Source organism: Carex rostrata, chromosome 19 (genome assembly GCF_964058835.1).
Source record: "Carex rostrata chromosome 19, lpCarRost1.2, whole genome shotgun sequence".
NCBI classification, from domain to species: domain Eukaryota; kingdom Viridiplantae; phylum Streptophyta; class Magnoliopsida; order Poales; family Cyperaceae; genus Carex; species Carex rostrata.
Window position 1 is genome coordinate 5,220,205 of NC_135936.1, and position 72,089 is coordinate 5,292,293.

The window sequence follows — 72,089 nt, forward strand, 5'->3', positions numbered from 1 at the left end:
TTCTTAGAGATTTGGGCATTTTTAAAAGTTTTCGAAAATCGTGGACATTTTTATATTTTTCAAATTAATTATGAATAATTGAATATTAATAAAAAAAATCTGCTTGTTTTGCTATCATACAAAGAATAAGGAAGAATTTCATGTATAGTTTTCACAAAAATTCCAAAGTACATATTTTCCCCCTCTAAAATTCATAATATCGCATTTAATCTTCTAAATTATAAAAATTCACAAATTTACCGAAGTTGTTGCCTTTTGTAATAAAACTTAAATTAAATTTATAAAGTAAACATTTTATCATATATTAAAAAAAAATGTATGTTTAAGAGAAATGTTCATTCTTCTAATTGGCGTTGTGAGGATAAATGCCTCATTTTCTTTCTTTTGATATATTAGAAGAAACTGAGCAATTAGATGATAAATTCTTTCTCTTACATAAACTGTATATTCTTATTTTTTAATATATGATAAAATGATAACTTTATAAATTTAAAATGAATTTTTAATATTAATTGTAATAAATTGGATAAATTTACTAGGTTTTAAATTTAAAAGAGGAAATATAATATTATTAATTTGAGAGAAAAAATATTTAATTTCGATATTTTTGAAGGATATAAAATTTCTTCAGAGAAATATTATTGTGTGAACAATATAAGCAAAATCGTCTGTTATCTTGGCTGGTTTAATTTATTAGATTAGATAATCCTTAAATTGTAAAAAGATGAAAGGTGAACGCTTTTTTGCCGGCGATTTTTATTAATATCCCTAAAACAAATCAAAATTTTAAAAATGTCCCTGCTCCTAATTTTTTTTAAAAAATGCCCTGACCGCCTGGGTTTCGGGAGGCCCAAAAAAGCCTCTGAGGCGCCGGCCCAAATGGCGGCCCACAACACCAGTGAGGCGCCCCCCCATCTGGCGCCCCACTGCCCAACTATAACCCCACCATCTGAGCCGCCCCTCCTCTCTCTCCCCCATTGTTTCTGCCGAAAAAAAGAGGAAAAAAAGAGAAAAAAAGAGAAGAAAGAAGAAGAAAGAAGCCGTTCCGAGCCGACCCCTCTCTGCCTCGCGCCTCGATTCGCTTCTCTCTCGATCGAACAAGTGAGTTTTCTTTTTTTCGATTTGATTAGGGTTTAGGGTTTCGGTTAAATGTGATTAAATGATGTAATGTGATTCGGTTTTGTTTGATTCGATGTTTAGGGTGAAATGTTAGTAATTAGTTGAATTGATTGAATTGGTCGAATTGGTTCGATTGGATGCTTGAATTAGATGATTGAATTGCTTGATTGCTTGAATTAGATGGTTGAATTGCTTGATTGCTTGAATTAGATGGTTGAATTGCTTGATTGCTTGAATTGGATGCTTGAATTGCTTGAATTGGTGCAATTGCTCGAATTTAGGATTATGATTTATGGTAAAATTGCTTGAATGACATATGGTTGAATTTAGGGTTTGTAGTTGTGAATTGTGATTTTTTTTTTTAAATTTAGGGTTTATAGTTAAATTTAGGGTTTATGGTTGTCAATTGTGAATTACTTACAAATTTAGGGTTTACACTTCAATTTAGGGTTTATGATTTAAAAATATGCATATTTATTTTTTGAAAATTATTTTTGTGATAGTTTATAAAAAACATGTATATATGAATATAAAAGATTTGAAGTAAAACTAATTATTTTGAAGTATATCAATATTTGTTTAAAAATGATATATATATTTTTTATTGTAAGTAAATTGCATCTATATCTCATTTTTTTTATTGTAAGTAAATTGCATGCATTTGTTTACTAAAAAAAAATGCATGTACATGCAAAATTAATTTTGTAAACAAATTGCATATACACCCAAAAAATAAACCCAGAATTGTATATGCATTTTTTTTTGTAAAGTTTATTTATTTTCAACAAAATTAATTTTTGTAAAAAAAAAATGCGTATGCATGCAATTTACTTACATGCAAAGTGTAAATTAATTGTATATACATGCAAATGCATATGCATGCAACAAAATTAATTGTATATTTTTGAACATCATATAAATGCAATTTATTTACATACAATTATTTTTGGATTATATACATGCAATTCTTATTAAAAAAGTAAACCCAGAATTGTATATGCTTCTTATTAAAAAAAAATTATATAAATTGTATGTTTTGATTAATATTTTTTGGCAAATGTAGTATGCCTAGAGTTAGACGGTGGGGAGTACGAGCTGAGCCTGCAGACGGTGCGCGATGCTGGGGAGAACATCAATTGGCGGGAGATACAGTCTGCACCGCGAAATCCAGATTATCAACGAGTCCCTGTCTACGGCGATGAGATGCCGCAAGCTCCTGCAGGTAATTACAAGTTAATATTAAAAGTACGACACACACAATATTCTTATTTCCGTTGAATTGTTCGTTCTAACTCAGTTAACTTCCAACTATGCAGCTGATGACTCAGGTTGGGCGTTCCACGACTGGGTGCTGAATACCCAAGGATGGGATGCTTATAAAAATAAATACGGAGTTGCAGTAGAGCTTGGCACGGTCAGTCGCAGAGGCGTATGGCTCCCACAGACCACGATATGGAGTGGAGATGGAGCATGACTTTGAGGCTGGTGGGAGTTCATCTCAGACTGCAGATGGCTTTGTCTCTGCATTATTTGGCGCACCGCCTCCTTCCACGTATTCTGCAAGCTGGGAGCAAGATCCATGGGAGCTGCGTACACAGCCCGCCAATGCAGAGTCAGCTGCTGGATTTGATCCACGGGCAGCCAGGACAGGTACGCAGCACATGTATACGGGGGACGAGGATGAGGATATGGGGGACGATGAGGAGGATTTGGGAGAGGATGCACTCCGAGATGTGAGTCCGCAGAGGCGCGTGCAGCCGCACAGGCATGGCAAGGGCGTAGCGGCTCCTAGGTTGTCTCTATCCGGAAGGAGACGAAGATGATGATTGTAGAGTTTTTGTTTATTGTGATATATTTCTGACTGTAGTATTTTGACTATGGGACTGCTGTATTATGTTGACATTACGTTTTTTTATTTTATGTTCATGTTGGTATTATGTTGTTTGCACTTTGCATTTCATTATTATAACACAGTTCAACAATACAATTAAAGTTCAACAATACAATTAAAGTTCAACAATACAATTAAAGTTCAACAATACAATTAAAGTTCAACAATACAATTAAAGTTCAACAATATAATTAAAAGCTTAACAGTATACTTCAAGTAATTACATTCAAACTAAGAAATTATATTCAAGTAATTACAATTTCTTCACTATTTGCGACCCACACTCCCAGCAGACCGCCTGTGACAGGGGCGGTTTGCTAGGGTCCTGACCGCCTGGGCCACGGGCGGTCCACTAGGGATGCCTATTTATTCGTTTTTTCTCTCTCTCTTCTCACTCCAACATCAGTCTACCTTCCACCTCAAAGGCAGAAAGAAGGGAGAAAGCGCTCAAGGCGATTTCGGACGATTTCGGGCGATTTTCTGGGCGACTACAGCTACAGGTAATTTAAATATTTTTTAAATTATTCTTTAAATATTTTTGGTAATTATTTTTTAAATATTTCTTTTAATTATTTTTAAAATATTTATTTCAATTATTTTTTATATATTTTCTAATTATTTTCTAATTAGCCGTTGATTACTGTACAGTTAGTATTTAATTACGCACATAATTAGCCTTCCTAATCAATTGCTGTCACTTCAAACCCTAGTTATAATGGCACCCAAAGTTGGAAAAAATAGAGGAAGAACTGAAACTGAACGCGAAGCAAAAAGAGCACTCATTAATAATTTTTGGACGGCTGAAGCCTACGCGATGAGGAATTTGGAAAGATTGTTTTCACCCAAAAATAAAGAAGCATTTCTGAGCACTCTTGATCCATCAATTAGAAAAATGCTGATGGAAGGCTGGGTGGACAGGGTCCCTCCACCTGGATGGGGACAGTGCTGCTTATGTGAGCTGAACGGAGATATGGTGGATATGTTCTTCTGTTATAAATGTGGCAAAGCTGTTCATCCCAATTGCATGGACCCGCATGCAGATCTGCTGAACGACGCTCGTCTCACTACGTGGGAGTGTCCTGCGTGCGTCCGTCGGGCTGAGGAAAAAAAGGGAGCAAGCTCCTCGTCTCGTAAGGCTTAGACCCCAATTGTATGTTGTTGTAGTATTTTATGTTTTAACTGTAACGGTTTGTATAATTGATATTTAAACTGGTTGTTGCTGTATGAATTTTATGTTACCTTATTCTATGGACTCGACGGTACTGTATTATTTAGTAATGTATTTGAATTTTAAATTCCTGGATTTATTATGAATTTTAATCCGTTTTTCTTCACAAAATTCTTCAAATCAAAATTATCAGATCTATATATATAAAAAAAAAAAAAAAAAAAAAAAACCATGGGGCGCCAGATGGGGGGGCGCCTCACTGGTGTTGTGGGCCGCCATTTGGACCGGCGCCTCACAGGCTTTTTTGGGCCGCCCGAAGCCCAGGCGGTCAGGGCATTTTTAAAAAAAAATTGGGAGCAGGGGCATTTTTAAAATTTTGATTTGTTTTAGGGATATTAATAAAAATCGCCGCTTTTTTGCCCAGCACTCCACTTGCTAGAGCACTCCCGTCAATAAAAATCTGGATTTTTTTTGTAAAATAGAATTAAATTTAATATTTTTAATAAAACAAGCAGTGATAAGGATTCTACAAAAAAAAGCTCTACTAATCCGCTGGATCGATAGAGCCATTTTATGACCCATTTAATCAATCTAATCACAAAAACTAATAGTAAATAGCACCACCGATCTTACGGATTGGTGGAGTAAACATGTTTATGTCTACACCTTTTTTATAAAATACAAATCAATAATGCTTGTTATGTTAAAACATTTAAAATTAGTTATATTTAAAATAAAAATAAAAAATTTGCTTTCACTTCCACTTTGTCAATAATTTATTGACGAAGTGGATCCTGCACATGGTGCACGTAGTGGCGGAGTCTTATTGTAGGACTGGGGATATATAAATGTGTACTTTTAGATTTTAAAAATTGAATATAGATTTATGTATAATCGGATTGTTATTTATCTTTAAATAAATTTTTGTCTACTTTTAAACAATGTATAATTTAAATTTGTTGAGCAAAACTAGAGTGTGATGTGCTCACCAAGATAAATAAATTTTTGTCTACTTTTAAACAATGTATAATTTAAATTTGTTGAGCAAAACTAGAGTGTGATGTGCTCACCAAAAGAGATTGGTGAGCATACCTCTAAAAGACTATCGGATTAACTTTAAATTACGAATTCAAACTATTGAAATCTAAGTACTTCGTGAGTGATCTATGTACATGTAAAATTTTTCAAGTTTTGAATTTTTTTAGCACGTGATCAAGCGGTCAAAAAAATGGACATTTTACAAGTTAATTTTTTAATTGTTTTATGTATTAATTTTTCAACATTTTTTTGACCTCATGACCATGTACTAAATGAATTCGAAAATTTAAAAATTTTACATGCACATACATATCGCTCACAAAGTACTTGAATTTTAACGGTTTGGATTCGTAGTTCGAAATCAATCTGATAGTTGTTTGGTGGTGTGTTCACCAATCCCTCTTGGTGAGCACATCACACCCTAGTTTTGCTCAAATTTGTTAATTTATGGCAGTCCGTAACTTACTAGTAATATCAATATTTTTTTTTCATTTGCCTATGATAAAAATCAAGGTTCTAAATAGTGTTTATCGCGCCACAGTAGGAAGACTACAAAAAAAGCTATATCGAAAGCTATACAACATAGCGTTTTTTTTTTTTATAAAAATTATATTATATATTTGTACTAAATATCAACATTATCTAAGTTTCATAGAACAATAAATAACATCAAATTGATTAAGAAATTATAATATTCATATTGAACCAATACAAAGTCCAAATTGCGTCTCAAAATATCTAAAGCATCATGACATAATTTATATTTTTTCTATTTAAATTACAAAATAACCTAAACATCATGGCATAATTAACTATCTTAATCTATTCAAAATATTCCAACAGAATGGACAACAGGAGTTCTTTCTCGTTGATGACATAATTAACTATCTTAATCTATTCATAATTAACTAGACATCATGACATCATGGCATTATTTAACATTTTAACTCGTTGATGGACAACAGGAGTTCCTTCTCATTTGCATAGCGCAACCCAGTTGCATATTCACGATTAAAGCCAAAGTCAAGTTTATAAAGCCCATATAAATTGAAAAGGAAAAAAAAATGTTGCATAGCGAGCACTATTTGCGCTACACGCTATGCGCTATAGCGGACCGCTATTACCGCTATAACGTTTGTAACTCAAATAGCGTGTTTTAATGCCATAACTTAGAGTTTAGTCTCCAAAAATGCTATAGCGCGCTATTTAGAACACTGATAAAAATACTGACTATGTTCCTGAATGTACATCTATTAACATACAAAATCTGAAAGTGGAGTGCTTATCATCTGAGATATCTCATATTTTGTGTGATCCACGTGTTTGGTGCCTATTCGGGAATAGTGCATGGGTCAGTATTATTTGAGCTTTGAGATTTGTGCATGACGTATTTAAATGGTTGGGATTTTCCAAAAAATAACGCAAAATATGAGATGTCTCAGAGGATGCGAGTTAATACACAGGAGCAGACCCATAAAATTAAGATTGAGAAGCTAATAAGTTAATATATGTTTTTTATGAAACAAGTTGGAAGTATTAATATTTTTATATTTTTTAACGTGTAAAGGATAAAATTATAAATTTCTAATATATAAGGGCTTAACCATCTCTAAATCCGGAACTGTGAAATTAAAAAGAAAAGAAAAACTCTTGTCATTCTGACTTCTGAGGGGACAAGATTGTTAATATTACTTGTTCTCAAAGTGCTCTAATGTTTGATATTTTCAGACTTCGGTATTAATCTGATCGATTACTTGCTTAAATTTCCCAAGTCTTACGCCCCAAATCTCTTAACTCCTTGTTATTAAACCAATCATCAATTCAGAAACATTGATTTGAAACTACTATATACGCGCCATGAAAACTTAAGAGCAGATTCTTTATTGTAATTGATCTAAGGTCTTCGTATAGTGATTTATATAAAAATTAATATATATATATATATATAGAGCTAGGCTACGGTGAGTTGCGAAGTAAAACAACTATTTTACTTCACGCTCATATTTTGTGATTTTAAAGTTCAAAACGTCGATCCGAACCGTTCAGCTTGTTCTTCATATTGAAATGTGCTTGGAGACCAAATTTTACATTTTTTGGATTTTTTTTACTATTTATTAAGCAATTTTGAAAGTCGCTGATCTGATGGTCCAGAAAATTTTACTGTTTTTTACTGTTCACAGCAAAACAGCAATTTTCAAAAATGCTTAATAAATAGTACAAAAATTCCAAAAAATGTAAAATTTGGTCTCCAAGCACATTTCAATATGGATTAAACATCTAACGGTTCGGATCGGTCGTTTGGACTTTCAAAATAAAAATACGGCGTGAAGTAGAAACGCGTTTTACTTCGCAACTCAACGTAGCCCACCTCTATATATATATTATTTTAGTCATATATCAAGCCTTTTCACCTATCCAAATCCAATCCTATGTACATGTAGTTCTGGAAGAAAGAAATCTATGTATGAACATATAAAAACACAATTTAATAATCTCAAAAACAATAAAAATGTTTAATAATCTGAGAAAATAACTACTTCTCTTGGTATTTCTTGATCAACTCTGCATCTGCAAATTGGACATGTCATGCTGGTTATCAGCCACGTCACGAGGCACGTCTTGTGAAACGAATGAACACATACTGGCAGCAGTGCCATCACATCTCCTTGCTGCACCTCTTCTTTGCAAACCGGGCAGGTACTGTCATCATCGGTCGGTTTTTGCTCATACAAGTAGGTTGGTAAAGAATCCACTATAGACTCGTAGTGAAATCCATCTGAGAAATCACGGGCTTCATGTAGCTCGGTCGGGAAGGCGTGAAGTCGAGCCTTGGGATTTTTCAGCCACTGAAGCGCCATTCCGATTACATACAGTGCTCCGATTACCGAAAAAAAGAGTAAATACATGCAGAGCGGGACGAGGATAGGGGCAAAAAGGGAAAACCAAAAGAGAATTGGGATATGGGAAGGGGAAGATAGAATCATTCCAGCAGAGAATGTGATAAAAGACAACAAACCAGTGAAAAAATGGAAGCAATCCTCCCAGTTGTTTAGATACATGGTTTTAGGCATAGCTTGAAATGAAGATAAAGGTTTATCTTTTTACATTAGAATGGATTCCATTTGAGATTTATGGGGATAATTTTGGCGAGGTAACATAAGTACCGAGTCAATAAACGTTTATCGAAACATGCGGATTTGTTGTCCAGTTGCAATTAAAAAAAGAAAGAAAGAAGACTAGGAGATTTTCGTAATAATTTTTTTTTGAAAAATTGGTAGTAGTTACCAAGGTTTGTGAGGGGAAATCGAACTCTTGATATTTGAATATAACAACTCTAGGACATCTTTCTAGCCAATTGTGCTACCTCCCCTTTCTCGTTTTTCGTAATAATTAAAGGAGCATTTTGTAGTGTGTATCCTGATTTGGAAACAGAATTCCAAAGTTTCTGACATATTAAGTTACAAATTTGACGCCACCATTATCTTAGCGGCTCCGCCACTGAAAATATCAAGTAACGTAGTATATCTCAACTTGCGCAAATTTTTGCCCAAGCAAGTCCTATATTGTGTTGGTATCTAGTCAGTGTCAGTATCCCCTCTCAGCCAATGACAAATGAATTATTCGGGTTCAGTTCAGTGAGGTCAAATTCGTGATTCGAAAATAATTTGGATATAATTTAGGAATGATTCGGAATTATCCGGATTAGAGATCTCAGTCCTGCAAGAGAGCAAAAAAAAAATGTTATGAAAAAAATTAGTGAATAATTCGTAAAATTTGAGAAAAATTCTTAAAATCCGCGAATTATTCGGGTTTAATTCGGTCAAAGTTCGGTCAACCGAATAATTCGGCATTCGGTTTGGCATTACAAAAAAAAAAATTATTCGGGTTTAATTCATGAATCTTGTGACTATATATGCTCTCAGCTACTTCACAAAATAAGATTTAATTGAAATATTTTTCAAATATTCGGATCTAATTGAAATTTACCTAGTCATTTTAAAATTACTGATAATTTATAAAGTATAACGAATAATTTGAATTTAACCTTGCAAGGTGAGATGTCTCTCAGAATTTTGAACTCTCTCTCCGGTAGTATGAAAATTATTGGATAGGGAAAAGGGTAGGTCCGATGTCCACCGAACTTAAATTTAAGTTTGATGGGCAACGTTTTTATCTGATCCGCTTTAAAATATGTACGCATTTAATCTACACAAATATTGAAACGAACTCGCACAAATATTGAATCAGTTAATCAGGAAGCATATGTCTTGAAGCTGAAACCTAAAGTGAGTCCGATAGATGTTGGACCTACTCCAACATATGAAACCATTCTATCCAGATCTAAATGTTCATTTTAGATCGAACATTCAGATTTAAGTATGACGTAGATATGTAAGGATGTGCCATTGGAAAAATATTTATTTATATAGTTAGGCTATGATGCATTGTAATGTATAAGCTCTCTTGTATATTAGTATGTAAATTGTTGAATTTGAAATTCAAACAATTGATTTAAATGGATTAATATTTTCTTCATATTAAAATATGCTTGGAGACCAAATTCTTGACACTGGATTACATCCTACATTTTCAAAGTTTTCAAAGTTCATACAGTCGATCTAAACCGTTCAACATGACGGATATATTAAAATGTGCTTGCAGATCAAATTTTACATTTTCTTGAATTTTTTTACTATTTATTAAGTATTTTACAAAATTGTTGTTTTTAGACTACTGAATTTTTGTAACGATCTTAATAAATAGTAAAAAAAAAAATGTAAAATTTGATCTGCAAGCACATTTTAATATATCTATCATGTTAGACAGTTTTGATCGACTGTTTTAATTTTGAAAATGTAGGATGTAATTTGATATCACCAAAAAAAGATGTAAGTGGATCCTTACAAAACTAGATGGTTTTAGTGAAATCTATGTAATTGAAGAGAAGACTTGACACATCCTAGGATGGAGACGCTTAATTTATTGATATAAATTAAATGAGCATAGTTTAAATATTTTTATTTTTTGTGTCTTTATCATGTTTATTTTTATTTTAAATATTAATAATTTAAAATTTAAATATCAAAATAAAACAACTAGATTTGATTTACATTATTTTCTTTATGCACATGTAAAAAAAGTACAATATTTTTATTTTATTTTAATTGGCATCAAGAGATTACAAAAATATATTGATATGGATAAATTCTAAATGTTGATTTTTCAACCTATAGATTCATATAAAAATAAAATTAAAACGTGACAATTATTTTATGCACACAGAGAAAATAATATAGATAACATCTAATAATTCTATTTTGATATATAAGTTTTAAAATTTTTGTTATTAGAGAATTAAAAGGTGGAAGCAAAGCCATTTAAATCCTCCTCAAATTAAATTAGGTACACTAACCGCTCCGACTTTGTTTGAGGACTATAGTACTATACTGAATTTATTTTTTCTTTCGTTGGTTTTGTTCTAACTTCCAACAGATATAAAAGTTGCTAAATATATTTCAGATATTTCTTGATTAATTATCCTGAGATTCGCAAAAAATTTAATTGACCCAAAACTTTCATGAATTTCATTAAGAATTTAAATAAGGCGAAAACTGATAAAGATAAAAAAAAATTCAAAAAAAAGGGGGTGTTCCAGATAATTCATTTCAAAGTATTTGAAAGACTACAATCTCATTGATGATAAAAAAAACCTTTTATGGTTGGTAAGACAAAAAAGAGTTCTAACTAATGATAGGTTGAGTAAGAGGGGGTGGACAGGTGACACTACGTGTGTATATTGTTTTCATTTGGAATCAATTAATTATCTTTTTGTGAATTGTCAATTTGTTCAAGCAATATGGCAATGGATAGCTCAGTACAATTATTTTTGCTTTAATGGTGTTTCTATAGGTGACCTTTGGGAGTTAGATTATTGCATTCCATTAAAAGACCCTAACATTGTTGAAATTATTCGAGGGTCTGTGTTATGGAATTTATGGCTTGACAGAAATAGAATAGTTTTTAATGGAGGACATGTACAGGATGTTCATATTTTAGGGGCAAAATTTTTTGTTGTTGCTAGATTTTGGGCTTTGAATCAAAAATCAGATCTTACTCCTCAATTGAACTTAATTTTTCCTTGTGATTTGAAGGACCTGATAGGGTCTACACTGGTAGTTTTCATGATGGTTACACATGCTTCAATCCCTATGCTTGAAGCAGGGATCAGTTCCCGTGGTGGGGATGAGAGTTCTTCTGAAGATTCTGACACTAGTTGCAGCTTATAGAGTTATGAGATTTCTTAATTTACAGGGTCTATTATGCATATATTGGTATATTGGTGATATGATAGCTTTTTAGGGGCTGTTTTGCATATTTCTTTAGATATTTTGGTGATATGCATGTTGTAATAGAATTCTATAAGTTCTGTCATTTTGGTATACTTTGTTTTTTTTTTGTTTATCAGTATGCTTCTATTGTGCTTGGTACCACTGGTACTAGTAAATTTTGTAATGGTTTCTTGCAATGGAAATCGGTGGCATAGTCTATTTCTTTCAAAAAATAAATAAAAAATAAATTAATTAATTAATAGCACATAGTAAAATTTTATGATTCCACAGAGATTATAAAAATTCAAATATAAATCATAACACGCGACAAACAAATCCTGGTCTCATGAAACTCCTTCCAGTATCGACTTATCATAGAAAAAATATTATTTAAAGTATCATCATAGAAGAATTTATCCACAATCATATAAGCTTAATAGCTAACTATGAAAAAAAATGTTAGAATTATAAAAAGGGTACAAGAAAAATGATATTTGTACGACTCAAAGAGGACCCATAATGACAAAATAGGAACAGCGAGGCCTTGTACACTTATAAATTATAACAATAAATTATGCAACGGAAAAAGGATAACTGCGAGTGACCTGTGAGCGTAATTTTTTTTTTTGACAATTATACGTAATCATTTTAATATGATCTAAAATCTGAATCGAAAATCTTCTGAAATTCAAGAACGGAAAAGCGGCTATGAATGCAATGGACTGTTTGGTTGGATTGGGAATATGTTTTATTTTTTAAATAAGGTTATTCGAAATAATTTATTCGATATTTGATTGGATTAGAATAGCTAGAATAGTGAATTGAATTTTTTATCTTATTAAAATAGACTATTTCTAAGAATTTTGAGATTTGACTATTTTAATAAGACAAATAATAACTAATTTTGATTTGAATATTCTAACTATTCTCTGCTGGAATGATTCTAAAGAAAAGAAAATAAAAACTTTTGTCATTCTGAGGGTACTAAAACCCTCAGAAGTTTTTGTAAGAAAAACTTTTATTCGGTATTTCGATGGATATTCTAACTAAATTTTCTTTTCTTTCCATTCTCTCCCTTCCTCTACACGATTCGACGAGAATCCACTTGGATTTGGGGCCCGCAATAAAACCAGGTGCTAGCTATAATATAACAATAAAGCTGTAAAACATTCATGATAAATATTACTATATGTATTTGACAGCGTCAATGCATTTAACTATCAATTAATTCCGTAAAAAATGAGACGGTTCATTCATGGCCCACTCTCTTATTTTCATTTATATCATTTAATTCTAATCAGGTCAGTTCATTGGGTCCGATTTAGTTGGTTTTGAACCAAACCGAATTAGTTTGGATCAAACGGTTCGGTTTTTGCGGTTTAATGGTTCGATCGGTGCTACTCCCAGGCTGGACGTAGAATAAGTGTGTAAGGTATTCGGACTCTGACCTATAATATCTTTTGTGTATGAAAAAATGTCCCTCCTCTTAGGTCCAGAATTGAGTCTTATATAGATCGGGACTTGGCTGTCGCGTAGCGCACCGACCTGAGGACCTGATAGCCTTGTCTGACGAGTCAGATAGTACAGAGCCTGTCACAGGGATCACTCTTTGCGAGTGACTCCTAGCTGGACCGGGCCATCTTGAGTTGGGCCAGATTGACCCGAAATAGGCGGCCTGCATGGTCTCTGACCCTTTAGTGTGTCGCTATACACCTGTATGACTACTGCGCTCGAAGGCCTTTTTTTGGGCCCAAAGCATAGGGCCCTATCACCAACCATATGAGTTTACAACAGATGAAAAATGCATGTCTAGTAATGAGATGATGGAATGTGACCGAAATTTTTATTATTACATAATAAAAAAAATAAATTGAAACACCTAAAATTTGAGAGAATTCAATTTTTATTCGGATCGCAAATTAAATCTGCGGACCCATTTAATAGCACCACAGATTCAATCCGCAGGAACATTTTGTTTTCTAGTTAATAAATATAGTTTTTTTTTGAACAAAAACGGTCAACTTTATAATATCTCTTATTTAATTTATGCTTAGTTTATGAATGTTTCACCAAGTTTAAGAAGTCTCTGGACTATGCTCGAGGAGCATCCAAAATGTAGGTTATTTGAAGACCACCACGAGTATTAATCAATTTATCACCATCAGCTTCCTGTTGTACAATATATGTACACCTGATCTCTTCTTTTTTGTTTTGTTTACTTGTTAATAAATATTCTTAAAAAAAAATGGGGCCGTGGACTGGCTGTGCGGTCCCTAGTATTTGAGTCCACAGATTCAATCTGTGACCCGGGTAAAAAAAATCAAAACCTCTCAAAACGAGGGTGTTTTGGTTTATTTTTTTTTTTTATTATGGTATAAATAATTTTTTTGGGGAATGTGATAGCAAAGTGCCAATTTTTTTTATTAATGTCCGAAAAAACAAATAACAAATATGCTCTCGGTGTTTAAAAAATTTGAAATATGCCCTCCACTGTGGAGCGGTTCTCTTCACAAAGCCAAAATTTTTTTAGTGTGCATAGAAATATGCCTTCTCACTATTTCTATGATTTTTTTTTCTTTTATATCTCTTTTTTTGGATACTCTTATTTTTAATTTTGTAAATATAATATATGACAAATAAAATATATATGCGTGAAATGAGAGATGAATCTTAGATATTGTATATAACACATGTAACAAGAAAATAAACTCTTGTTCTCTGTCATAAAATATTGACAATTTTCATTTATTTTTAAACATTTTTTGTCATCTTTCATAAATCATAAAAAATAGTAATTTTTTTTCAAAAATAGTAAAAATTGGTATTTTATAAGTTCATTATATAACCAATTTACTGAGCTACTTAGATCAAAGTTTGAAGTTTATACAATAGGTTTTTGACTTACCGTTATTTTTCAGAAACTTCAATTGCAGTTTTGAGGCCCTAAACGGTATTTTTTTGGAATCTTGAGTTCGCAGGACATTATGTAAGGTAAATCCTTGTTTAACCTCAAAATCTATATCTTCTCCTCCCAAGCTTTCTGAAAAGTGGTCGAACACTCAAAATGAAGTTTCCTACATAATGTTATGGCTGGTCAAAGTTTGTCCCCTCTCAGCTTGAGCTTTTTTAGACAGATATATTCGGATTTCAAATTGAATGTACGTGATACATTTAGCTTTGAAATAACTCAAATAATATTTATTTATTTACTTATTCTTAACGAATTTTGGATTCGGATTGTATCTGATTTACTATGAGACCAATATAGACAAAAAAAAAAAATCAAATAATAAGAGTATTCAAAAAGAGAGAAAAAAGAATATAAATCATAAAAGCAGTGAGACCGAAATTATTCTATACATACTAAACAATCTCTGGAAAAAAAAATCATAGCCTACTGCCCCACAGTGGGGCAGTCGGCTTTGGAAGAGGACCGCGTGGGGCAGTCAGGACATATTTCGAATTTTTGCAAAATTGAGGGTATATTTGTTATTTTTTTAGGGCATTAATAAAAAAATCGGAGGTTAGTGTCCATGCTGTATGAGTATTAATAAAATGCTAGCTGGAATCCAAATCCATTTCTAATATTTATTTTTTACTGATTCATATTGCAGTCAAATTTGATTGGAATCCTATTAAATTTTTTGACTCTATAGTACATTGCATCTGTTTTAATTATATAACATTTCAAATAAAAAATTACACGATTAAATTAGATTTTAGTTAAAACTGATAATTATTACAGAATAAAACCAAAATTTCGAACTTTAGCAGAAAAGTAAAACATAATGTGATAAGGTAATCAAATTAATATATAAACTATAAGATTATCAAAAGAGTGAGTCTATGGTACTATGCATATCACGGGTTGTTACCGTGCTACGGCTCTATATTCGAGTTTTCAAATCCTAACGGTCGATCCGAACCGTTCATCTTGTTCTCCATATTAATATGTGTTTGGAGACCAAATTTTACATTTTTTGAAAAATTTTTACTATTTTTTTAGATATTTAGAAAATCACTTGATCTGAAAATTCTGGACCATCCAAAAACAGTGATTTTCAATAAATCTAAAAAATAGTAAAAAAATTTCAAAAAAATATAAAATTTGGTCTCCAAACACATATTAATATGGAGAACAAGATGAACGGTTCGGATCGACCGTTGGGATTTGAAAACTCGAATATAAAGCCGTAACACGGTAACAAATCGTAATATGCGTAGTACCATAGACTCACTCTTATCAAAATCATACAAAAATACAACAATTTTTTAAAACATACCGGCAGTGTTAATTCGATCGTCACACTGCAAGTATCCTCTCCATTATTGTAAAATATTCCCTTCACTTTACGGTTTGAGATTCGAGCTAGCGCAGGGGCAGTATTATTGGGCTTTGAGATTCGTGCAAGTTAAAAAGAACGGTCCAGATCCAGTAATTCGTGCTAGTCACACTATTTCAGACCTACAAATTGGGCAAGTAAAGCTCATCCTCAACCACCGGTCTATACATGCTTGGTGGAATGAATGTAAACACACCGGAAGCTGTCTCATCATCTCTCCTACATGCAAATCTTCTTTGCAGATTGAACACATTGAGTCGTTGTCGACATTCGTAGCCTTCTCAAATGAATATGTCACAAGTGCAGCACCAGGATCAGAGGGTCCGCATAGCTGAGCTAGAAAGGCGCAAGATAAAAGGGCAGATTTTTTGATCAAGCCAAGCATTTTGATAATCATATAAAGTATTGCAAGAGGGATGACAAAAGAAAGAGAGAACCAAAAGAGAAGTGGCCTGTGGGAAGGGGAAGAAAAGAAAAATTCGGCAGTTATGATGCGGGTCATACCACCAGACCTGTACTCCTGATTGTTCGTAGGCATTGTTGAGAAAATGGGAAAATGGAGAAGGTTATAGAGTAGAGCATGTGTGTTTTCAGTAACATTTATATAACTCGAATCTGTATGGAGAGTTAGGCTAATATGACACTAGTGTTATATCAAACTAAATAACACCACATCTTAAACCCTTAGATCTGCTTTAAGATTCGTACTATCCGCTTTTATTGTTCAAGCACTTCATTTTGTACGAATCTTAAAGCAGATCTAAGGGTTTAAAATGTGGTGTTATTTAGTTTGATATAACACTAGTGTCATATTAGCCTAACTCCTGTATGGATTACATCACTATCTTTTTTTTTTTTTTTTTTAAACTTGATAATGACTATCAAGAAGCTGGGTTACATCACTATCAGATAGGGGTGTAAACGGTCGGATACGGATCGGATAGTAGTCTTACTATATTCGTATCCGTTATAATTTTTTTGGATACGGATAGTCTCGGATACGGATCGGATATTGGACGGATACATATATTTTTCATAATTAGCTTCTTGGTTGCAAAACATCTATTATATTATTAAAATATTAGTTACTAATTATGTCATAGTGTTATATTGTTCATCAAAATATATATCTATATGCAATATAATAAATTATTGGTACAATATGCAATTTAATAAATCAATTTCAGAACATATAGCACATTTGTTGTGATTTAAAAGTGTAAACGGTCGAATACGGATAATTAAAAGTCTTACTGTATCCTTATCCGTTATAATTTTTCGGATACAGATAGTCTCGAATACGGATACGGATTGGATAATTTAGGTAACTTTTCGGATTCAAATATGGATAAAATCGGATAATATCTGATCCGTTTACACCCCTAGCTACTATCAAAGCAGTCAATTTAAAGAAATGTGTATAGCCTAAGCCTGTAATTTTCGAGTAAAAAAAAGATGAATTTCTTCTAGAGCTAGCTAGCAAGAAATATGTTGGATTCAAGGGATCCTAATTTGAAATTATGTGATCGATATCATGACAATGCATGAGTCGTGTTATTTCTTTTTAAGAAGTAGCAAACTTATCTCTTGTTTCCTAGGAAACTTCTTTGTCCTTAATTTGGCCGGAAGGTGTAATTTGGGAGGCAAATCATAGAGGCAATTACAATGTTAGAATAAATGGTAACAGAAGTCTTGTTTGAATGTAATAGCTGGAACAATGCTAAAACCTACCAAATCGACTTCAAACGGTAAATCCAAACCGTTCAAACCGATCTACTTCATTAGTTGTGCGTTTACATGCAAAATTTATAACTTTTTAAATTTATTTAGTATTAAGTCAAGCGGTCAAATATGTGCGTTTTTAAGTTAATTTTAATACATTAATTTTTCAATATTCTTTCCGCTTGATTTGATACTAAAATAACTCGAAAATATAAAAATTTTGTATGTAAACGCATCACACATAATGTAAATTGGTTTGAACGGTTTGGATTAGTCGTTCGAAGTCGATTTGATATGTTTTAGAGTTAGTGTTATATAGACTGAAATGACACTGATGTTATACTAGCCAAACTCATTGTGTGAATTTTATTTATGAGATGTCATTTTCTTCTAATCTTAAAATTGGAAGTTTCCTATCGATGGAAAAAAAAGTAGAATTATTGAGGCATGAATAGGCTGATGGCAAATGCAGAGATAATTAAGGGAATTAGAGTTCTAAGCGTGTTGTTGTTGTAATTTTTTAAATGGATATTATGCTTATTTTATTTAATTAATCCTTTCAATCCAGCAGTGTTTGATTTGCTAAGGGCTTGTTTGAGAGAGAAAGGGAGAAAAGGATGAGTTAAATACTGAAATTGCTTTTAAAAAATAAAATAATAAATAAATAGTGAAATTGAGTTGGAACAGTAGAACATGATCATAATTATATGAAATTATTGAATTGGTTAAGTGTTGCAATCAAACCTTATTTATTGCAAGCAAACCTCTTTTCTCTGTTCTAAAAGATGGAACAAACGTCAGCTCTCTAACCTTCAAAAAACGAAAAAAAAAAACATGGAACAAACATTTTTGAGAATTGAAAAAAATAAATCCTTTCGTAAACTGAATTATTTTATCTGTTGAGATAAACACGCATATATAGGTCCCGCTGAGATGTACTCTATTTTTTTTTTTTTTTTTGAAAAATTGGAAGAGGCTCCCAAACTCGAGCTTGAGATAAAAGTCCATTACTGTTACAACTTACAACAATGAAATAAAATAAAAAGACCTCTTCCCTCCATGGAGAGGAAAAAGAACAAAAATAATTCATCGAGCAACTTAGATCCGCACAGATCTTGACACAAATCCAAGGAAGGAGAATTTCGAGGTATCACTGAGGTATGAGGAGATGAGGCACTGGAGCAAATAAATCTGCTGCGATTCCAAAGGATCGCAGGATTCCTGTGATTCTAATCCCAACTGGTCATTTATTGAAATGCACGAATCTCAAAAGAAATTAGTTTTTGTACACGAATCTCAAAACATATCAATGGTTAGTGTTGGAATCGCAGAACCCTGCGATCCTTTAGAATCGCAGAAGATTTATTTCCGGCATTGGAACCCTCAATTCCGTACCGACAAAAATATGAGAATCATCAAGAACTAATTTTTCTTTCACGTTTCTATTTCTTTTAATTGTATGCTTAACTTCGTTTTTTTTTTCTAGAACTATATATTTATCTTGTTAAAATAATTAGTTGTTATTTAAGTCAAACTAGGAAAAACTAACCATACTTTCTCATACTTCTTTGAAGGAAAAAGAATATCCTCTTTAAATACTTGTAGGAACACAAACTTCTGGAATAAGTGTTTAAAAGAAGGCGATAAAAACCTTCATGAAATATTTACTAGAGAGAAATAATGTATGAATGTTCAATTTCATCAGGTTTGTCTCGATTGAAAAAGGAACCGGATTTTAGAGGCTAAACTAGAAATTGCAAAGATGAGCAGTACAAGGCTATAACTGTTTAACATGGATCATAGTCCAAGTACAATGAATTTTTTTGGTTAAACATGGCAATAAATTAGAAAAGGAAAGAAACTAAAAACATGAAATAAAAATTGTTCTAGTACTGTTTCAGTTTACACATTTATCCATGTAAGTATCGACTCTAGATCTACAAATCGGACATGTCATGCTCATTTGCAACCATTTTGAGCCACAAGTCCCATGTAAGATATGTGAACAGACTGGTAGTTGCATAATACTATCGCCTGGTTGGAAAACCTCCTTGCAGATGCAGCACATTGGCCCATCATCAGTTGCCTCTTTCTGGTACCGGTATGTTGGAAGGAGACCAAAAATGCACCCAAGCGATATATTAGTAACAGGAGGATCTCCTGATTCTTGCGTCCATGCTGAGTCATCGATTGTTGTTTCATCAGACATTATGCTTGTTACAAAACAATGTCGTAGCATTGCCTTTGTTCCCTGTAATATCAGTAGCAGTAGTTGACGATTCCCGAGAAATGACTGGTATATTGAGATGGCTATAATGTTGATTGATGAGACTATCAAGTTGATGTAGGCAATCATGAGAATTGGAGCACAGACCAAGAGCCAAAACAGGATTGGCTGCTGGTCGTGACTTGAGAAGCACAAACCAATGATGAGCATAACCCAGCCTAAGGATGAAACCATGGCGAAACAACATCTTTCATACAACGTTGGATTTTGATCAGTTTCTGTCGACATGCATAAAAGAGCATGTCAGCCCAAGAAAGATTATGATTGAAATGAAGATTACGGAACTTTATGATTTGATACTTATATTTAGAAGGGAACCTTCCTCATTATTTTATTATATATATGTCAACCAGACAAGATCTCACACTGAGCCTTCACTTCACAACTTCACAAGTTATGTGATTGACAAGAAGGATTATAATATTATGATGAATACAAGCACTAAATCTCAATGTTATTTTAATAATAAATCCAGTTACTGATAGTTGTTTTGGAAGCAACCTTACTAGAACTGATGTCCAGTTACAGAAGCATTAATCCAACAAAAACCTCTAGAACAACCCTCTAGAACTGATGTTCCATATAAATTACTCTTAAGGAGAAGCGGAAAAGAAAACATACTTTGATATGTCATACAATAATTTAATTAATGACAACAGTCATGCTGAAGAAAGTCTAGTCTGAGTCACCTCATAATGATATAGTACCAAAAAGGTTTTTTTTATTTAGATTAAATAAAGAGAAAAAAAAGTACTAGAACTTTATTTTTTTTTTATGGTTAAAAAGTACTAGAACTAAATAAGCCAATTGCTCCATCTTGTTATGTGTTTCATTAGAATTATAATTTGGATGCACTCTGCTTCTGTTATTCAAGGACTCTAAAGGCTAAAATATTATATCAAAGAGTTGAAACAAACTAAATATATAACACCAACAGAGACACATCTTAAGTTCTTAACTGTATATAATATTTATTTATTTATTTAGAATTAAAGATAAATGTTCAAATGAAAGGAGCATCGACTGGATGATTTTTACAAAAAATAGCTCCACCGAACCGTTGGTACGGTGGAGGAAGAAATTGGTTTTGTCCACTGAACTATTGGTAGCTAGGGTGGACCTATTTCTACAATTTTAACAAGGTATTTTAGAAATAGGTCCACCGTACCAACGGTTCGGTGGATAAACTCATTTTCTTCCTCCATGGAATCAACAGTGCGGTGGAGCTGTTTTTTTTTGTAAAGAAACACCCGAGTGGTGCTCCTTTCTTTTGAACATTTTGGTTTACTTCTAATTTAAAATAACAATCATTCTAACTCTACTGCAAACGCAAATTAATTGAGGAAATTCAAGGTTTCTCTTACAAGGTTCATGTTGCTCAACAGGCAACCAAAGGCCCACTATTTGTTCTGGTGTTCGTGTTACCAAAGACATACACTAAGTAGTTGTTCCCAATATTTTTGGCGCAGCTATTAATCCCAGCCTAATTGAACCTCCTCTCTGTATACATCAAATTAGCCAAGTAGACTATTGCCATAAACTCAAAATGGACATCCAATAACCAGTGTTGTTGTTCATCTTATTGTGTTTGTTGACCTACCATTTGTTGTCTGTAGTCGATGAAGCTTTGCAACACAATCTCGACTGCATTGGCCATCATCTTAGGTCCACATCAGCATCATTTGCTTGCGACTCCAAGCCCACAAAAGTGTCAAGTGGATCCAGGGGCCCACTTGAACATAGACACTGATGATGATGCTAGTTGGCACAGTTAATGCAAAGACTAAAGAACGATATATAGACATACATAGGTAACAATGTACCTAAAGAGGCTTGAAAAACTACATCCAAATTAGTGAGGCCATAATCAGATCCAGATGGATGATGCACATAGATGACACACTGGAGTTTGGGCACCAGGGTAGGGCCCTTAGGCACTTTATCAAGTCCTGATATAAGCTAGATATTGTATTATTGTTCATTTTCCGCTTATTTTTTCTATTCCTCACTGTAAATTGATCAATATGGATTCACAATCAATAAGTTTTTCACCATCGAGAGTAAGGATCCGTCGAAGAACTCTATGCATTGATGGGTGGTGAGGAACCATATTAACTTTTATGAGATCCTTTCTTGCAACCAGTACAGTCTCATCTTTTCTTCCTGAATTTATCATTCCATGAATTCCTCAAATTCATCAGACCCATAATCATACATTGCTTTGGACTATTTATTTCAGCTATTTAGAATGACTAGGATGAGGTCATGATTGATTTAATGTGGCGCCCAGGTGATGGTAGTATGACCACATTTACTGGTACATCTGATAAAAGGGAAATCTGGTTACTGTACCTTGTAACGAGGGAATGCAGAGAGGAGTTGGGTACTTAGTCATGTGACCAGGAGAAAAGGGGCTCCTCTCAAGCATATTGTCAAACTACTCACATGCACAATTTGGGGATTGCACCTGCAAAAATTCATATAACAGAAATTTTACCTTGTTCTTGTTCATAGCGTTTACTCGTCTAGAGATGACACGAGGAGATAGTCATCCTCCTCTAGTCTGATAAATTCAAAGATTTTTTTCTGTTGTTGTTTTTCTGATTACAACCAACACCTATATATATCCATTATCCCTCAATTTACAGCCTAGCATATCGCCTAACAAATCTTTCTGTAAATTCTAAATATCTCCCAAAATATTTCCTAGATATCCTAAAAAATTTGATATACAAATCTTGATCCCAGCAGCTTGCAATATCTCCCAAAATATTTCCTAGATAACCTAACAAATTCGATACACAAATCTTGAGAGGCAGCTTGAATCAGATCCGAACCGAACCAAACATAAACGGTTCAGATCTCCCACGTGATGCATTCGACACAGAGAGGTAGAATTACAACCAACTTCAGACCAAATGGACTTGTGGCGTATCATAAGACTTCGGCCCTGTTTAATTTGGGCGTCGGGAATGAAAGGCCGAAAAGAAAAGTAGCCCTAATCAGAGTTCTCTTTGTTAAGTTTCCTTGGAGTTCAAGAAGATACTCAAACTTCTCTTTAGTCAAAATTAATTCAATTCGATTTTGGGCTGGGCCCATTTAATTAGTTCTAAATATATGGGAAAATGATTTTTTTATTTTTTATTTCTTTTTGAGTGCGTGCGTTCGCATTTCACAGAAACGAGTATATACATTATTTATTTATTTATTATTATTTTTTTGCTAAAGAGTATATACATTATTCATGCCAGAGAAATGAAGTACTTTATTATCTACAAATGATAGAATAAAACAAAACATCTTGGCACATTTCCATGTAAAAATTTCTGTCAAATCCATCCATCACGTGACTTGATAACAATTAAAATTCCTAGTTTACTACTTCAACCTTTATTCAAAAAAAAAAAAAAAATACCAAGAAGATTATCCATTTGAGGAAAGAAGATATGAGAGGAGATTTTCGTCATTCCAGATAAATGAATTGAAGTAATATTGGAACACACTTGACCAAGAAGGTTTACTTGCTTCAAAATTTACTCAAAAAATAAAAATAAATAACAAACATACAAACAAATTGGAACACACAACAAATATTTAGCCTTATTAAAAAGTGTTTTGTTTTGTCACCAACTCACACAACATCCTTCGCATCAATAAGGGATAACAAGGGATATTTCTCCGGCAACTGTAGATGTTTTGCTTGTTGCATTAATTAACCTGACCTTGTCTGTTTACTGCAAAAAGTAAGGACGCACATTAATTAACTGGCTATCAAAAAGAGAATGGTATTGTAAGTCTGTAATAATGAACTTTATGCGTCAGAAGAGGAGCGGATATAGATTGCCTAGGGGTGTCAACGACACCCGTTTACCCGTATCGTACCCATTGACACCCCTAGGATATACGATGGTCATCCGTATCTAATGTCATTAATTATTGAGATTCACATCAACCGGTGTGTGTTATTAGTAATTACTCAATTTAGACCGTCTGATTAAAATTATATACCATAAATGAAATCCTCTACATTTTGATTTGGAGATGACAAATATATTTGACCGAGTTTATATAGCGAGTTCATCTCTTTTACTCTCTTCTTTCTTCTTTCTCCTCCCCTTTCTGCCCTTCAATTTAACGAGGTTGTTATACAACATGCCTTCGGCAAGGGGATCCATTATCGCCCCTATTATTCATCTAGTAACCGACTCCATTCAGTGGTTCATTGATAATTGTGTACCGACAATAATAATAATAATAATAATAATAATAATAATAATAATAATAATAATAATAATATGAGGCTATTGTACTATGTATAATGAGGATTAGTCCGTACTATAAATTAATGTCTTTATTTTCAAAATTCAAATATATAATTTTAACCGTTCAACATGATATTCACATAAAAATGTAATTATATATCAAAATTTACACTATTTTTTACATTTTTTACTATGTTTTTAGATAGGTAAATAATGACTTGATCTAAAAATTCTAAATCATTTAAAAGTAGAAAGATTCTACCTATTTAAGTAAAAAATAATATAAAATATACAATTTATTCCGCAAATATATTATCATATAAAAATCATATGAAACAGTTCAAATTGACTATTTAAATTTTAAAACAAAAATATTAATTTAAAATACAGACCAATCCACACTATACACACTATATACATGGTACCATGGCTTCACTCGTAATAAAAAAAAAATTGCTAAAAAAGTACATGTTCGACTGAAATTGGATTGACACCTTTGACCGCACTATACATACGATAGCTTGCTTTTGACAAAATTTTGTTGAATTCATACCAGTCTCTCGAAATTTTGTTGAAATTTACGCCAAACTCATTGTAAAAATCCAATAGTGATAGCAGTGACAGTATACATGAGATGATTCTCCGTCGTTTTGCTCAAATTTTGCTAAAGCAAAACCTCAGTTTCCAGATGAAGTACATATCTTGCATTTATTCAAATAATAAACCAAGTACAAATAATGATGAGACTCGCCTCTATATGAACTATGAAGTGATACACACATTTTAAAAAAAAAATAGATGCTGACTTCACTACGAATAATTCTATGTTAAAAAAATCTTCCACTATTCAGAAATGAAGCTACAAAATATTTGAAAGCCAAGCTAAATAAAAATAATGTTTATGTATTTAGTAATACTCACTATATTTACTCATCGTGAAAGATATGGATTTTTTTTCATTTAGGGGTGGAATATTATTTAGCAACAAAATTGGAGTACTAGCAAAATTTTCAATTGAGTTGATGCCACACTAAAGAAAATATTGATTTAATATCATTCTTGAACTTCTAATTTGATATTATTTCTTAAACTATATAATTTGTGACAACGACTCGCCCACCTTAACATTTATTAATATGAGTCCAAGTTCATTGGCAAAAAAAAAAAAAAAAAAAAATGGCTATAGATGTCATTGGATTATAAACATCCAGACTGAATATAGTGGCCTTTAATGGGAATTCGATCGTATCCTCTGCATTTTAACTCAAAAGGGAATCTTTTGAGATACCATCCGATCTATTTTAAAATTCGTATGAACTAGATCCACACTATATTTTAGGCAGAAGCCAAATTAACTCCGTTTAAAATCAGTTGAGATTCATTAACTCAAAAAATTTCCTTTAGAATGAGTTTGTGTGAGGTGATTATTAGAGCACCTCATGCATGTGCATCGGTAAAATTGAAATAAAATTATTTACAGCGGTAGTAAAGTATAGTATTTGAAATTAACTCAAGTTTAATTTTAGGGGGAATTCCATGTATCCCCCTCAACAGTTTCCTGCAAATGTCTCCTGATGAGTTCCATCTGAGAAGTTATTGTTAAATTAACAACGTCATTATGGATACAAGTAGTTCTTATACTTCATTTTGTTTATAGTTTCCATTTGCTACGATGAGCACAGTTGATTTCTATTTTTATCTTGCATCTCAATTCCTTAAAACTCAAATCACAAAGGATAAAAAATCTAGTTTTCATTCATATTTACAATTACGGATGAAAATAGAAAGAAAAAGGTACCTAGCTAGCTATTCACTAGTCAATAGTAAGAGCGATGTCTCTTGGAACTTCCATGTCTACTCTGCATCTACAGACGGGACATGTCAGGTTTCTTTGCAACCATGCCTCGATACACTCCTTATGGTAAGAATGAATGCACAGCGGCAATTGAAGCACGATATCCCTTTTTTCAAACGGATCCTTGCAAATTGGACAAACAAGGCCACCTTCAACAGCTTCATTGTTGTAAAGATATGTCGGAAGGGATGCGATTTGAAATGAGTGTGCCCCATCAGTGTTTGGTGGTTCACGCAACTCAGCTTGTAGAGTTGGCCCTGTGACAGTGGCAACAGTTGCGGTAGCTTGGTTTCCGTTTGGATGACGATCAAGTCCGTATAGTATATCAATAATAAATTTTAGGACAAGAAAACATACCGGGATGCCTATAGGGGCTAGAACAGACATCCAAAATAGTATCGGCATCTTATGAGGCGAAGATATACACAGTCCAATGATGTTCAGCATCCAACCAAGAAGAAAAGGAAACCAAAAATAAAAGCCTGAACAGTCGACCATGTTTGGTACCTTTTTCAATTGTATGAAATCAACTTGAACTTAATTTCACTGTCCCCCTTTTGGTAAGAAAAGAATTGAAGAAAATTATATACAACTGTTGTGAAAGTAAGGGAAAGAAAATAAAAGACAATCAGGCTCCGGCAGTTCCATATGTTCTTTTGTTAAACAGAGTCAATGCTAATTAATTTTGAAGAATTGGCAAATTCTCCAACTGTCAGACTAAATTAAATTAACGCTTGAAGGACCTTGTCAAGGAAAAATTTACTGTAAATTATAATGACAACGTAGCAGGAAGACAAAAATGGTCTTTGACGATTATCTGAGAAAATGTACTTTCAAGAAAAAAGAATATATAATTAGAACATTTCAAGATGATCCTAGTGAGCCAATTCATCTATCTATAAAATATTAGATTTATAATTGACCATTTGATTAATAAAAAAATAGTTACGGTTTCCAATAAGACTTATTCACAAACTTAATTTCTTATTTTTGTTTTTCAATTCTGTGTCAGTGGAGGTTGCATCTTCTATCACTTCCCTGTGTAATACAAGCTCTACAATAAATATGTGATTTAATCCATTTTATTAAGAAGGGAGAATTTCTAGTGTGTCCATATTAACTTTCAAAATAGCCAATTTCCTCATCAAAACATCATAATATATATCCAATATTCCCGTAAAAACTTAACATTCTTTTTTCTATCCTCTTTTATTTATTTAATATTTTATTATTATTTTAAAAACTAAATTGACAAATATATTATTTTATTTAACCTCATACTGTTCTTTTAACTATTCTTTGCTAATAAGGCCTTTTGTGGATCCATTTTGGACAAATATTTCTTCTCCTTCTTCCGGTGTGATTCTGTGTAGCTCTTATGGTGCCAGGAAGTATGCTTCAATACGGTCTTTTATTGGAATGATTCGTGCAATTTATTTTGATGAGGTTTTGAAATTATTTAATACTCAAAATGACTTCCCAAAAGATCTCCCACCTTTGCACACACACGACAAGACCGCATTGTTAAAAGCTGCAATTCACATGTAAATGGAGAAGGCTTCCCAGAAGAATGAAATATCTTATGGGGATATTGGATATAATGGTCTTTTGATTGAGAAATTGGATATTTTGAAAGTTTATATAGGTATACTAGAAATTCTTCTATTACAAAAACGTCTTAATGCAGCATTGCAGCCAGATAGCTTGATTGAAATGAATTGAATCTCTGGTACATCATTCAAATTTTGAATAATATACCCAAAATAGACGGCTAATTAGAAAAAGGGAAAACAGAATGTTGTAACCGACAGCCAACTCCCCTTTCTGCACTATTGTTCTTTGACGCCTGCTAACAATTGCCTGATCCAAAATCGGCTTTACCATAAAAGAAGAGCTGACACACGTCCAAACTCTGTATAAAAAAATTAAAAATGAACAGTCATATTTTTCTGATTTACTTGTACAGAGTGCCAATGTGTAGGACTACTTAATTAGTGGGCGAGCCCGGAGCGGTTGTTTTTCATGAGATCTAACCTCATACCTGTGTAGAAAATCTGAACTACAATATAGCTCATACACAGATATATCGGCCGATGCCATACCACCAAAATACCATGGTTATCCCGAAGAAGCTCTCAAAGATTTTTCTGACAAAGATACTGTTTGTGAGTGGTTCAGATTGTAAACGGAATCAATGATTGAATCATAATTTTGCTTTTAAATGACAAACACGTTTTCTGACAGATAAAGTTACTACAGCTGAGTCATTGCCAATTTAAGGATAACATAAACAGACCGTATCTCTCTATGTATAACCATTTTCCAAAGCATCCAACCAATTCTCCATCTATTAACCTTAACCAGCTTTGTTTCAGATGCAATAGCTGATGGATACAGCAGAACTATCAAAACTTTATATTCGGCAGCAGCACAAACCAGTACCAGTCAGCATTTATAACAAGGAGGTTTGTACCAGTCTAATAGTACTCTTGGTGAGAATTAGGATTAGAGATTAAAGTTGAAGGTAGAAATACTGAGACTGCAAAAATACTCTTTGAGTCTTGACTTTTTGTTGGCCACTTAACGAATGAGATCAGCTGTCTTAGCTACATAACGAAGGCCAAATACATAAACAATGGACTTAATTTTTTTCTCAAAAAAAATTATGGACCTAATTTTTATTAGGGGACTTTATTCTCATAAGTACAATGTCTCAACTGTTCCCAGAGATTCAATCGATTAAGTTTCATACTAGTTTGAAACCCCATCTGTTGCCGATTAAACTTTCTACCTGCTTATCTGAGATCAACTATTCCTCAACTTTGTTTACTACCGCGCTTAATCAACCAAGCTACATTGATCCTCAAATGGACCAAAACTATACGTGGCTTTTCCTACATGAGAATTTCACTCGATTTAACAATTCATATTGATTAGCCTTCATGAAGACTCAGGATGACCCAAGCCTGAATTTTAATCTTTTGTTTTTTTGTTTCTCTTGCTTGTCCTTCAATCTTGCAAATTAATGGACCCACTATAGCTCTATTATTTATTTCTCGTTCATAATGAAATACTTACAATATAAAAAAATATCGAAATTAAACAATTGCTGCAATATGCCTGACCATGGATGATTCAGCTGCCTTTTGATTGACCTTCGACCTACAAATAGGGCATGTCTTGTGCTGTCGCAACCACGGGTTGATGCACTTCTCATGGAAGAAATGAGAACAAAACTGCAACTTCACCACCAGCTCGCCTTGCTGCAACTGGCCCAAACACACAACACAATCGTCTTCCTCCTCTTTTCCTTCTTTCTGGTACACATATGTTTCAAGGGAACCAATACTCGAATTACGAACCAGGTTTGTGTGAGGCGGTTCGCGTGGTTCAGGAGGAATCAGTCCAGCTGCAATCATGCTCTGTGTGAGGATTGGCAGGGGATCGGGGTCTCTTGGCCGATGCCTCTGACTATCCTGATACTTACTTCTTGCAACAGAGATAAGAAAAGTCATCATCGGTAAGAATCCAATGAACAGAATTATTAAAACTGACCATGCTGAACTCTGAAATTGGTCTCGGTACTGGACAAATATGAATATGAGCCATATGACACATGACGAACACCAGAATTTCTGAATTGCTGTCCAATTATGGCCCATAATTTTGCTGATTCGAGAATAATTGAAAGTGCACAGTATTGAAAAGAATTAATCCAAAGTTTTGCTTGATAGTTGGATGGAGAATTGGGGATAAAATATGGACAAGCATGAAAATATGAAAGGTCTACTAGCTAGGTATTTTCTAAGGAAGACGAGTCATAGGTAGACGAATTTTGTGGATTGATATTCCAAGTATGAAATGTCTACTGGCTGAAGTACAATTAATGAAAGTGCCATGGGAGGTTTTTCTTCCAATTGAGAAAGTCAAAGATAAGCACCTTCGTTTTTGTTTAACAGATTTAATTTCGTTGTGTTCGCCGAAAAATTATTGGCTGTTTTTTGTTATAACCCGTAAAGTTAATCATTGTTAAATAATTATAAACAATGATTAGTATTAAATTTAAACAAATTATTGATGATAAAATCTGAACTAATTAAAAAATTTGTAAATTTTGAAAGGGAAATTATACTAAGATTTAACGAAATAAAATTTAATTAACGAAATTACCTAAATGAGCAGTTTTAAAATTATTACTAGTAACTGAAATCAAATTTAGTTGATCAAAGCATGGGAGGAACTAGAAACATTTGGACAATAAATAATATAAGAAAGAGAAGGTTATAATAAGAACATTTTAATTCAATAAATTAAACTAACTATCAAAAATTTCAACTAAATAAATTTTTTAATCAATTAGATGTAATAATTTAGGTTGTATAAGATTTTGTTAATGAAACATAAAACTACGAATTATCAAATTAAATTTACAAACATAATGTTTATAAAAAAATTAGAAGACAAATTTTTGTAACATGTTAGACCAAGAAAGTTTGTAAAACTAAAAGTGCTAATAAAAACTTTGCTAGGAAGTTAATAAAATTTTGATGATGATTATAAATTAATTATAGATTAAACAACGAATATTAGAAAATTTTCATATTCGATTCTATATGCGAGTCTCGTTGATCTTGTTTAATCGTATGTAATTAATTGATTAGCTAAAATCAAATTAAATTTCCTTTAAATTTTGATTTTGATTTTTATCTTGCCTCTCAATTCCTTAAAACTCAAATCACAAAGGATAAAAATTATGAATGATAACTCTACATTCATATTTACAATTAAGGATGAAAATAGAAAGAAAAAGGTTCCTAGCTATTCACTACTCAATAGTAAGAGCGATGTCTCTTGGAACTTCCATGCATGTCTACTCTGCATCTACAGACGGGACATGTCAGGTTTCTTTGCAACCATGCCTCGATACACTCCTAATGGTAAGAATGCATGCACAGCGGCAATTGAAGCACGATATCCCTTTTTTCAAACATATTCTTGCAAATTGAACAAACAAGGCCACCTTCATCAACAGCTTCTTTGTTGTAAAGATATGACACTGCCCGAATTGCACCGTTATGATACTTTGAAGCAGATAGGCCTTATCATTCATTGACATGTCATATGGGACGCTTCAACGGGTCTTGAGAACAACTAGTTGCTAAACTAAAACTGAATGTTTCTAGCAGTAACAATTTTATCCGTCCAGCATTGCAATGACTGGCTTGTCTTTAGTATTTTGGTCATCGGTTCTTCATACGAACTCCGATTTAGGTGATCCAAAATTTTGTGAAAAGCTGACAACAAGCTCTACAACATTTATGTAATACATTTGTCACAATTCAGAGCATATCATGATCAAACAGGTGTGTCAAGACAATTAATCTGTTTTGAGTCAGCTTGTTATTAATTAATTAGCTATGAGTTTTGAGTATGTTTTAATTAGAGTCAAAGAGTATTTATTTCCAGATGTATCTAGCTGTGTTTTCGGTTTCTAGGAAGATAATTAAGAGTCAAAGAGTATGTTTTAATTAGAGTCAAAGAGTATTTATTTCCATATGTATCTAGCTGTGTTTTCGGGTTTCGAGGAAGATAATTAAGAGTATTTTGGCAGGATAAAAAATAGTTGAAGTTGTATTAATGTTTAGATGACTTTTGGAGGTCATTGTAAGGCTATAAGAGAAGTCATATTTATTTTGTAAAACAACGAATTAATATATACGAATTTTATTGTTTGAGTTGAGTTTATCTCCTCCTATCCACTGTTGGGTTAAGTTTTGCTCCTCTTAAGTGATATTTAGTTGAATTAGCTTGTATCCTTGTGAATCTCCATGACCGAACCGTGTGATTTGGTATCAGAGTCAGGTTTAGAACAAGAAAACATACCGGGATGCCTACAGGGGCCAAAGCAGACATCCAAAATAGTACCGGCATCTTATGAGGCGAAGACATACTCAATCCAATGACGTTCAGCATTCAACCAAGAAGAAAAGGAAACCAAAAATAGCAGCCTGAACAGTCGATCATGTTTGGTACCTTTCTCAATTGTATGAAATCAACTTGAACTTAATTTCTTGTCCCCCTTTTGGTAAGAAAAGAATTGAAGAAAATTATATACAGGTGTTGTGAAAGTAAGGGAAAGAAAATAAAAGACAATCAGACCACCACTCCAGCAGTTCCATATGTTCTTTTGTTAAACAGAGTCAATGCTAATTAATTTTGAAGAATTGGCAAATTCTCCAAACAGCGAATTGTCAGACTAAATTAAATTAACGCTTGAAAGAACTTATCATGAAAAATTTCACTGTAAATTAAAATGTCAAAGTAGCAGGAAGACAAAAAATGATCTTTGACGATTATCTGAGAAAATGTACTTTCAAGAAAACAGAATGTATTATTTAAGAAATATTGGAATTATAAAATATGAAAATTGGAATAAACTATCATGTAATACTTAAATTTTTTCTTCTCTTTTAATCTCTAAGTTTCTCTCATAGCACTCATCTATTAATATAACTAATCCACTTTATATAGATCATAGCATGAGTGCATGACCTCTTAATATATTGACCTAAATAATGCATGTATATTGGAAAATTTCAAGATGATCCTACTGAGCCAATTCATCTATCTATAAAATATCAGATTTATGATGGACCATTTAATTAATAAAAATAGTTATGGTTTCCAATAAGACTTATCCACAAACTTAATTTCTGATTTTTGTTTTCCAATTCTGTGTCAGTGGAGGTTGCATCTTCTATCACTTCGCTGTGTAGTACAAGCTCTACAATAAAAATGTGATTTAATCCATTTTATTAAGAAGGGAGAATTTCTAGTGTGTCCATATTAACTTTCAAAATAGCCAATTTTCTCGTCAAAACATCATAATATTCAATATTCCCGTAAAAACTTAACATTCATTTTTTGCTATCCCCTTTTATTTATTTAACATTTGTTTAATTATTTTAAAAACTAAATTGACAAATATATCATTTTATTAACCTCATACTCTTCTTTGAACTATTCTTTGCTAATAAGGCCTTTTGTGGATCAATTTTGGACAAATATTTCATCTCCTAGCCCTGTTCCGGTGTGATGCTGTGTAGCTCTTAGGTGCCAGGAAGTATTCTTCAATACGGTCTTTTATCGGAATGATTCGTGCAATTTTGATGAGGTTTTGAAATTATTTAATACTCAAAATGAATTCCCAAAAGATCTCCCACCTTTGCACACACACGACAAGACCGCATTTTTAAAAGCAGCAATTCACATGTAAATGGAGAAGGCTGCCCAGAAGAACGAAATAAATGGATGAGGCGATTTTCTCAGTCTGTTTTGGAGATATTGGTCACAGTAGTCACAATTTGATTTGGTTTAGTGTTCGGTATCTGGATGCAGAACTGGGTTCTTGATCGGCAGTTTAGTGTCCGGTGTCTGGTTGCAGTACTATTAGACTGGTACAAACCTCCTTTGTTTCAGATGCAATAGCTGATGGACACAGCAGAACTATCAAAATTTTATATTCAGCAGCAGCACAAACCAGTACCAATCAGCATTTATATAACAAGGAGGTTTGTACCAGTCTAATAGTACTCTTCGTGAGCATTAGGATTAGAAATTGAAGTTGAAGGTAGTAATACTGAGACTGCAAAAATACTCTTGAGTCTTGACTTTTTGTTGGCCACTTAACGAATGAGATCAGCTGTCTTAGCTACATAACGAAGGCCAAATACATAAACAATGGACTTAATTTTTTTCTCAAAAAAAATTATGGACCTAATTTTTATTAGGGGACTTTATTCTCATAAGTACAATGTCTCAACTGTTCCCAGAGATTCAATCGATTAAGTTTCATACTAGTTTGAAACCCCATCTGTTGCCGATTAAACTTTCTACCTGCTTATCTGAGATCAACTATTCCTCAACTTTGTTTACTACCGCGCTTAATCAACCAAGCTACATGGGGGTCTTGGTGTTTTAGATCTCTATAAAATGAATTTGGCTTTGATTGCTAAATGGTTGTGGAGATTCTATGAGTCTCGGGAACAGGGTACTTGGAAAAGGATTTTAATTGATAAACATTCGTTCACAGGTGAGGTAGGAATTAAGTCCGCCTTATGGAAAGCTGTTCTCACACTTATACCAATTATGAGAGTAAGTTCTGATTGGAATATAGGATCAGGTACTGTTGTGCGATTTTGGTTGGATCGATGGGTAGGTGACATTCCTTTAGCTGATACTTATCCTCATTTATTTCAGCTTGTGTATGATCGAAATATTTTGGTTTCTCAGGTGTTTCGTAATAATGGGATCTTTATTCATTTTTGTAGACAATTGAATGGTTCATCTCTTACGGAATGGGTTTCCTTAGTAAATCAATTTCATAATTTTCCTTTAGGAGATAATTTGGATCAGATTAGGTGGCGATGGACTTTGCATGGTCAGTTTACTGTCAATTCATTATACAGATGGTTAGAATTTGGTGGGGTACTATGTGATAGTTTTGATGGTATATGGAAAGCTCATATTCCTTTAAAAATAAAAAAAATTTTGTGGCTTCTCAAGCAGAACAGGGTTTTGACCAAGGTTAATTTAGGTAATCGTGGTTGGCAAGGCGATCAGCGATGTGTCTATTGTCCTGAGTTGGAGTCAGTTGATCATCTTTTCGTAACATGTCCGGTGGCACACTCAATTTGGTCTTGGATAGCTACTTTTAATAATTTTGTGTTTGATAGTACTATTGTAGGTCAGTTATGGGAGCTTGATTACTGTATACCATTGAAGGATGCTAATCTTGTAGAAATGATACGTGGAGCAGTTCTATGGTCTCTTTGGTTGGATCGCAACAGAATTGTGTTTCGTAATGGCAATATTTTAAATATTCAAGCTTTAGGTTCAAAGATTATTTCACTTGCTTTCTTTTGGGCTTCCCAACAGAAATCAGATTTAACTGCACAACTAAAGCTTATTATGCCTTGTGATGTGAAGGACCTATTAGGTACAACGTGGGCTATTTCCATGGGGGATACACAGGTTACAATCCTTACGAATGGAGGCGGGACAGCTTTGGATGATAACTATGAATTGCAGTTGGTGCCTTGGGCGTCTATGGAAGATGGAGAGTCTTAACTGCTATTTTCTACTTTTATAGTTTGCTGTTATATTTTGTTTTGTGTGCTTTTCTGTTTTGTTGTTTGTAGGTTCTGATATAATATTGGTCTCTTTGTGGGCATTCGATGATAGGGTATTTTTGTAAGAATTTTGTGGTTTGTCCGGTTACATCTTAGAGGTACCGGTGATACTCTGTAAAACTTTGGTTTTCATGTTAATGGAAATCGGTGGCAATGCCACTTCTCTCAAAAAAAAAAAAATCAACCAAGCTACATTGATCCTCAAATGGACCAAAACTATACGTGGTTTTTCAGACATGAAAATTTCACTCGATGTAATAATTCATATTGATTAGCCTTCATGAAGACTCAGGTTGACCCAAGCCTGAATTTTAATATTTTTTTTGTTTCTCTTGCTTGTCCTTCAATCTTGCAAATTAATGGACCCACTATAGCTCTATTGTTTATTTCTCGTTCATAATGAAATACTTACAATATAAAAAAAATATCGAAATTAAACAACTGCTGCAATATGCCTGACCATGGATGATTCAGCTGCCTTTTGATTGACCTTCGACCTACAAATAGGGCATGTCTTGTGCTGTCGCAACCACGGGTTGATGCACTTCTCATGGAAGAAATGAGAACAAAACTGCAACTTCACCACCAGCTCGCCTTGCTGCAACTGGCCCAAACACACAACACAATCGTCTTCCTCCTCTTTTCCTTCTTTCTGGTACACATATGTTTCAAGGGAACCAATACTCGAATTACGAACCAGGTTCGTGTGAGGCGGTTCGCGTGGTTCAGGAGGAATAAGTCCAGCTGCAATCATGCTCTGTGTGAGGATTGGCAGGGGATCGGGGTCTCTTGGCCGATGTCTCTGACTATCCCGATACTTACGTCTTGCAACAGAGATAAGAAAAGTCATCATCGGTAAGAATCCAACGAACAGAATTATTAAAACTGACCATGATGAGCTATGAAAATGGTCTCGGTACTCAAAAAATATGAATATGGGCCATATGACGCATGCCGAACACCAGAACTTCTGAATTACTGTGCAATTATCGCCCATAATTTTGCTGAATCCAGAATAATTTGAAAGTGCACAGTACTGAAAAGATTAATCCAAAGTTTTGCTTGATAGTTGGATGGAGAATTGGGGATAAAATATGGATAAGCATGAAAATATGAAAGGTCTACTAGCTAGGTATTATTTAAGGAAGAAGAGTCACAGGTAGACGAATTTTGTGGATTGATATTCCAATTATGAAATGTCTACTAGCTGAAGTACAATGAAAGTGCCATGGGAGGTTTCTCTTCCAATTGAGAAAGTCAAAGATAAGCACCTTTGTTTATGTTTAACAGATTTTTATGTTCGCCGAAAAATTATTGGCTGTTTTATATACCAACAGTCTAAAACTTGCGTTATCAACAAACAAATATTTATTAGGTTTAGGATCAACGTCAGTGATGTCTCTGCTATATATATTATATAGTTAATGATAGATATATAATATGATAAACAATTATATATCTTACCTAGCTACTGAATCTATGGGGGTAGAAACGGAGCGGATACTGGTAAAATTATATTAATATTTTTTTAGAATATATGGATATAGATCGGATATTAGACGGATACAAATACATATATGAATACAGATACAGATCGATCGGAACAGATTGGATATTTATTTGAAAAAAATACTAAAATTCATAATATATATTTTATTATAACGACGAATAATTTTTTTTTTCATAATATATATTAAACTATATGGTATATATCTACTATTTGGATACGGATAACTAAAGCGTAAAACTATATTTATATCCATGTTCATACAGATATTTAGATATTGGATATTCACATCTAATTTTTTGAACACAAATCAAGTACAGACCCGATTTTATCTATACTATTTTCACCTGGCATATTCCGAGATATTTTTGTTGTTTTGTTTAGTAATACAAGGTATATAAATATTTTTATCATTAAGTATAAACAATTTCGATAGAAATAACAACACATATGAGATACAAGAAATGAGCTCATTTATCATTCCTCTTAATTTAGTGGAAATTAAGATATTTGATTTATTTACTTACTAGCCGGTTGTTGATTAGAATTTTTTTAAATTTGTTCTTTGTTTATTGATGAAGCACTAAAGCTTATATTATATATTCTAATTTGTGCAGTTGCCCTCCTGGGTTTTGAATTTTAATAGTTATCTATCGGTTTCAAACGTCTTTGTCCCTTCCTAGAATTTCTTTTGTCCCACTCGGAAATTTAAAATATTTTTTTTAATTATGATTGATAATTAAAATTATAAATTAGAACATCATAAATTATAAATCAGAGTATTGAAAATTATAAGTTAAAACATTATTTTTTATATAGTATACAATTAGTTAATGAATTTGAACTCATTAACTATTTAAATCTGATTTTCTATATTTTTACTTTCCGAGGAAAATTCTAAATTCCCCCATGCGCGTATTGTATTTTAACTTGTATTTATACGGAGACCACCAGGAAATTTCATTGGACAGGATATGCTTGAACATTAGATTAATCGTACGAATGAATAGGAACTCTTTGACTACCTGCCAAAGGCGGGCTTGCCATTTGCCAAGCTCCGTGCCCAACTCAACTTCCTCTGACATTCTGTATATCTTTAGCTGGAAATATTTTATTCGGAAAAAAAAAATCTAAAACGGGCTGGGATAAGTTTCGGCCTGTGACTAACAGGGCCTGACAGTCTGGCCCGTCTACCCAGTCCATCTCCACTATAGATAATTTTTTCTCGACGAAAGGATCGGACCACCAGATCTGTGGATTTAGAAATTCACTAGTCGCCGTGGAAAAATTCGTCCGCGCCAGAAAAAAAATATGCGGAAAAGAAAGGTCTTCTGATATGGGGACCATTGTTGAGATTAGTTTGTGACATTTGCTAACTCATGGTCCGTCAACTAAGCCGGATGCCCCTCCACATATATTGGTTTAGTTGAACGATAAATTTTAGATAAGTCGTTTTTTCTAACTTCAATTTTTGACAATCAGAGAACGTTAGGGGTGGCAACGAACCGAACCAAACCGAACTTACCTTAAGTTTGAGTTTGGTTTGAATTAATTTCGAACCGAACCTGGTTTGATTCGTTTCGAACCGAATCCATTTCGAATTGAATTAATTGCGAACTACACATTTTTCGAATCAAACCCGAATCGAATCACGAACTAAATTATTTTTTAGCAGCCCTAGTTATATCGGTAGTTTATACATTAATTTTTTCTCGCGGAACAAAATTCACATGGCTTCCTTTTACCGGTATGAACTATGAAATAAGTGTTTTTAAGTTGAAAAATTATTCATGAAAAAATACATCAGAGACGGCTTTCCTGGTATGAACTATGAGAGACGACCGAAGAGAGAGGAGAGACAGTCATCTAGGCCGGAGAGAGGAGTGACAGCCAGTCGCCGAGAGCGTCGGCTATATTTTAGAGCTAGAGGGGGAGTGAGTTAGGGAGAGGTGGAGAGAGAACTAGGTTATTGAGATTTGAAAGCGAGGGAGTGTCGGCTAAGTTAAATTATAACTCTCTATCTTTGATTTAATTTCATCAGGTAAATGGATGGCCAGTGATTTTATGAGATTCGAACCACAAAAAAATCACGAACCTATTTCGATCAAATCAGGCTAGGTTTGAGTTTGGTTTGAATTAATTCCGAACTGAACCTGGTTTGGTTCGTTTCAATTCGAACCCATTTCGAATCGAATTAAACTCGAATCAAACCCGAATCAAACCCGAATCGAATCACGAACCTCGAATTTTTTTGCCAGCCCTAGAGAGCGTTGTTCTAATCTATTAAACTAATTGTTGGTTCTCAATTTTAATTAAACGACTTGTTTTAAATAAAGCATGCCATTAACAACAATGGGTGAAAAATATATCTACAAAATTTCATTCATCAAGAAAAAAAAAACACAATATTGTCATCTTTTGGGAGAAAAATATGTACTGTCAATGATCAACAATTATAACTAGTTCGCCAGTCGGATCCTTCCTAGCACTATCCCGGCATATGGGACAGGTGTAATTCTGGCGCAGCCACTGGTCGATGCACGTCGGGTGGTACAAATGGAAGCATCTAGGAAGCTGCTTCACTTGTTCCCCTTCCTCGAATGCAGTAAGGCAGATTGTGCATTGCATGCTTTCACTCGTCTCTTGTTTCTCATAGCCGAACGTGGGGAGTCTAGCTATTGCGGCTGGATGCAGTGCTATCCTCGACGCCATCGGCGGTTCATGCACCACTGGAGGCGTTATCCTCTGTCCATTTGGTTGGCCTGGAATTGCTGAGCCATTATTCAAAGCAGGATTGATTCCGATAATTGGTTCGCGAAGGTGATCTCTATAATCAAGAATTAGAGCTATGAATAGGAGAGCTACCATGGTGACTACAGGAAATATTACAGGAGCCATCAAGAAGATGTACATGTAGATAAACATGCCTAACACTGCAAACACCGCAGTGCCAATTGTGCTGACAACCCAGCCAACGCAACAGGATGCAACACACCAGAATGCCGGGTTGAAATAGTCATCGAGGATTGTCAGTGGCATTGTTCAAGTCCGGCTCTCTTGCTCTTCAATTTGCTCTTTTCTTGGATTACAATTGATCTAAATTATCCCTGTTGAAGTACTAGATTTTGCTGCTGAGAACTTGTCCATGGCAACTTGATTTCTTATTGGAGCTAAGCTAGGGGAAAGAAGGCAAAAGGTTTTTAGTTAATATTTGGTTGATAAATATGTTGTTTTTGTGGTGCTATTTTACAGGAGATGGATAAATATCTAAAAAATCTACCGAGTGGTGCTTATATTTAGCAATACAACGTGGTTTTTCTGATTTCAAAGTATTTTTAGACTGCTCAAATATAGCTTCAGCTAATAACAAGTTATGAACGGTTATTCTTTAAATTCGTTGATTACGGATGTGAGATATATCAGATTTCGGCCAATCCTTCTGTTATAACTATTATAATGTAAGAAAAATGTCAATTAATGGATATCATATATACTGACAAATTAATGAGTTTGTTTTGATTAAAAAACACTATATATGAATATTTATTTTCCATGCATGCTTTACACAGAATTTTTTTTATATACCATAATTAAAAAAATGATTTTTATGAAACCAACATGATATATTACTTCTTTTTTTACAAAAATCATAAGAACTAAAATGTCATTTCGGTCCCGATTTTTTTTCGAAATATGTGAAAACAGCTAGGACCAAAATGACAATTTGGTAAAAAAAAAAAAAATCGGGACCGAAATGACATCTCAGTTCTTATGATTTTTGTAAAAAACAAAGCAATCAAGTTTGAAAAATCTTTTTTTTTTATTCATGGTTTCTAAAAAAAATTCCTTTACATAACTTGCACCAAACTTTCGATGGTGAACTGTCCAAACTCCACCGTAAGTTTGGAAAAGCAATTGCGACAGTGCTCAAATTTAAATAAAAAATAAGAATACTTTTAGTCTATATCAAATTATTATGATACATTCATTCCATATATATATATATATATATATATATATATATATAAAACTGCTTGAATTAAAAACTAGAATTTGAAATATGTTATCCACCATTAAAATCTAATGTGTATCGAATTTGGACAGACTTGTAAGTGATTTAGCATTCAATCCAACAATTTTAAATAGTAAGAGCCGCATTTAATAAAATAATTAAAACCGTTGTTGAATTTATGCACGACCCACCAATCAAATTTGAAACTGATTCAAATTTAATACACGATCCTTCTAAATGACGAAGAACACAACTACAATTTTATTTTTTTAATGTGACAATATTTAATTTAAAGATACCTATAAAAAAAATAGAATGCACACTAAAATCATCCAAAAAAATTAAAATTGAATAAATAAAAGTTGAATGACCAAATAACGTATACCGAAGGTAACAAAAATAAAAGTAATTAATTAAACTCTCCTCACATATTAATTAATGAAATATTAAATTTAGCGGCTCGGTTAGTTCATCGGTCAGGACCTTTCACTATCTCCCTCACTAGAGGATTAATTTTGCCTGCCTAGGGCATGCCCTGCCCTACCCGCCCGTACCCCCGTGTCCGAGCCCGGGTATAGGTCGGGTACACGGGTACGGGCAAAAAATGGGCCGGACACGATTTTTTGGACAAATATCCGACCATACCCGGACCGACCATACCCGGACCGACCATATCCGTACCCGACCATACCCGTGCCCGTGTACCCGTGCTTGTGCCCGTACCCCTATACTCGTGTACCTTTTTTTTTAAAAAACAAAATTCAAAATTCAAAAAAATTTCCCCCCAACCCCTACATTATATATATTGTATATGTATATGTATATCAAATTTTAAAACACTTAATATATTGTACAAAAACCTAAGTTATATATAATTATATGTAAATATATTATTATACATATATTAATTAAATTTATGCAATTTAAAGTAGTTGATTTAAGCAATTGATTTAAGCAACATTGTTTTAAAATAATTAGTAATTGATTTAACCTTTTAAAAATAAAATGAACGTTTAGAAAATATATTATCAATTTAAAATGTAAACTAAAAATTTCGAGATATAAATAAATTATGAAACTATATAATTAGAAGGAGAATTTGAAAATAAAATAAAATGACTCATGTAAAGAAATAAATAAATATATTTGTACTTAGCTGATTAAACATACAAATTTTCGCAAGAATAATTTTTATATATAAGTTACAAATTTTATTTATGTAGGAATTATAAAAATGTGACTTGATAATTTTATGTGTGTGTGTGTGTGTGTGTGTATATAGAGTTAGGCTGGGGTGCTATGGATAGCATAGTGGCCTCTATGCTACGGCTCAATATTCGAGTTTTCAAAATCCAAACGGTCGATCCGAACCGTTCACCTTATTCTCCATATTAATATCTGCTTGGAGACCAAATTTTATAATTTTCTGAAGTTTTTTACTATTTATTAAGCCACTTTGAAAATCGCTAATCCAACGGTTTTACTGTTTTGTGCAGCCACCGTTGGATCAACAATTTTGTAAAATACTTAATAAATAGTAAAAAAATTCAGAAAAATGTAAAATTTGGTCTTCAAGCAGATATTAATATGGAGAATAGGATGAACGGTTCGGATCGACCGTTTGGATTTTGAAAACTCGAATATTGAGCCGTAGCATAGAGGCCACTATGCTATCCATAGCACCCCCGCCTAACTCTCTCTCTCTCTATATATATATAGTTATATACATACTATTTGATAGAGTAAGGCTTGGGTGCTATGGATAGCATAGAGGGCTACGGTGCTACGGCTCAATATTTGAGTTTTCAAAATCCTAACGGTCGATCCAAACCGTTCATCTTGTTTTCCATATTAATATGTGTTTGGAGACCAAATTTTACATTTTTTGAAATTTTTTTACTATATTTTTAGATAGGTAGAAAATCAAATATCTGAATGGTGCAGAATTTTTTAGATCAAGTGATTTTCTATCTAGCTAAAAAAATAGTAAAAATTTTTCAAAAAATATAAAATTTGGTCTCCAAATACATATTAATATGGAGAACAAGATGAACGGTTCGGATCGACCATTAGGATTTTAAAAACTCGAATATTGAGCCGTAGCACCGTAGCCTTCTATGCTATCCATAGCACCCAAGCCTTACTCCTATTTGATATTGAACTATTCAGATTTTAAAAGTCGAATTATAAACACGTAATAATATTTGTACGACACTGTTAAAAAAAACAGAAAAAAATTGGATGGAGTATATTTTAGAAATTCAGTGTATATTTCAAAGATAATTTAAGGTTTTAAAACTTTACCTTTATGCACAACTATTTTTTAGCAAGTTTGGATGGAGTACATTTTAGAATTATTGATCAAGTACTATATATTTGGGACAAAATTAAATTATTTAATATGGAGTCCATGGACTATATATCAACATGATATGATTTTTGTCAAAAATAAATTTTAACATATTTTTGGATAATTTTAGTAATATATATCTAAAAAATACAATCAAACGATTACAAAATATTTTCACTCAATTTTATACTCCTAAAGACAAGTAAATTCAAATTATGGTTATGGTGTAAAATTTTGATACTTGCATTATTAATCCGATTAAAAAAAAATGAAAGGATCGGATGCTGTCTTTGATGGCACTAGATAGTCTATATACCCTAATTAATCTTATTTCTTAAACTATGGTTATGATGTTTTTAAGAAAATTGACAAATTGCCTAGTTACATATCCCAATTATATTGGTCATACATGGTTTAAACTAACACATGGGTTTTGTTTCCTGCAAGTCTAATTTTTTGTTTTATTTTTTATTAAAGATAATTAGGATACATCTTAATTGTAAGTACATCAACTAGTAGATATATTAGCACACATACACTAAGAATAATAGTCATTAATACATTTATAGGCATTCCTATCTACATTCTAATAAGTAAACTGATGAAAACATCATTATATATCCTAAATAAAAAAAACTAACATATACAGATATACTTATCTTAAGTTGAAATTTTATTATTGAATATAATTTTACCACTAAAATTCATCCATTTATTTATCTTAAGTTGAAATTTTATTATTGAATAAGTAACTTTTATTTTTTAATCTATTGTTTTAAAATAATTCATAATTATTTTGAAAGTAATTGATTTAAGAAATTTTTTATTTATATTTTATTGTTTTAAAGTAATTAATTTAAGATATTTTTTATTTATATTTTATTTAACCTATTGAAAATAAATGAACGTTTCCAAAATATATTATTAATTTAAAATGAACGTTTAGAAAATATATTAACAATTTAAAATGTAAACTAAAAATTTTGAGATATAAATAAATTATGAAACTATATAATTAGAATGAGAATTTGAAAATAAAATAAAATGACTCATGTAAAGAAATAAATAAATACATTTGTACTTAGCCGAATAAATATAGAAATTTCCGCACGAATAATTTTTATATATAAGTTACAAATTTTATTTATTTAGAAATTATAAAGATGTGACTTGATAATTTTATGTATATATATTTACACTATTTGATATTGAATTATTATGTCTATTCAGATTTTAAAAGTCGAATTATAAACACGTATTAATATTCGTACGACACCGTAAAAAAAAAGGATAAAAAAACCGGACCGGACCGGCCCCTACCCGGACCGCCCTGCCCCCCGCGGGTACTGTGGGCAAGGGTATAGGACGGGAAGGGCACGGTTTTTGAAAAAAAAACCCGAGGATGCCCGGTCCGTGGTACCCGTCTATCCGAGATACCCGTGCCCGAGACTTGCCCGGTCCGTCCGGCCCTGCCCTAGTATTAAACCACTATCCATAACTAATTTGAAACATGTAACCCTTTACTTCAACGAAAAAGAAAAATATATTGCAACTAAAAATTTTATTAACAAAAATTTGAAATCCTAAAGAGATGGTACAAATTGAGAACACAGATATTATACACCAAGCCCATCCATGTGCCAAGCTAAAAGTCAAAACAATTTAGCAAACCAAAGTAGAAAATTTCAAGAATAATTAAACACATGGTACAGCTTCGTACAAGTTGTACACAAGTTGCACATACTTTTTGTCTGCACCTACTTTACAAACTCAGCAATGGTTGCGGTATAAGAAACACAATTGATTAATTAATTGCTCCCATTTCCTTAATTAATTTTATCAAACACCCCTTTTTTCAAGCAAACCCCTGATTTTCCTCAAAAAAAAAAAAAAACACCTTCTGAGCAATAATGGAGATAGAGAAACAGTCAATTAGTTATCCAACAGGACAGTAAATCTCTCAGGCTTATATGTTCAATCAAGAAAAATCTCTGGAACTGATTACGGTCTATGTATATATGCCATCAGAATACCTGTATTCAAGCAGGCTCTGATGATGATCCTTTGATTATTATTTCATCTGGTGGGTGTATATTACTCCGGCACAGAGGACATGTCGAGTTTGATTGTAGCCATGTCGAGAGGCAATTTTCGTGAAATAGATGCTTGCAGATAGGCAACTCCTGCACCATCTCTCCGACTTTTATTGTACTGCGACAACCCAAGCACTGTATTCCAGAACTTTGATTGCTATACAGAAAAGAACGAGGGATCATCTCGTTCTCCGGTGATTCAGCCGGTGAGGCGGCGATTGTGCTTCCTCTTTGTAACTTCCTTTTGCATTTGCTGCACAAAAGAGCTGCTACTATGCCAAGCACAATAAAGCAGATGATTAAAAGAGAAGTATAATATATAGCCTGATGGCTATCAACATTCACTGGTTTGAAGGTACCATCTTCATGAGACATGGCATGAACCTTGGATTTGCGTTTGTACTGATTACGGTTTGAAAGCAATCAAATAGAAGCTTTACAATTTGGGATATACAATCGAAAGTCAACAGCCTAGCTTATCTTCAAAGGAAATATTTAAAGGAGGCATCTAATTGTCCACCATTTGTCCACAGCTTTGACTTACGCAATACTGTAAAATTACTTCTACATGCTGTATAATTATGCAATATATCACATAAAATATATCAGTTAATCACAAAACATCCAGCAACTATTTGAAGTGATCCCATGATAGTTACAAAAAGATTGCAACTTGCACAACAGGACAAAATAAATGTACTTTCAAACTGTACTTTCGGAAATTACAGTTATAGGAAGTTATTGGCAGTTAGAGTTTGTTATTAGCGGTTAGCTGTTATTGGCAGTTAAAGTTAATTATTAGCGTCTGCACTGGGTTGAATCTTGTATACTGTAAAATTGAATCTTGTATATTGTAAAATTGAATCTTCTACACAGTAAAATTTACAATTGAATCTGTATACTGTAAAATTGAATCTTGTATACAGTAAAATTTTCAATTGAATCTTGTATACTGTAAAAATTAAATCTTGTATACAGTAGAATTTTCAATTGAATCTTGCATACTGTAAAATATATACTGTAAAATTGAATCTTGTATACTGTAAAATTTTCAAATAATACTGTAAATTTTCAATTGAATCTTGTATACTGTAAAATTTTCAAATAATACTGTAAATTTTCAATTGAATCTTGTATACTGTAAAATTTTCACATAATACTGTAAATTTTCAATTGAATCTTGTATATAAGATGAATACTGTAAAATAACAAGATGAATACTGTAAAATTATAAGATAAATACTGTAAAATTAACAAATCAATACACCATATCGCCTATCTATCATCTCTTTCCTCCAGATTTTTCACAAGATGAATACTGTAAAATTAACGGGGCAATACTATAAAATTAACAGATCAATACTCCATATCGCCTCTATCATCTCTTTCTTCTAGATTTCCACAAGATGAATACTGTAAAATTAACAAGGCAATACTGTAAAATTAACATATTAATACTCCATATCGCCTCTCTATCATCTATTTCCTCCAGATTTTCACAAGATGAGTACTGTAAAATGACAAGATGAATACTGTAAAATTAATGGGGCAATACAGTAAAATTAACAGATCAATACTCCATATCGTCTCTCTATCATCTCTTTCCTCCAGATTTTATTTGAAATGCTAGATCTGTTACTGCATACAACGAAAAACAACAAATTCAACATAAATAACTTACTAGATTTGAAGAAAATCAATTGAAGTTAAACAAGCTTATGGATTGGTGAACGACTTTACAGTTAAACAAGCCTCCAGATTCTTCTTACGACAAGGAAGAAAATCAATTTATTTGAATGAACTTACGACAAGGTGAATGAACTCACGCAGATTCTTCTTCAGTAGCGAAATCAATTTATGGATCGGTGAACGACTTTACAGTTCAAATTTGAATGAAATCGGTGGATCGGTGAACTCATGCAGATTCTTCTTCATATCGCCTCCAGATCCATCTATAAAGTCGTTCACCGATCCATCTATAAAACGTAGTGAAATCAATTTGAATGAACTAGCGAAGTTGATTTGAATGAAATCGTGCAGATCAGGGAAGGAAGAAAATCGCCTCAGCAAGGAAGAAAATCGCCTAAGAAAGGAAATGAATAATCGGGAAGGAAAGATTCAAAAAATGAAATGAATAATCGGAGAAGGTTTAAATAGGCGGAGATGAGAGTCCAAGGTGGGACCAGTTCGTTAAAATTAGTTAAGAGACGGTGGATAAGGGTTTGTGGACAGATGGTGGACAAAATTAAGTTGATAGAAACCTTTTCTCATCTTTAAATCATATCTTAATTAGACAGCATATATAGGGTACTTGCATAGTACACGTACGGTAGCATAGCTGATCTGGAATTTAAAAATAAATGCTGGCCAATAAGTTTTTGGCTTATATACAAAAGGACTATTCAAATGTCGAATTTTTAGACTCCGAATCCTCTGCACTTCTAGGTGTGGAGCCGGTTACTTTTAATTTTTGAACTTGGGGTCCACGTCGGACCCACACACAGTGGCTTTGGGGGCAGAAAATTCCTACCCCGAGGGAGCAAAGGATTCGGTTCCGAATTTTTAATGCTTTCATCGGACATTTATTTTTTTAATTTTAATAACAAACGTTAGAAAATTCATATTCCGAAATAAATGCGTTAAATCTGATTTATATTATTTTTTTACAAACAAATAAAAATTATCATTTTTTTACTTTCATTTATATGAATCCATATACCATAAGTTGAAAAATTAATTCCAAAAATAATTATCCACGTCAATATATTTTTTTGTAAGTTCTTGATATCAATTAAAAAACTAATTAAGTTAAAACACTACTACATATAGGCGATTAATTGTCCATAGTTATGCAACCGTATATAAGCCAATTGTATATAAAATTGTCAGTTAATTGTACACGGTTTTCAACCATGTATATCCATACACAGTTTTTCAAAATTAAAATTGTATATATATGAAAATACCTTTTAAACAAGATTTTAACATAAAAAACTACGTATGATTCATATTTTAAAAAATAATAGAATATAATTATCTAGATCTAAATTCATACCAAAACCACTAGATTTATCAATAAGAAAATAACTAAATGATACATATTTATCGGTACAGATAACCATTATCTCCTTATTTTTTTTTAAATTAATCTAGAAAATAAGAGAATAATTATTATTCTTGCATAAAAAAAGAAGTATTTGTTTTGATACTAGTATCATCTGTTTTATGATTGCGTTACCGTTGAGATAAAAAGGAAGTATTAATTTGTTTCGAGTTGAAAATTTAAAGATAAACAAGAGATTAACTTTAAACATTGAGGTACATATTATAATTTTTCGAACAGATACAACTTGGTTTCTAGGTACACTAAATTATTAAAGCTTGTCACCAACTTATATTATTTTATTAATAGATTGATTATTTTTTTTTCAAATTTCTATTTTTATAGTTCTGATTTAATTAATTTGGCTATCATTAATTAATTGTCGGAAAAATATTTCAATAGCCTTCTTTCTAAAATAAATCTTTAAACTTGAACATTAATGATTAGAGATAAAAAGTAGTTTTATTTATTTTTTTAACCTTCGTATTGTTGCCTTAAATAAAAGGTCTGTCTTGGTAGTTGGTAGTTGGTACTTTGACCGACGCTACGTGTCAGTTCGTATCGACTTGTTAAATAATTTTAATTTGGGGGAATTTCATATATGCCCCTAAAGAACCTAAAAAATTCGTATTCACCCCTCCAAAATTGATCTAAAATTTATAATATAATAATTACCGATATAAATTTCAAAACTCACAAAGTTACTCGATCCGTTGACTTTTCTATTAAAACTCATTTTAAATTTATAAAGTATATATTTTATATTTTATTAAAAAAATAAAAATATGTAATATGTGTTAAATATTTTATCTTTAGTTGGTTTTCGAGGAGACATTGTATATTTCTCTACTCGTGAAGTATACATAATAATATTTTGGAATGAGCTTTAGTGTGTGTCATAAGTAAGAAAATTAATCATTGTTCTTACAATTGACCAATCATAAGACTCAACATTTCTCTTAAATAAAAGTTGATACTTCACAAATTTCAAATGAGTTTTAATAGAAAATTCAGTAAATTTAGTAAATTTGTGAGTATTTGAAATTTAGAAAGGTAAATATGATATTAAGAATTTCGGAGGGAGAAATAAGTAATTTCAAGATTTCTGAGGGGTATACGTGAAATTCCCTCTTTTAAATTCATAGTTTTCTTATTTTTCACTTATTGATAGGATTTATTTGTATATACCATGCATGTCCATTAATTACTTTCAGAAAGTCAAACAGAAAAGTAAGAGGAAAGAATTTTTATAACTTGCAGATGACGTTTGAGCTTCGACATGTGGTTCTTATTGATAGGCTGACATTAAATACTACCAAAAAAAATAGTTATATCAAATTTCAAATTGCAAATATTAATAATTGAAAAGCAAGATATTCAAACTAAGACAGAATTTTGCGTTCATATATCCTTCAATAAGAGTGAGGTGTTAGAACTTTTCTTCCCAAAATGAAAAAATAATATTAATATTTAAGTAGAGGATGTCACGATTCAATTAAACAAAACGGCAAAATGAAAACAAATACTTATGGATAGAAAATAGTACGGACCGTAAAAATAGGACAACGATGGTGTACCACAGTACCAGCACCTACTTTCTTTTACACCTCATCATTACCTCATTATATTTATATATTATAATAACAAAATTTGTAAATAATATTGTATATATTTGTAATTCGTTTTCAATAAATCTTCAAACAATCATTCAAATTTTGCATAATATATAGTGTCTGATGGAAAAAAAAAATTTCATAGAAATTAAGAAAAAGGTTGAGAGAGAAACAGAAACAGAAAGAGTACCTGGTTTGTAATATTAGTAGAAAGATCGGTATAGATTCTATCGATTCTACCAATCAAAACAGTTAGGATAGGTAGAAATTATATCAATCCTAACATATTGTTTTTATTTCTCCTATCTGTCCGCAGCAACAGGAATTGCTACAGATTTGTTTGAAATGGAGTTTAAATAGGTAGAATTTCTATCTATTTTAACTATTTTGATTGTTAGAATCAGTAGAATATGTACTGATCTTTCTATCAATATTACAAACCATGTACTCTTTCTACCTTTTCCTTAATTTCAATGAAAAAAAATTTCGTGTCTGATATCAGATATCATTTGTAGATTTTTACTAATTCTATGAATAATATACGATATGTATCCATATTATTTGTAAAATGTATAAACTTGTTTCTTTGCTTTTCAAAAACATCAATATTTCAATATATTATTCTTTAGTATAGAAAATAAATTATTTTTTAATTATACAAATATAATGACCACATCAAAAATGACCACAAATTTAGGGTGAAACCGAGCGGATAATATCTGATCTGTATTCGAAAATTAGATATGAATATCTGATATCCAGATATCAGTGCGAAACACAAATATAGTTTAAAATTTTATTATCCATATTCACATAGTAAATCTACCTATAATTTAATATATATTATTCATCATTAAGTTTTTAATTTGAAGGCTGAGTAGAGACACATTAAAAATGAAAACATTTGAATTGAACCCCCTTCATTTGTGTTATTATGAAATAATATCAATTGAGATTCTGTGCCACATAAAAAATTCCAGGACAACTTTTAAATAGTACATAAGTGGCATGTCTTAAAAAATATTCAGTTTTCTCATTGGCCAGTATTAATGGCAAATAGTTTAATTTATTATTTGTGACACACACGCTTGTCGACTAAAGACCATAATATATGAGTCACAAATAAAGAAATGAACCATATACATTAAAACCAACTAATTAGAAGACAGTATTTTTTTTTACATTGTCTACATATTTTTCTTTTTAATAAAGAATAGAATTGGTACTATAAATTAACTTAAAATGAATTTAATAGAAAATGTAATAAATTTGGTAAATTTGTGCATAGTTGAAATTTAAAAAGATAAATATGTTATTATAAATTTTTGAGGGACAAATACATAACTTCAAGGTAGTGTATTTATACTCGGGCGGGTACGGGTACCCCGGGTATACCCGGGACGGGTACGGGTACGTCTCGGGTACGGGTATACCCGGGTACAAGGGTATACGGGTACGGGTATGGCGGGTATAATTTTCAAAAACCATACCTTACCCGTCCTATACCCTTACCCGTGTACCCTTGACGGGTAAGGCGAGTACGGGTACGGGTAATTTTTTTTTTTTTTTTTTTTTTTTTGCTGGTTTTTTTGTTGGTTTTTTTTTTGTTGTTTTTTTTTCGGTTTTTTTATTGGTTTTTTTTGCTGTTTTTTTGTTGGTTTTTTGTTGGTTTTTTTTTTTTTTGCTATTTTTTTTTGCTGGTTTGGGGGGGAAAAAATCTGATTTTTTTTAATTTTGAAATGGGATGAACAGTGGTCGGGTATACGGGTACGGGTACTCGGGTAGTCGGGTACGGGTAAACTCGGGTAGGGTATGGTCGGGTATTGGTCTAAAATAACGGGTCCGGTCTGGTTTTTGCCCGTACCCGCGTACCCGACCCATACCCGGGCTCGGGTACGGGTACCCCAGGCGGCAGGCACAGGCAGGTATGGTCGGGTATACCCGACCCGGGTGTTATTCAAACTCTATTTCAAGGTATACATAAAATTGTCCCATTTGAATAATACTGCATGCATAGCACCATTTATTAAAAAAGAAAAAGAAAAAAGACTGGTGCCGTACTCCAGCTGCCTCATTTATTATCAATGAAGCATCCTAGTTTTTCCTTTTTAGGGCAATCACAATCAGGTCAGGTCCCTGTGTGGCAGAACATGCAACTATACCTTATTCCTCCATAGCTATATTGTCTAAAATTCTCAGAAAATTCCTTTAGAAACCTGTAATATCCTTAATTTGGCCTACGGGCCATGGCTGTAACAAAAAAAATATCCTTAATTTATTCAACCGTCTTCCATCTCAGAAAAGAAAAGAAAAAAAAAAACAGAAGGGGACCCAGTCTCATTTCTCAATCTCCTTTAATCATCGGCTTTTTCCTGAAACAAAACCCGAAATCAACCTGTATATATATTTTTTTATTATTATTATTTTTTTGCTTCAAATCAACCTGTATTTATTACAACAGGAGAAACGACTCTCTTACACATGAACAAAGAACTTGTGATGCTGTACTTTTTATCCAACTTAATATAATAATTTTACATTGAGTGCATTAATTGCAGCTTCTATTAACAACTAGATGCTAATGATTTGTTCATTCTCAAAATAGGAAGAGTAGCGTAACAAAAGGGGTTTAGAATGCCAGCTAAATATGTTTCGGTGTTTAGAAATCAAATTAGAGTGAGAATATAGAATTTGGGACTGTGCCTCACATGAGAATCAAAATCCAAAATATAATACAAAATTGAGTTACAGGTATGAAACCAATACTTTAAACAGGTTTAAATTGTGTTTTAGATGCGTATCTTGTCGGGTACCAGGTCAGTACCAATCCCGACAGGTCACTGTTACGATTTAGCAGAGCCGAAGAAAAAAAAAAAGAAGAAAAGAAAAAACAAATAAATTTGAGAATTTGGGTCTCTCTACTCTTGCTTGACTTGACACTTGACAGCCATTCCTAGGAATTGGAAATGGTCAAGTCAATTGATTCAATTGCTATTATTTAGCCGTACCTAGAAATTTGCACTGGCCATGTCAAATTCTCTTGTTGAGGACTTTGTTTAGGGCTGGCTGAATACAATTGTAGTCCCTTCCTTTTTCTGACAAGACAGCAGAACCAAAAAAAAATGAAAAAATTGTAGAAATGTAAGTCTTCTTCTTGTTATGAATATTTACATTGCTGTCTTGGTTTATTAACAGAAATCCTAAAAAATGGTGATCTTGTACAGAAGGCATTTATATTTTCGAGTGCCTCGGCAATGGATCAATATTTGCTATTGCTTTAAGCAAAAATGTCCGGAACACACTTGTCATGGAATGAGTCGATACAATTACTATCCACCAACTGACATCTCTTGCTTGTAAATGTTGGTACAAATTTCCGGAATATTTGAATAGTTAGAAATTAATTTAAATAAATCAAATTGAAATAGAGTTATCCGGATTGTGCAAAACATTTTTCTTAAGCATATTTCGTCTTATCGTGCAAGATGGAACTGTAACTAAGATAATCTGGGGTTGTTACTCCTTAGATGCACCATGGAAGTAATTGACGATAACTTCGCAATATCCAGCATAGATCATGATTAATTGGAATAAAATACAAATGAAGGATAAATCAAAAGACACTTTCTGTGGGAGCTAATCAAAGAAATATATTTGGTTTCTTATTTGTTTTCTTTGTCGAATATATTTTAACAGCGAGAAGGGATGCACCATTTATAATATTCAAACATTAGCAACTGATGCGCTCATTAATTATCTTAAAGAGAGATTAATAGAGAGATTAATGAGATACAAAGGTGGCTCTCGCCTTTTGATTTAATTATTAAATATTTTTATTTTTCAATATCAATCAAGGAGAACATAATTCATCTGACTTTATTGTACTTAAGTTATTTTTATGAAATAAATATGAAATTTATTCAGTTTACCCCTTCAAGCTAATTAATATTACAACCGGTGATTTTAACAATTTTGAGTTTTTAGAACTCAAGTTTCAACAGTAAATACAAACATAAATCATGTGAAACATTTAATTTCCATGTCGATGTCATCTAAAGTAAATCTACCACAACAATTAATCAAGCAGCCTCTGAAGTTGAAGATTCAATGCCAATTATTTTCTCTGTTGTATGAATATAAGGCTGACACAGGGACATTGAGTTTGAAGCATGCTATGTCAACATGCAATCAGCATGAAAGATGTTTGGAGAACTAAAATGTCATTTTGGTCCATTTTTTTGGGAGACTGAAATAACTATTCAGTTTAGGTATTTTCACAATTTTTTAATTTTTTTTTTCTCGAAATCTATAAAAACCGCTGGGATCAAAATAGTAATTTGGTTAAAAAGGAGGGGGGGCTGAAATAATATCTCAGTTCTTATGATATTTGTAAAAAACAAAGTAATCAAATTAGTTTGATAAAATTTATTTTTTTATTTATGGTTTTTAAAAAAAATTCTTGCGGTACCATGACGCGGGGAAGCATGATAACGGGTTGGGTATGGATTTGAGTTTTCTGTATTGATTGTGGATAATTTTACAAATTAAAATGCAGCATGCAATTTAAAGTCAACGAACTACAAGGAAATCTTCTAGTTATATCTTTGGTAGAATCAGATAAGGCATTTTTATATGTAATTTAAAGTCAACGAACTACAAGGAAATCTTCTAGTTATATCTTTGGTAGAATCAGATAAGGCATTTTTATATGTAGTACTCAATTGGGGTACGGCAGTACTGTGAAGAAATTTCTAAGCTAGAATTGAATACTCGATTTCGGTAAGAAATTCTACCCAAGGAGGTAAGACGCCTTATCCCTGGGGCTAAGTCCGTAGTATTATGCTAGATTCCTACGGTTTGGATGTATTAAAAAAATATATATTATATAAATTATATAATAAAGCAGCCTAGCTGGAGTCCGTGTCCCCCTGGTACCTGAGATACAATTGAAATAACGAACGGCTCAGATTAATTCCAACTAGTCCAAATTCAATTCGGAGCCTATTAAAACTGTAGGAGTCTGCTTTGATATTCGTGTCAAGTTAAATGAACAGTCTGGATTGATAACTTGTACCTCAGGTACTTGAGGTGATACGGATTCATGCGTATATTTTTTTCTGTCCACTTAGCTGGAATCAATTGGAATGAAGTATTTTTTGTTAATTAACTGGACCAAATCCAATATATATAGAGTATGGCTAATATAACATCAGTGTTATTTCAGTCTATATAACATCAACTTCAAAATCTATCAAATTGAGTTCAAATGGTGAATCAAAACCGTTCAAACCGATCTAAGTTTTTGACAAAACCAACTTCATTAGTTGTGCGTTTACATATAAAAGTTAGAAGTTTTTGAGTTTATTTGGTATCAAGTCAAGCGATCAAATGTGTGAGTTTTTAAGTTAATACATTCATTTCTCAAATTTTTTGCCGCTTGATTTGATACTAAAATAACTCGAAAATATAAAAAGTTTGCATGTAAACGTATCACTCAGAAAATAAATTAGTTTGAACGGTTTGGATTCACCATTTGAACTCGATTTGATAGGTTTTGGAATTGGTGTTATATAGACTGAAATGACACTAATGTTATATTAGCCATTACTCATCTCCATTCTAATATTATGCACGTAGTTTTTACTATTTATTAAGCCACTTTGAAAATTACTGATCCAACGGTGGCTGCTGATTTTACTGTTTTGTTAAGCCACCGTGCTGGATCTGTAATTTTTAAAGTGACTTAATAAATAGTAAAAAAATTCAGAAAAATATAAAATTTGGTCTCCAAGCACATATTAATATGGAGAACAAGATGAACGGTTCGGATCGACGTTTTGAATTTTAAAATTTCAAATTTGGACCGTATACATATCAGACCATATGCATACGAATGCACATTAATCACTCTCTCTATATATATTTTGTTTAGTTCATGCAACTGCTACAACCGAATTTTTTTTATATATATTTGCTTGTCGTTAATAATTGTTTTGTTTTCCTCTTTTAACTGTTTGAGTTTAATTATTTTTACCATTTTGTGTTTTTGTCATGAAAGGACCAGTACTGTGATTGCAATTTTTCTTTTGAAACACAAACTATTATCTCTGGTTTTATAGAAGCATCTATATTTGCTGGTGCTCAAGATGTAGTAAACAAATATAAATTGAGATTTTTTTTTCTCTTTGTATTCATTTTCCCAATACGGTGCCAGCTGCCAACCGTATGGTTCTCAAATCTCAATGCGCCGAGTGATGGGATAAAAATAATCAATTTTTTTTAAATAAAATAAAATTTAATTATTTTAATGAAACAAGTTTTTATAAAAAACAACTCTACTGATTTTAGATATCTAGTTTTAAGAAATCTGTGGTCGGTCATTTCTACTTATTCCTCTCTTCACCGATTTCTAAAATTGATGGAGCTATTTTCTATAAAAACCAAATTAATGATGCTTGTTTCATTAAAATAATTAAAATTGATTCTATTTTATGAGTAGAACTAGGGTGTTCTTCAGCTCACCAAAGTGTTTGGTGAGCTTAACTTCAAAATCCATAAAATCGGTTTCAAATGATGAATCTGAACCGTTGAAACCCGTCTACTTTACGAGTGATGCGTCTACATGTGAAAATTTTAAACATTCGAATTAATTTAGTATAAAGTCAATTAGTCAAAATTAGAAGGTTATTAAATTAATTTTAGTGCATTCATTTTTTGAACGTTTTTTGACTGCTTGACTTTATACTAAATTAATTCGAATGTTTAAAATTTTCACATGTGGACGCATCACTCGTAAGGTAGGTAGATTTCAACGGTTCGAATTCGTCATTTGAAACCAATTTGATGGGTTTTGGAGTTAAGCTCACCAAACACTTTGGTGAGCTTAAGAACACCCTAGTTCTACTCCTATTTTATATATATAATAAAAACAACGATTTTCAAACCATCTTAATAAATAGTAAAAAAATTCAAAAAATGTAAAATTTGGTCTCCAAGCGATTTTCATATATATATGAGGGATTCAATTACACCATTTTTTGGTGACACCGGATTATATCCTACATTTTTAAAGTCCAAACAGTCGATCCAAACCATTCAATATGATGGATATATTAAAATGTGCTTGTAGATCAAATTTTACATTTTTTTTGAATTTTTCTATTATTTATTAAGATGGGTACAAAAATTCAATGGTCTGAATATAACAATTTTGTTAAATACTTAATAAATAGTAAAAAAATCAAAAAAAAAAAAATAATTTGATCTGCAAACACATTTTAATATGAGGAGGGTTCAAATGCCTCCATTTTTTGTGCCTCCATCATGCCTCCATTTTTTAAAACTTTAATAACTCAAGATTTAAAACTTAAAAGTCAAAACAAAACCGTTAGATGTGATCTATGTTATTTTCTCTATGTGCTCATAAAAATTATCACATTTCAATTTTATTTTTATGTGAATCAATAAGTTCAAAAATCAACGTCTAGAAATCATCCAAATTAGTGCATTTTTTACAAGCTCTTGATGACAATCAAAATAAAATTGAAATGTCATAATTTTTTACATGTACATAGATAAAATGATGTAGATCATATCCAACGGTTTTATTTTATTGTTTAAGTTTTAAATTTTGAATTATTAAAGTTTAAAAAAATGGAGGCATGGTGGAGGCACAAAAAATGGAGGCATTTGAACCCTCCTCTTTTAATATATCAATTATGTTGAACAGTTTGGATCGATTATTTGAACTTTGAAAACATTGTAAATAGAGAGTGTAATTCGGTGTCACAAAAAATGTGTAATTGGATCCCTTATATATATGTGCCACAATGTGAATATTATAATGCATTGCGATTAAAATCGTCTTTAACATAAACAACTTAAACAAGATTAAAATCGTCTTTAACATAAACAACTTAAACAAGTTTCAAACTCAAAACCTACCATGAGTAGTAAATAAAAGTATAAAAAATTAATTCAATGGTTTTGCTTTTTGTCTTTCTCAAAATTCTTTTTCACACTAACCTTCGGATATATATTTATATTTTATTGTGTAAAAAAATAATTTTCGAGAAATCCAGCATCCATTTTCTTCATAAAATGCATTTTTTTTTATAGAGAGGCTAGCTGTGCTAGACTCAGTATCCAAATTACTCATATATATTAACATTTATAGCTTATTATCTATTTCAAAACATACATCTTATTACTAAAAATTAAGCTTGAGAATACAGTAATTAAAAGAAGCAGCTAACAGTCCCCCAAAAATCCCCGGAGACTTTCAACTAATTCTGTAAACATCAATACTAAATCCTGTAAATATCAATACTAAATCCTGTAAACTAATTCAACAAATCCTGTAAACATAAAAACGCGTGAAAGCTGTTGAAAACGCGTGACAGCTGTTGAAAACACGTGACAGCTGTTGGGGACCACCTTCTGTGAACATACACATAATATCCTGTAAACATACACATATTATCCTGTAAACATACACATATTATCCTATAAACATACACATATAATTCTGTAAACATACATTGTGTACTTGAAATTATAGCAGTTGAAATTATGGCTAATATCCTGTAAACATACACATATTATCCTGTAAACATACACATATTATCCTATAAACATACAGATATAATTATGTAAACATACATAGTGTACTTGAAATTATAGCAGTTGAAATTATGGCAGTTGTGGCAGTTAAAAACACGTCAGAACTAAGCTAAAAAGGGAAGGCTTTTATACACGGTGATTTTTGGGGGACTGTAGCCCGAGAGACATTACCTTTTCTCTTCTTTTTTTTAATTCAAGAAAACAACATATTTGTCAGTTTACCTTAAATGTCTTGATCTAGGAGAAAGTTCTTTAGATTTTCTCAACCGGTAGCAACATTCAGGCCAAATATCTAAATTGAAAGTTCATGGTTTTTTTTCTCTTCACAAGGTTTTTAAAAAAAAAGAAAGTTCGTGTTTTTGTACTTGTAATATCGATTTTTTAAAGTAATTAATGCTGCTGTTTATAATAAGTCTTAATTGTTTATGTTGATTACAATATTCAAAAGAATGGCTATTGGAAGTAGCAATTTTCAGCTGAAAGTTTCAGCGTTTAGGAAAAAGTAAACTTTAACTATTGTATAATGCATATGTGAATATTGTACAGTCAAATACATAATTATTATAAAATGCAAACTTCCATATATTTTTACTCAAAAAAACTTCCATATATTTTTTTCTTTTTGTAAAGTTAGCCCCAAACAGTTGAAGGTATTTGCAGTAGCTATAATATTCCGATATTTATATTTTGTTTCAATTTAATAGTTGGTTTGTCGATTTCATAGCCATCATTTTTTTCTCTCTTATATTATATAGAATCTTGCTGCAGCGGTAGTTTTTGCCACAAAAAATTGCAGTGTGTTTTGGGCACATGTAGTCTTGTAGAGCAGGCAAGAGTCCACATCTCAATTTTTGGATTTTAAATTGAAACCATACAATTCGAATCCATGATAATCTTTTTGAAGTGGAGTGCGCACATCCGAGAGATGAATTCAAATCGCAAAGTAATCTCGAACGACGGATTCGAATCAGACGGTCTTGATTCAAAATTCAAAGATTGGGTTACTTTAGGGGATCCGGACCCAGGGGAGATAGGGCCATGGAATGAAGATGATAGTTATTGGGCCTCCTATAAATAGAGGTTGAAAACAAAATAATGATAACAGAAATCTACATATAAAAAAATAATTACATAACTTGGAAATATCTACAAGAGAGGATCCAACTATGGAAGATGCGTTACAAAATATCTTAGCTTCGTTTGAGTAACGTTAAAAAGGTCCATATCACATATTCAACGGCCATTTTTATTAATACCTCAAAAGAAAAAGTTAATTTTAAAAATAACTCCGCATTCTATTTTTTTTCAAAAATAATCTAACCGCCTGGCCCACGGGCGGTCTCCTAGGAGACCAAACCGTCCCCCCCCCCCCCCCCTCTCCCCCACGGGCGGTCTACTAGGGGACCAAACCGCCCCTCCCACGGGCGGTCTTTTTTTTTTTTTTTTTTTTATAGAGATGTGAGTATTTTGATTTAAATAATTTTGTGAAGAAAAAGTTTTCTTGTTTAGAATGTATGCCAAAAAAATAAGACATTTGATAAATTTATGAAGTGATGTCGTAACTCTTTATAACTTTGATTTTATTTGTCAGTTAGATATCACAAGTCTAAATATAACACTAATGAAGGACTTGGCATTTATTCAAAAATTTCTAAGCTCTGACAGCTTGTTGATTTTTTTCTCTTTTTCCGATTTTTATAATATATGTATAATATATACATATACACATATATACATATACATATACATATATACATATATACATATATACATATACACATATACACATATACATATACACATATACATATACACATCTACATATACATACATACATACATACATACATACATACATACATACATACATACATACATACATACATACATATACATATATACATATACATATACATATACATATACACATATACACATATACATATACACATCTACACATATACATATATACATATACATATATACAAAAAATAAGACATTTGATAAATTTATGAAGTGATGTCGTAACTCTTTATGGTACTAAAACAGTAGTTTAGAGCTACTAAAATATGCTCAAACTCAAATTAGATCTCTGTCCATGAACAAAGCACCCTAGACTGACCACTGCTGGTAAATCAGCAACTCTGGATTGATACAGGGACCAAGCTGAAAAAATGAGTGCACCAGCAGGTAGAGCATTCAAAAATACACATAATTGACACAAATTTTAATTTATTTGGATTTTTCTACAGTTAGTTATGAATTTCCAAAGTTCAACTTTCGAAAAAACTTTAAACATCCATAACTTTGGCTAGGAAAGTCGGATTTGGGCGTACGAGCACTTTTCGGAAAGGGGAGGACGAGAAGAATCCGATTTTGCTTGGGAAAACCTCAGGCATCGTTGTATCGGATGTTAGTGTAATAATCTAGAAGTCAATAATACGATAATTTATCATAAAGCTTTGTTCATGAATTGGATGATTAATATCATTTTGTTGCCTTGAGTATTATTGAATTTATGGATCATTTCGAGTTCAGGACTGAAATTGTGAAACTCCATAATATAGATAATATATACTCTTAAAAAGTCACTGACCAAGGTAATTAGCAGGAACACTAATTACCGCGATAAGGTTAGTATGTGGATTAAAAGATGGTTAAGTTTTACAAACCACCTGACATGAGATGTCATTTTAATCACATAGATACATGTTCTAGGAACATGGTATTTGACAGACCCCGAATGAAACATTAAATAGAATTGTGTTCGTGTCATTTATGTTTTCATTCAGTGTCAAGTTCTACAGTATGAGGTATTCATCCTTCATACTAAGAAATGTATATGTGTGATTGTTATCAAACGCTGTCGGTAAAATGCAGTTATAACGGTAGCTCTTCGGTATACATGGCTTAGCTGAGGTAGTGATGGTTTACCAAGAATACTATTTGTCCCTCGTATCTCTATACGAGCTATAGCATCACTGGGCCCCTTGATAGAGTAAGATTATCTGCTAGCGGTATAATTACAAGAGTAATTATATTTGATAATCTGCTCAAGATCAAGAAAAGATTCAGTTAGCAAGGATGACACACATCTACCTTGAAACTAATCTGATAGCTATGAGACAGAAGAACAGACAAAAGTAAATTGTTTACTGGATCGTGATATTGTACTGTACAACATCATCTGTGTAATTGGATGGTCATGATGTGTTGCCAGATACCGCTCATGATTATAGAAGTTAAAACAGTTTTAACTCTGTTTACCAACATAACACAGATCCTATTGGGTCACACCATATAGGAGTTAATCGGAGAATCTTATTGTGATTGATTATAAATTGGTTATGATCAATAGTAAGATGGTTATAATTAATTATACGTGTTATAATTAAATTATAAATGTTATGTAAAAATAACAAGCAAAAACATTGGTTAATTTATAAACGTGTGTGACACGTTGTATAAAAGTTAACCGGTTAATTTATAAATGTGCAGGACACATTGTATAAATTACCGAAACAACAACCGCAAGAAAAATATATATAATTGTTCAGAATAATTATACAAATATTATTTGTATTCGGGCCGAGGGCATTCGGGTCTTTTCAGATTCGTTCTTATCCGCATGACATGTCATCGATCCTATCCAGATGACACGTCATCGATACCGAAACGAACAACCAAGAAAAATATATATAATTGTTCAGAATAATTATACGAGCATTATTTGTGTTCGGGCCGAGGGCATTCGGGTCTTTTCAGATTCGTTCTTATCCGCATGACATGTCATCGATCCTATCCAGATGACACGTCATCGATACCGAAACGAACAACCAAGAAAAATATATATAATTGTTCAGAATAATTATACGAGCATTATTTGTGTTCGGGCCGAGGGCATTCGGGTCTTTTCAGATTCGTCCTTATCCGCATGACATGTCATCGATCCTATCCAGATGACACGTCATCGATCTTATCCACATGACATGTCATCCTTATCCATTCAATGACATATCTTGTAAATAGGCCGAACTTGGAGAGCATTTTGGTCTTTTGGCAACCGACCCTAAACCCTATAAATAGGGGTGGAGGGGTAAAGAGAAATTGGCTAATTCACTCATACCGTTTCGTGTCGAAACAGATCGGTATTTTCTCTCTTTCTCGGTTTCTCTCCCAAATAGTGTTTCGGTTGAGAAAAGAAAGTTATACGTAGTTGACGTATAATCTTGCGAGTTGTTGTGAGGTATATTTACGGGATCGATGAATAGTGTTTTACCGAATTTCGCGGTATGTCAGTTTTGCATATTGATAAAACTGAGCAACCGAAAATTCATGTTTACGGGTTTTCGTCTTTTTCCCGTGAATAGTGTTTTTGCAGAATTCCGCGGTTTACGGTATTTCTGGCAGAAGAAATAAACCACTCTCCGGTTAGTCCTGGTGGATAACCGATAGAGGTATCACACGTATGATACTCCGAGTCGATTCCTTCCCTGGTGAGGCTCTACTCGCTCGGTCTGCATTCCAACTGTGATTTGGAAACAAGGTATAAATATGCTATATTAATCTATTTAATTGGTAAGTAGATTAAAGTTTTAGAAATAAATCATGGAGTAGATCTGTAAAAGGATTAAATTGGGTTTTGATGCCAAAGGAATACTGAAGGTGGACCGCCTTGGAAAGTTTCCTGACATACCCCGTTTAATCCTGAGCTTAAGTTGGCCGTAGAAATTTTTATTCTACGGTCATTCCGTAACTTAAGCCTAAACGGATTTTTAGTTAAAGCACCCCGAGAAACCCCAACATCGGAAGCATCAGAATTTGAAAAAAACGTCGTTTAGTGCCTCAAAAACTCAGTTTAAGTTTTCGTACGACGGTAGACATTAAAAAACAGCGATTTTCAAACCATCTTAATAAATAGTAAAAAAATTAAAAAAAATGTAAAATTTGGTATCCAAGCACATTTTAATATAGATTAAACATCTAACGGTTTGGATCGGCTATTTGGACTTCAAAAATAGAGATATGAGCGTGAATTAAAACACCCCGTTTAATTCGCGAAGTAGCGTAGCCTTAGGTTACATGTATATATATATATGTGTATATTAGTATATATAATATAATACATATATATATATGTATATTATATATATAATAGAGATATGCTAATGTGCTTTCGGTAGCATATGGGTCGAAATACACACGGTCCAAATTTGAAATTTCAAAATTCAAAAAGTCAATATGAACCGTTCATCTTGTTCTCCATATTAATATGTGCTTGGAGACCAAATTTTACATTTTTCTGTGTATATGTACATGTGTATATGTGTAGATGTATATGTGTATATGTATGCATGCATGCATGTATGTATGTATGTATGTATGTATGTATGTGTACATGTATATGTGTATATGTATAGATGTGTATATGTATATGTGTATATGTATATATGTATATGTATATGTATATATGTATATATTATATGTATATTATAAAAACCGGAAAAAGAGAAAAAAATCAACAAGCTGTCAGAGCTTGAAATTTTTTGAATAAAGGCCAAGTCATTCATTAGTGTTATATTTAGACTTGTGATATCTAACTGACAAATAAAATCAAAGTTATAAAGAGTTACGACATCACTTCATAAATTTATCAAATGTCTTTTTTTTGACATACACTCTAAACAAGAAAACTTTTTCTTCACAAAATTATTTAAATCAAAATACTCACATCTCTATAAAAAAAAAAAAAAAAAAAAGACTGCCCGTGGGAGGGGCGGTTTGGTCCCTTAGGAGACCGCCCGTGGGCCAGGCGGTTAGGTCATTTTTGCAAAAAAATAGAATGCGGAGTTATTTTTAAAATTAACTTTTTCTTTTGAGGTATTAATAAAAATGACCGCATATTCACTGGGCAAATCTTGTTAATATCTTGATTTGACAAGAGAATATACAAATAAAATATATTATATTATTTTAAAACATTAATATTTAATAGTAGTAAGTAGATGTAGTAGTATATTAATGAAAAGATCGAATTGTTTTTTTTATATTATGTTAGGAAATAAAATAGTATTGACGATGAAAAAAATATTAAAAGCTAAAACATCAAAATTTGTTCAGTTTGATGCATTAAAATATTTTACTTAAATTATAGCTATTTACTTGTCAAACACCAATAAAAAAAACAGACCATATTTTAGCCCAATTAGTCATCGAACTTTCACATTTAGTTTTACAAACAGCCTGAAATCCGGGCCCAATCCTCAATATAATAGTTCAACATTTTAGTCTCTTTGTTTGTCTCTTTCATGCTCGTCCTACAACATCAATAGGTAATAGGTGTACAAACAGAAACGTGTTATGTTGACGGCCGTCCACCTAGCTAGATAAGGCATTGACTAAAGCTAAAGGTGCCTTGTCGAATCAGCTTAATTCAATTTACGGAGCCGGCGCAAACAGACATGGCCATGTCTCATCAAGATTTCAAATAAAATAGTAATAACCAGAGATGCTTCTGGTGCTGCTCTGCTGGCAGGGGTGAAAACGGATATGGATAATCCAATGGCATATCCAGTGGCATCACGTAAATCTGATCCAGTTATTACCTGTTATAACTGGTTTCTCGTTTAGCATCACGTGGGTTCTTTGAATTTCTTTATAAAAGAATGAATTCTTTAGTGAGAATTGTTTGGAGGAACAACGGCCGGATTTTTTTTAAAAATATCTGTTTTCATAAATATTTTATTAAAAATAACTATAGTTCAACTGAAATTATAAAATTTCGGACCGTGAAAAAAAATTAAGGTTTGATTTTTTTTTATAATATATGTATATGTATATATAATATAATATATGTATATGTAGAGATGGGCTATGGTGCATTGCAATGCATAAGCACCCTTGTGCATTGGATCATAAATCATCAATTCAAAGTCCAAATGACTAATTCAAACCGTTCATCTTGTTCTCCATATTAATATTTACTTGGAGACCAAAATTTATATTTTTTGGAATTTTTTTACTATTTATTAAGTCACTTTGAAAATTGCCGATCCAGTGGTCCATAAATTTTTACTGTTTTTTACTGTTTACCCGGATTTGCAGATTTTTCAATAAATCTAAAAAAATAGTAAAAAAATTCCAAAAAATGTAAAATTTGGTCTCCAAGCACATATTAATATGGAGAACAAGATGAACGGTTTGGATCGGTCATTTGAACTTTGAATCAATGATTTATGGTCCAATGCACAAGGGTGCCTATGCATTGTAATGCACCATAGCCCATCTCTGTATATGTATATACATATATTATATATTATATATACATAACATTATATAATATATTATAAAAAAAGAGTTTATAAAAAAGAAAGAATCAAAACGACGTTTATAAACAAAATGTCAATCGTTGTACGTCTACCATTGAATGAAAATTTAAACTGAAAATTTTGAGATACTAAACGATGTTTTTTTATAAATTCTGATGCTTTGGATACCCGGGGGTGATACCCCGGGCGATATTCGGATCCATCTCAGCCCCCCTTTCCGAAAAGTGGTCATACGCACAAATTCCAATTTCCTAGCCAAAATTATGGTCGTTTAAAGTTTTTTCGAAAGTTGAACTTTGAAAATTCATAACTAACTGTAGAAAAATCCAAATAAATTGAAATTTGTATCAATTATGTGTATTTTTGAATGCTCTACATGCTAGTGTAATTACTTTTGCATTTTGGTCCCTGTATCAGTCCAGACTTGCTGATTTATCAGTAGAGGTCAAATTTGATATACATATACATATACATATACATAGAGCATGGCTAATTTGCTACCGGCAGCACTTCAACCGAAGTGCTTACGGGGCCATAATTTAGTATTTGATATTCAAACGACAAATCCAAACCGTTAGATGTTCAATCTATATTAAAATATACTTGGAGACCAAATTTTACATTTTTTGGAAATTTTTTACTATTTATTAAGCTGGTTTGAAAACCGTTGTTTTCAATGTTGGAACCGTTTAATAAAAACAACGGTTTTCAAACCAGCTTAATAAATAGTAAAAAATTTCCAAAAAATGTAAAATTTGGTCTCCAAGCATATTTTAATATAGATTGAATATCTAATGGTTTAAATTTGTTGCTTGAACATCACATAATAAAATATAGCCCCGACAGCACTTGGCTGAAATGCTGCCGGCAGCAATTTAGCCACACTCATTATATTATATATACATATATTATAAAAAAAAAGTTTATAAAAAATAACAAACTGTGAATTTTTTCCACAGTTTGGATATTTTTATAATTTCGGCTGAACCATGGTTATTTTTAATAAAATATTTATGAAAATGAGTATTTTTAAAAAACTCGACACCATGGTACATAGAGAAAATTGAATAGTACTTTTTCTTATTTTATTAATTAGTATTTATATTTTAAAATGCTCAACAATTATTTGTTTTATGTCCGTATTCGAATTCGTATCCGTATCCGTTTAAAGCGAATTTGGTTTTGAATTTTAATATCTATTTACTATCTATATTCGTATTTGTATCTGCTAATTGAAAGACGGATGTGGATATAGTATCAGCATTATCGGCTCCGTTTTCACCCGTCTGCGGGGCATATTAATGAACAAAAAAAATCTCGGGACGGGAAATAAATAGGGGTGTCAATGACACCCGTTTACCCGTTTACCCTACCCGTATCGTATTCGATAAGACGGGTATGGGTAAGGTTTTTTTTTCGTTAGTTTATTGGGTATGGGTAAAGATTTTTTTTCGTTAGATAAACGGGTATGGGTACGGGTAAAGGTTATTTCGTACCCGTTGGGTAATGGGTAATTATATGAAATATATTATATATAAATATATCAATATTATATCCAATTTATTTATTTTTCTTCTTTTCATATTGTTGTATGCCTGTATCAACGCTAGAGACATATATATCAACGAATTCATTTCCTTGTTTTCTTCCTTATTCATCGTTATTGCATTTTTCTCAATTCTACAAATGGAAATATTCCATGTTTCAAAAAAAATATATCCTCACCTTATTTTCTGGCAATAATTAATTGTTTGGTCTAAATAAGTAATCCATTAATGTCAGCTCAGGTGTTAGCGTCTGAATTTTGCATTACATGTCAGCTTTCTCAAGATTATACTATGAATATATATATTTAATAATTGAATGAGATGAAATAAAATGTTAGAAGAAAGAATGTACCAAATGACAAAATTGACCATATGCTGTCCGAACCATTATATTGTTATTTTCGTTATTCTCCCACTACCGTTTCGTTACCCGTTAATCATAACGGGTATGGGTAGGGTAGGGTAAGACAAATTCTTAACGGGTATGAATAGGGTATAGGTAAGATCAATTCTTAGTGGGTATGGGTATGAAAATGGTTCCACTCTTCCCGTATCGTACCCATAGACACCCCTAGAAATAAAACTCAACACAAGAAAAAAGTCAAAGGTGGACTGCAATTAAGTAAGAAATCTGTAGCTACTCAATTGGTTGTCACAAGTAGATTTCCTTGTTGGTTATACCAATAAAAGAAATAAGGTTACATGAGCCACATACTACATGTAAAATGAAAAAAACGTGTCTTTCTGTACTATGTCGTCATTAATGTGTTGTGATTAAGTTAATATTGCATGTGTTATATACGTCGTGCCGTGATTAAAATATTAAGGGGTAATCATAATACGCAAATAGTCATGTCATGTGAGTCATGCCATGTCTAAACGTTTCATGATCAAACGTGACTTATGTGACTTGTGTAACTATTTGATCATAATTTAAGTTAGTTTATTTAAGATTCACCATTTTGTCAAGATTTAGCGGTTTTAATTACACGTGACGTGTCGTCCCTGACTGTATCTTTCACGTAAAGTGTCGTATTAAATTTTCTAAAGATGATCACAGCACGTAAATGATCATGACACGAAATATGCCAATCACGGCACATAACCGACACACATGCCTTACTATTCCGTGGTATAACCGTACTGTACCGTTCCGTAACAAAACCGGCTCCACCATGTCATTTTTCCCACTCAAACTATGTGCAAAACTACAAATCCCTTATTATTGAATTATTGAATTCATATCCTCTACATTAACTAAAATTTTGAGTTAAGATGTGGACCGTTCGATTGAAATTTGTACTAATATTAAAGGGCCCCGTGCGTTATAGGGTTGAACCGGATTGGTCCGAATTCTGATCGTACGGTTCATAAATTAACTCAAACGGTACATTAATGCAGAGGATACGTGTCCCTTATTATTAAGCCCACTCCAACCTGCAACTTTACGTACGAAAAGAAAATTACTTTTGTCGCATGGGCTGGTTTTTACTTATAACTGTCTTCTCATATTCTTAGAAGCACCATCCTTTAGTTAATTATTTACCTTTGTTGTTTTGGATTTTTCTAGAAACTAGTTTATTATTATCTGTTTGTTTTAATAACAGAGTAAAGATGCCATTAACCTTCCAAAAAAAAAAAACAGAGTGAAGGCAATTTCTAACTAAAAAAAGTATTGAAGCATATTATAACTTAGGAGCAATCAAACAGATTACACAAATTACATAAAATTGAAGTTGAAGAAATAAATAAGAGAGTTTCTGCAAAAAGTAGCTGCCCTAGGCTTCATGAATAATTTGTAATTGCTATTGTTGTTCTATATTTGATTGATTGATGTTAACTTTGAAGGTAATCTCTGCCTCCAAATCTAAGTTCATCATGATCCGACAAACAGGGCATGTCGAGTGAAAGCCTAACCACTTATCGATGCAATCTTTATGGAACAAGTGAGTACAGAAAGGAAGCTGCTTCACAATCTCATTCTGGTGTATTTCACCGAGGCAGACAGCACAATCCAAGCTATCGACTTCGCCCCTGTTTTCGTAGATGTATGTCGGAAGCGAATCAATCAAAGATGGAGGCAGTCTATCCAAGAGTTGCCGATCTGATGGCTCTGGGATGATGACGCGGTTTGATACAGTACTGACCTCCTGTTGTCGGGACTCTTGTCTTCGTCTAGTATACCAAGAGCACAATGCAATCAATGTACAAAGAATGAAGGTGCCTGCAGCAATGCATGATGCGCGTATGGGACTCAAAAACAAATACGATATGGGCAACGTCACGATGAATATTGTGTATTCGCTTAAGATGATCTTAACTGAGTTACATAACCATTTCGGAATTAATCTGCACATTGTTCTTCTTTGAAGAAACTCTCATTTCATTTATGCTATGTCAAGAGGAGTGTTATATAGTTAAAAAAAGTTCTTAAAATATTCTATTTATGAAGTTGCAATCGTCTTAGAAGTGTTATCAGCCTTTTTAGACGCACTAGCTTGTGCAGATAGTATATATATATTATGTAATTTTTAATAAGATATATATGTTAATGCATGCATACCAATTGCTTTGTGCATGAGGGAAAGGATATAGTGACAGGAGAAAACATGTTAAAATTGCATTTCGTTTCTTGGTATGTGCAAGTAGAGCCCATAGAGACAGCCGGATTAGGAAACGATGGTCGAGTTTTATATCTAAAGGAACCACAGGATGGAATATTGCTGCGAATTTGTGCGGATCAAATCAGTATTCTGCCCGCAGTTTGGCACGGAATGCATTTTGCCCCTTAATTTTCATAATGAATACTTGTGTAGTTGATGCTGATTGAGTTTCCATCCAGTTGAAAGCACTTATTTTTAACGAAGCATTCCATAAGCTGCCTACTTATTTTATTTTATTTTTTTCTTTTTTTGTTCCTCACAATTCGATTTTTTACATGATACGTACACGATATGATACTAAACGGGACAAATCACATTAATACGCAATATGATTCCAAAAAAATGATTGTCGAAACTAACCAGTTATATGAACAGCATATATAATATTTGAGTTATAAGAAGCAAACTACATCAATTTCTATTTTTTGTAACGGGTAAGGCTACGGTGCTATGGGTTGTATAGAGGACTATGGTGCTACGGCTCAATACTCGAGTTTTCAAAATTCTAACGGTCGATCTGAACCATTCATCTTGTTCTCCATATTAATATGCATTTGGAAACCAAATTTTACATTTTTTGAAAATCTTTTACTATTTTTTTAGATAGGTAGAAAATCACTTGATCTAAAATTTTTTGCACCATTCAGATATTTGATTTTCTATCTATCTAACAAAATAGTAAATTTTTTTCAAAAAATGTAAAATTTGGTCTCCAAACACATATTAATATGGAGAACAAGATGAAGAGTTCGGATCGATCGTTAAAATTTTGAAAACTCGAATATTGAGCCGTAGCACCGTAGTCCTCTATGTAACCCATAGCACCGTAGCCTTACCCTTTTGTAACATACAAAGTTTCTTTTATTAGGTAGAACTATTCATATTTCGATATATTATTTGAGTTATAAGAAGCAAACTACAAAAATTTTAAATGTCAAAATGTCACTATCGCTGGAACCGACTTCTAAGATTGAATTTCTCATTGTTGACTACATTGAGCACCACTTAGAAAAATAAAATAAAAAGATAAAATGTAACGTCCCCGGGCTACAGTCCCCGAAAATCCTCATTATTAAAAACCTTCTCTTTTTAGCTTAGTTCTGACGCGCTTTCAACTACCACAGCTGTCATAATTTTAACTGCCATAATTTCAAGTACAATATGTATGTTTACAGGATAATATGTGTATGTTTATAGGATAATATGTGTATGTTTACAGCATACTATGTGTATGTTTACAGAAGGCGTCCCCAACAGCTGTCACGCGTTTTCAACAGCTGTCACGCGTTTTCAACAGCTTTCACGCGTTTTTATGTTTACAGGATTTGTTGAATTAGTTTACAGGATTTAATATTGATGTTTACAGAATTTAGTATTGCTATTTACAGAATTAGTTTAAAATATCAAGAAATTTTTAGAGAACTGAAGTTGGAGGACTGTTAGCTGCTTCCAAATAAAAAAGTCTGTAAAGATAAACCCATGGATCCACTAAATCTAGCTTGTAGCCTCTTACTGTTACGGGCATGGGCTGGTAAGTTGCCTTGACTACCTACCTTCACGCGGCGGGTCAGGTTGTCTAACTAATGGTTACCTGACTGAGTACAATTAAATTGGACGGTCCAAGAATGGAATTTTTAACTTGGCACGAATCTCAAAGCACAAATAATATTGCCCCCTCTATCATTCCAAACATGCACCGACTGATATTAAATCTGGGTCATCCGTTTCAATTTTGTGGAGTCATAGACATGGAGGATACGGATCCTTCCATTGAATAGGTAGGTGTATGTTGTCTTGATCTGGAGCAGTTTGCAAATTGCAACCGAGTCCGTATTCTCTACAGTACCATACTTCGGTGTCTATTTAAACATAAGAGGTTTGTTTTTTAGACTCGTGCCACGATTAAAAAACGGTCTCAATTTAGTAATTAAACATGCCATAACTGTATTGATTGCATGTGTTTATCAGAAGGTCATAATCGAAAAACTCAATTAAAAAATAATTATTGAGATCTAAAATTCGTCTGAAAATTATTATAATTTTACCA

The 72,089-nt window shown here is 32.5% G+C and overlaps 5 protein-coding genes and 1 long non-coding RNA gene across 6 annotated transcripts; all 6 read right to left on the minus strand.

Moving 5' to 3' along the window:
* Nucleotides 1–15,994: 15,994 nt before the first annotated feature.
* Nucleotides 15,995–16,426, minus strand: LOC144571957 (E3 ubiquitin-protein ligase SDIR1-like). The gene has a single exon (XM_078321351.1). It carries the CDS (start codon nucleotides 16,424–16,426, stop codon nucleotides 15,995–15,997), a length of 432 nt encoding a protein of 143 aa, XP_078177477.1.
* Nucleotides 16,427–25,972: 9,546 nt separating this feature from the next.
* Nucleotides 25,973–26,419, minus strand: LOC144571958 (RING-H2 finger protein ATL39-like). The gene has a single exon (XM_078321352.1). The coding sequence runs from the start codon at nucleotides 26,417–26,419 to the stop codon at nucleotides 25,973–25,975; it is 447 nt and encodes a 148-aa protein (XP_078177478.1).
* A 2,693-nt stretch (nucleotides 26,420–29,112) lies between these two features.
* LOC144571960 (RING-H2 finger protein ATL51-like) lies at nucleotides 29,113–29,529 on the minus strand. Its single transcript, XM_078321356.1, has one exon. It carries the CDS (start codon nucleotides 29,527–29,529, stop codon nucleotides 29,113–29,115), a length of 417 nt encoding a protein of 138 aa, XP_078177482.1.
* Nucleotides 29,530–35,454: 5,925 nt separating this feature from the next.
* LOC144571588 (uncharacterized) lies at nucleotides 35,455–36,493 on the minus strand. Its single transcript, XR_013517535.1, has 2 exons — nucleotides 36,410–36,493; nucleotides 35,455–36,326 (listed from the first exon to the last, which is right to left on the minus strand). It is a non-coding gene; the product is annotated as an uncharacterized LOC144571588 (long non-coding RNA).
* Nucleotides 36,494–39,069: 2,576 nt separating this feature from the next.
* Nucleotides 39,070–39,982, minus strand: LOC144571671 (E3 ubiquitin-protein ligase ATL31-like). The gene has a single exon (XM_078321019.1). The coding sequence runs from the start codon at nucleotides 39,749–39,751 to the stop codon at nucleotides 39,152–39,154; it is 600 nt and encodes a 199-aa protein (XP_078177145.1). The 5' UTR covers nucleotides 39,752–39,982; the 3' UTR covers nucleotides 39,070–39,151.
* Nucleotides 39,983–45,113: 5,131 nt separating this feature from the next.
* On the minus strand, nucleotides 45,114–45,542 carry LOC144571961 (RING-H2 finger protein ATL64-like). The gene has a single exon (XM_078321357.1). It carries the CDS (start codon nucleotides 45,540–45,542, stop codon nucleotides 45,114–45,116), a length of 429 nt encoding a protein of 142 aa, XP_078177483.1.
* Between the last annotated feature and the right edge of the window lie 26,547 nt (nucleotides 45,543–72,089).

Bases quoted from the DNA above. Each gene is read 5' to 3' on its own strand.
- LOC144571671 (XM_078321019.1), bottom strand. From the start codon at position 39,751: ATGCCACTGACAATCCTCGATGACTATTTCAACCCGGCATTCTGGTGT.
- LOC144571958 (XM_078321352.1), bottom strand. From the start codon at position 26,419: ATGCCGATACTATTTTGGATGTCTGTTCTAGCCCCTATAGGCATCCCG.
- LOC144571961 (XM_078321357.1), bottom strand. From the start codon at position 45,542: ATGTCTCATGAAGATGGTACCTTCAAACCAGTGAATGTTGATAGCCAT.
- LOC144571960 (XM_078321356.1), bottom strand. From the start codon at position 29,529: ATGACTTTTCTTATCTCTGTTGCAAGAAGTAAGTATCAGGATAGTCAG.
- LOC144571957 (XM_078321351.1), bottom strand. From the start codon at position 16,426: ATGCCTACGAACAATCAGGAGTACAGGTCTGGTGGTATGACCCGCATC.